General features: G+C 30.3%; 5 protein-coding genes and 1 pseudogene across 5 annotated transcripts; 1 reads left to right on the top strand and 5 right to left on the bottom strand.

Annotated features, from left to right (window-relative positions):
* The first annotated feature begins 3,044 nt into the window (after nucleotides 1-3,044).
* LOC114412151 (36.4 kDa proline-rich protein-like) lies at nucleotides 3,045-3,899 on the top strand. Its single transcript, XM_028375942.1, has one exon. It carries the CDS (start codon nucleotides 3,103-3,105, stop codon nucleotides 3,640-3,642), a length of 540 nt encoding a protein of 179 aa, XP_028231743.1. The 5' UTR covers nucleotides 3,045-3,102; the 3' UTR covers nucleotides 3,643-3,899.
* A 7,842-nt stretch (nucleotides 3,900-11,741) lies between these two features.
* Nucleotides 11,742-12,637, bottom strand: LOC114412150 (14 kDa proline-rich protein DC2.15-like). The gene has a single exon (XM_028375941.1). The coding sequence runs from the start codon at nucleotides 12,515-12,517 to the stop codon at nucleotides 12,107-12,109; it is 411 nt and encodes a 136-aa protein (XP_028231742.1). The 5' UTR covers nucleotides 12,518-12,637; the 3' UTR covers nucleotides 11,742-12,106.
* Nucleotides 12,638-17,618: 4,981 nt separating this feature from the next.
* Nucleotides 17,619-18,559, bottom strand: LOC114412149 (pEARLI1-like lipid transfer protein 1). Its single transcript, XM_028375940.1, has one exon. The coding sequence runs from the start codon at nucleotides 18,493-18,495 to the stop codon at nucleotides 18,091-18,093; it is 405 nt and encodes a 134-aa protein (XP_028231741.1). The 5' UTR covers nucleotides 18,496-18,559; the 3' UTR covers nucleotides 17,619-18,090.
* Nucleotides 18,560-34,166: 15,607 nt separating this feature from the next.
* Nucleotides 34,167-34,651, bottom strand: LOC114413824 (annotated as a pseudogene).
* Nucleotides 34,652-40,154: 5,503 nt separating this feature from the next.
* On the bottom strand, nucleotides 40,155-40,953 carry LOC114412148 (14 kDa proline-rich protein DC2.15-like). Its single transcript, XM_028375939.1, has one exon. It carries the CDS (start codon nucleotides 40,844-40,846, stop codon nucleotides 40,436-40,438), a length of 411 nt encoding a protein of 136 aa, XP_028231740.1. The 5' UTR covers nucleotides 40,847-40,953; the 3' UTR covers nucleotides 40,155-40,435.
* A 6,594-nt stretch (nucleotides 40,954-47,547) lies between these two features.
* LOC114412147 (14 kDa proline-rich protein DC2.15-like) lies at nucleotides 47,548-48,513 on the bottom strand. Its single transcript, XM_028375938.1, has one exon. The coding sequence runs from the start codon at nucleotides 48,374-48,376 to the stop codon at nucleotides 47,849-47,851; it is 528 nt and encodes a 175-aa protein (XP_028231739.1). The 5' UTR covers nucleotides 48,377-48,513; the 3' UTR covers nucleotides 47,548-47,848.
* Nucleotides 48,514-60,948: the final 12,435 nt, after the last annotated feature.

The following is a 60,948-nucleotide window of genomic DNA, read 5'->3' as shown; positions in this document are numbered from 1 at the left end:
GGGGGCATTTATTTTGAGCTTTCTTAGACAATTATTTGAATGCTTTTGTAATCTTTCGGTTGGGTATTGGGCACATCTTGTGTTTAACTTTGACTCTTTAATGAAATCTATTGCTTATAAATAAAAAAATTGCTATATATTTACTAGGTCTAGGTCGTTGATGAATATGATGACTATACATCACAAGCTCAAGCAGGTAGTGGCAAATGACAATTTGAGAAACAAAATTACAAAACATAAATAAATAATAATTGAGCTTGCGCACGCAGAATATCAACCAAATACTTTGCTTTCCGTCAAATCCAAATAGTTTTGTTTTTTGGGTACATCAAATGGTCCAAATAGTTAATTAGTTGCTATTTATTTTTAAAATTATTTGGTGCAGTTCGTGAAAATCATTCCTTGTACCAAATACCACTTCTGTAATCAAGATTAACTCCCCTTACCTCTCCCACCCTCAACAATACATGTGGCCATAGTATTAGTCATAATAGAAGTGAGCTATGACTTGCAAACTTTACATACGTACAATATTAAGAGTTGAAATCCTAAGCTATTAATTATTTTTTTTTCAGAACTATTCAGAGTTTGAATCCTAATATGTTAATTATCTTAGAAAATCATTTACTATTTTTATATATTTATATTAATTTTTTCATATCATGTAATGATATATATAATATAATTTTAGCACCTTAATTTATATTTTAATTATTAAATATATCAATTTTTAATATTACTGATAGGTGCATGTATGGTAATTTTTTATGGAACTAATTGTAAATTTTTTAAATTTACTATCCATAAATTTTAATGATTGTTTTTTTAAAAAAAATTATGATTCTAAAATATATGTTTTTGAAAACTAAAACTATGTAAATAGTGGCTAGTGGTTTCTATTTTTAATATTTTTTAGATTTATATACTGTCATTATATTATCTATTTGGTAATTTTTAATTTATTTTGAATCATAATTGTTTTTGAAAATAAGACAGCCTTTTATATGTACGACTTAAACAACGTATAAGCAGTTATCAATATAATTTTTTGAATCATAATTGTTTTTGAAAATAAGACAGCCTTTTATTCTAAAATCAAGAAATTTAGTTGAGTCGTATTAAGTATAGTCATTACTTACGGGTATTAACACCGACAGCATTCGGCTCAGCATATGGATTCATCGTGTTCTTTTGTTTTAGAAAAAAGGAACTTTAAACATAAATGGTTTATATACAAGCAACATCAAATCAATTGTTGGATGTCATATCTAAAATAAATACTTTTATATTTAATAAACATTTTTGAAAATGTAAAGATCAAGATATAGTATTGTTAAGAAACTCAATTTCTATCTCTCTTCGTCTACCTGTATGTGTAGTCACAGTTATTTAGCTTGATAACTGTGAGATATAAATTAATTTATATTCAATTTAGATTAATAAATGAATGTAATTTTTTTATTTTTTTTATTTTTAGTGAAATAATGAAGAAATTAATACTTTTGTTATTTTTTATTAGCAAAATTTAAAAGAAGATTTCAAGTGTTTTAGAGGAAAAATTGATGCAAAAACAGAAAGAAAAAATCTTGAAGAAAAAGTGGAAGAATTCGAAAGCTTGTTTAGCGCGTAAGACAGGCCTAGCGCGCAACACACGCTTAGCGCGAAAAAGGTCCATGACGAAACTCAAAGGTGTGCTTAGCGCGAAAACCCGAAGTCACTGTGAAAATTAAGTTACCTAATACTTATAAGGAGGAGGAAGTAGAAGAAGAAAAGACACAGAGTCTCAGAGCTATCAAAAGCCTGAGGTTTATCCCTTAGGGGAAATCCTCTTCCATTCCTCTTTTCTTAGTATTAGTCATCTATCACTGTCTTTCCTCTGCATCAACCCCCTAAAGTGTAAAAGTCTCTCATGTCTATGAGAGGCTAAACCCCCTCAGTTGGAGCCTAACAGCCAAAGTCCCTTGTAATGTAACTGCTCTTCTTACCTATATATTAATGCAATTTTAATTTTTATTGTTCTTTCCTGCATGTGGTTTGGCCATCCATGCATCTTTTTTTACGAGTTATTCATTGGGAAATAGTAATGTCTAAAGAACTGAGAAAAAGTATCTCAACATTGTATTTCTAAGGATAGAGTTACTTTGTTGTGTCTGCATACATCTTTATATTTAATATTGTTTATTATTCCATCTTTGCAAAGGGATTTAAGAGAAAAAATACATAAATTAGGTTCTTCAGCATGAGGGATCCAAGTTGAGCATATTAGTAGATGTGAGAGGAAATTGGAAAGACATTTAATAGAGAAAACCGTTAATAATATTGCATAAGAGTAATTAAGCATACTAGATCCCAACATTATCATATTCTGAATTCATCATTTACATTTAAAGTTATTGTCTAATTTTCTTATTATAATTTTCTTTTGCCCTTTTTACTCTCAAATTTTATATATATAATTTTTTCTTCTCATTATTTAATAATTAAGTTTGCATTACTTAAGTACAACTTAACCAAAGTTCATATAGATTTAACATTTAAACTTCTATTTTAATCTTTATTATTTTTAATAAAATTGATACACTTATCAATAGGTTAACACAGTTATTCATAAAAAAAGAATGATACTGAAACCCTTAATTACCACTCTAATCACATATGCATCTTTGATTAACAAGTCGATCTTAAAGGAAAACAACTTTCACCAGAGAGGCCAAATATTGCAAATTATGTAAAGAAAACAATGAAAATATGTGAGACTACACACTGGTTTTGAACTCGAACCAGGTCACGGATTGTACTGAACGAGTCACGGAATCACTCTCGAAATCAGAGAAACCCTCAAGAAAACTCCAAAAACTTCAATTACCTCTCTCTCTCTCTCTCTCTCTCTCTCTGTCACTTAGAAGAAGCCTTGGTGGATGGATGTTCTACGTACATGCTGCCATGTGTAACATTTACCAGCACCAGCTTGAATATTTTATTCAAGGTTTCCAAATGAAAGCTTAATTCAACCCATATATATACACACTGTACTACGAGCTCTGGAAATATCAAACTCATACATAGAAAATAAATAAGAAGAATTTAGAAACCCTAACCATCATGTCTCCAAAATCAAAGGCTAAAGCTATGTTCATCATCTTCAAAATATTAATGTTAAATCTTTTGCCACCAATATATGCATGTGGGCCATGCACTACGCCACGTTACCCCAAAGGGCCGCCCCATCACGGAGGAGGCCGGCCGAAAGTGTCGCCTCCGCTGCCGCCAATCATAATCAACCCTCCGGTGGTACCGCCACCGGTGGTGATATACCCTCCACCAATCTCACCGCCATACCCGCCGCCGCACGGTGGTGGTGGTTCTCCTCCACAAAGGACATGCCCAGTTGATGCCCTAAAATTGGGGCTTTGCTTGGATGTGCTTGGAGGATTGGTGCATGTGGGAATAGGGAACCCAGTTGAGAACGTGTGCTGTCCAGTTATACAAGGGTTGCTTGATCTTGAAGCTGCAATTTGTCTTTGCACCGTTATTAGGGCTAAGCTTCTTAACCTCAGCATCTTCCTTCCTATTGCACTTCAAGTCTTGGTCACTTGCGGGAAGACTCCTCCTCCTGGTTTTGTTTGTCCACCGCTGTATTAAACCACTGCATGCACTACTTCATACTACCCCAATACTCAAGCCTATATAGTTCTAGTTAGTTACTACTTACTACTAGATTAATATGTCTTTATCTTTTCTATTAGGGTTTATGTAATGACTCTTATTTCGTTTTATGTGTATGAGTTTACGCTTTAATTAATTATATACTTCTCAGGATTTACTGCTAAGTTTTCCTGTTACGAATTTGAGGGTTGTAGTTTCTTTGCTATAAAGTTCGTTTAATGTTGTTACTGCTATTCCGTGCTTCATCTATTTTTTCTTTGCTACAACTCGGAATACGTACGTATATACAAGGGTTTACGTTAAAGTATATGTTTCGATTGGGAGAGTTCGTACGACCTATGTATTATGTATAGGTTTGAAAGATTTTTTATTTTTGTAGTTTTTTACTTTTATTTCGTGAAATGAGTGTTAGTAAATAGCAAAACACCATTAGTGCCTGAGAAAAAGTTTATGCTTTTTAACAAATTTTAACTAATAAAGAGTCAGTCGGAAAAAATGTGTTAACATTTTGAAATATATATTTTGTCTCGTGAGTCAAAATACTTCCCTTCACATTTCATTATTCATTATTCTGACTTCACGAAGTTTAAATAGATATCGTTAACTTAATTAAAAAAGGTTATAAACATTCGCTGAACAACCTTATGCGCATCTGCACTTTTTTGTGAACTGTCCTAGTTTTCTGTTTATGTGCGTATAATTTGGATAGTTTTAACGTATTTGTGATGAAAACTAGTTTGAGTTATTATATTTAAAAAGGAAAATACTTGAATAAACGAGAGCACTGTATTCGTGGCAGGTAAAAATATTGTTATATATATATATATATATATATATATATATATATATATATATATATATATATATATATATATATATTGTTAGCTTTTCAAGTATTCATTAATTTCTAACAGATGAATCCTCGTTTGCTGTTGCTGCTGCTCCCAACTCAAATCACTATAATTTTGTTTACTTATTGATCTAACTACAATTCGTATAGATTGTCTTTAAATTAATTACTGCACTTGTAGGTGGCATTATTTTAAGTATTTTGGTATTTGTATATTGTCATTCATTAAATGTTGGTTGTAAAATTAAGTTATACCATGCATTAGATTGATCTAATTTTTACCGTGTTTCCTGTTGCATGATTCCAATCCTTTATACGAGAAAAATAGGATAAAGTGTGAGTAAAAGGGGTAAAAAGAGTTATTTTCCTAGTGTCTACAAGCATATATACAGTGTGGGGTGTCAGAACAAAAGATTGACGAGATCAGGCCAACGACAACCAATCGGGACCATATATGATCTTAAGTTCTTATCAGAAAATTTATTTCGGCACGGTGTGCATGTTTGGACAATATTTTTACAGCAAACAGAGAAAGATAAGAGTAAAAAAATAAAATAAAATGGGAGACAACATAATTATTAAGATGAAAAGAAAAATAAAAAAGATTCATAAAAAAAAGAGAAATAAAAAAATCATAAAATATTGTAATAAAAATAAATTATATAACTCAATTTTAATAACCACATATGTTCAACAGCGATGAAATCGTAAAGAATTTTTTATTTTTTATTTTATGACTTAGTGGTAAAACCTTTTAAATAAAAATATTAAAATAAAAAACATGTTTTAAATAAAATAATATTAAAAACATATAACATATTTTAAATAATAAAATATTAAAATAAATTAATAATATCAAATAAAATCATAAAAAATAATAATATAGTGATAAATAAGTTAAATTAATATTATTTATTATATATTTAAATAATTTTTTAAAATTTAAAAAACATAAAAAAAAACTTATTGTAAATTAAAAAAGAGGTTTACAACTTCAAAATCGTAAATTTGTTAAAAAAATTCTTTACGACTTTAAAGTTGTAAAAAAAATTAATTAAAGTCGTAAATAATTTTTCGAATTCAGTTAGAAGTCGTAACTCTTGTTTCGATTTACCCTCTTTTGGGTAATTTTTTTAAAAGATGCCTCTCATTAAAATATTGGGTAAAATTTTGCTCCCATGTAATAAAAAAGCCTCTAAAATGATTAATATATGAAACAAGATTTGAAAAGTTGAATGCACCATTGAAGTAATTGATTTTGATAGAGATTCATGTTTTAACAACTTTATCAAAGCAGGAGTGGAACTTGGCACTTAAGAGGAAGATTATTTCGAATTTCAAAATATCATTGAAGTAGTTACAAAGAAGTTACACGAAAACATTAAATAACATTAGATATTTAGGAATATTGTTCTATACATGTCGTCATATAATTAGACCATTAAAATTAGCCGTCTATAAATAAGATCTCTAATGTTCGGTGAATTAAATTGTATCACTTAACTTCTCAAACACTCACAATGTCTCACATCGAGATTGACTATTCAAAACGTGATTGTATATGTATTCATTCCCATCTTTTATGAATTTATGTCTCTTTATTTTACTTTATGTTTTTAAATTCTTTACTTTTTTTAATCTTCATTTCTTTTCAAGACTTTATTTTTTCAATCTCTATTTGTGGTTACCTATAAATTAACTTTTAATTGAAAAAATTATTATAAAATTTATTTATAAATGATCTTATGAACCGTTATACATATTATTCTAATTATTTATGAATATCTTTATCGAAATTATTATTATTATATGTATTAAGTATTAGACAATTCTCTGATAAATTATAAACTATAAACTTGCTTGTTTGATTAAAAAAACTAACAATGAAGAATGAATTTTATGCTCATCTTTAAATATTTATTTGTTAATAGAATCATTTAATGAAAACTACTCAGTTTATTATAAAAATATATTCCTTTCGAGGAATAAAGTGTAATTTTCATGATTAACAATGTCAAAACAATTTTTTTAAAAAGATACATATTTTACTTCGATATGTTAAAAAAGAATATTCTAATAATGTTAAATATTAAGTGATACACAAATTATTATTATGTTAAAAAAATTTTAAAAATATCATTTTATAATATTAATGTTAATAGAAGTGAAAATAATATTTTTTTTAACTATAATATGTCAAACAAAATTTAATAAAAATAAATAAATTTACTTTTAAGATAATATAGTATTATAATAACGTAAGATTAGTTGATAGATTTTAAATTTAAATAATATATTAAAAAAACTGTCAAATCAAATTGAATTAAATCATAAAAAAATAATTTGATTTGATTTAAATTTTATGTGATATTAAAATCAAACCAAACTAAATTATATATTTATTTTATGTTTGATGGTAATAATTTTTGTCTAAAAATGAAACAAAATCTCAACACAAATACTCTTGATGCTAGACTGGTCTAGAGAATCAACCCATAAACAAGACCAAGTTTTTATTGTGATTTGGGAACCTTGCTTCGCTGTGCTGTACCAAACCGTTTGTGAGTTGTGACACACACTTACGGATAATCATCCTATAAACAAGGCCTTGTTATAATTAAGCTACAAATATAAATCATTAATTAGATCTAAATTATTTCTCTATATTAATATATAAGTAGAAATAACTAATTCTATAATAATTAAGAAAGTTAAGTTATATCATTTAATTTTATTAATTTCAAACAAAAAATAAAGTTATCATCAAAATACCTTTCATTGGATCCTAATATCATAAATAAAAAAATCACTGAAAAAAGAATTAGAATTAAATGAATAGTATTTTAGAAATAATAATAATAATTAAATATAATAAATTAATTAGATTTATTTATATTATATCCAAGATCACTTTTTTCTTATACATGAGTTTAGTTTAGATGAAATATTTAAGAGTGAAAGATAAATATGCATGATTTTTGAAGTAGCTATATCATCACTAGTTAACATTTAATCTTGATTATCTATATACGATAATTCTGATTTACATTTTTATTTCTCACAACTGTATATATAATTCATCAAATAAAAAAAAATGAGCCTAGTTGGAGAGATTCGCCATTTTTTTTTTTTTTTGCCTCCCTGATGTTTTACATGATAGAGTGATTTGTTTCTACCTTGGCTAAGCATGGAAAGATTCTTTCGTCTATATAAAAATGTTAGTATATACACATATTTTATATGATTTGAAGCTCTAATAGATTTAATTATTCATTTAATACTTTAAAACTTATCTCTTTTAGTCTAATAATAAGTTTAATAAGTAAATTTTTTAATTTTTAAAGTTTATATTTTAATTTTCAAAAAGTCACTGTTCTTAACATTTTTTGGATATTAAAATGTAAATTTTAGGAACTAAAAATTCTATTTATTAACTATAGAAACTAAAATGAATAAATTTAAAAATTATAAGTATTAAAAATGTTAGTCACTAATCTATAAAAAATTCATTAAAAATTCATTAAAAAATCTAATTCATTCATGATCCATTTTATAAAATTTATCCAATTTAGCTATTAACATTTTTTTGAATGCATAACTAATTCATTCATATTTTTTTTAAAAATTAAATATTCCTTATGACTATTTCAAGATATTTTCTCTTATTCATCCATAAAAATATTTTTAACAATTGAAAAAATAATATAATTTTTTTTGTTTAATTCACTTTAAATAAGTGATTATTTAATTTAGTGATTTTAAAGATAATTTATAAAAATAAATAGTTTTTTTTAATTTAAACCATTATTTTTGTTTCCAACAAGTCTTTTTTTCATAGGTAATTTTATTCGAGTCACGATTATGAGTTCATTATTGTTAGAGCTCATTATTGTGAGTGATCGTCTTTATTTTTAATACTTTTTGTCAACTAATCATTGATGAACTAATTATGAGCTACATATATGCATTATGAGAGATCTTGTATATATATGTGTTGAAACAAAGTTTGATTGTTTTGTATTGAAATAGTTCTAGGTATAAAACTTTTTGATACATGTGTTCTTTAAGATTCTTGCACTTAATGCTTAGGTTGATTTTAATGGAGCTACATGAATAGAACAAAGTTAATTTCAAAGAAGCTTTAAGATATTGGACTTAATCTATAATATTATTGATGTTGAAATCTAATCCTTCTGACTATTGGGATGCAAGACCAAATATACAAGTTAAGAAACGAAGATAAAAAAAAGTATTTAATTGGAAAATATTTATCATTCTCTTCGTTTTTTATCTATTTTTTTAAAGATTTTTATGTAGAAATAAAAAAATGCAATAAATTATTTTGATTGTAATAAAATAGTTGTGAATTTTAGTATTTTACTCCTTTTTCGTTTCTACCCATATAATGAATGAATATGTAAAAATTAAATTGAAAACTAGGTGGAAAGTAAGAGTATAATTGACAAAATAATAATTCATAATGCAATCTTAAACTTTGAAAATAATAAATAAATAAAAATAAAATTTATCCAAAACTCGGGAATTAATTAAAAGGAATGAAGGTAGTATATACTAGAGAAACTTCTATTACCTGACTTATAGTAGTATAAAATAAATAAAAGGGCTTTAATATAATGTTGTTCTTCTTATTCTAGAATCCTCACAATTTTGGCCGAATTTTAAATTTTCTTACATTTTATTTTGATTTAATTGAATCCTAAATTAACATATTCATTTAAGATACTATGAAAAAATTATTGAATTAATTAAAATATAAGAAATAAAAAATATAGATTAAATTGAGCATTGCACCAAAGTTTTAAATTTTTTAAATTAGAAGAACCAAATATTTTTATTTTGAAATATGAAGATTAAAATTATGGATAGAAGAAAACTAGAAAGCAAAATAATATTTAAGTTTAAATAAAACAATATTTAACAAAATATATAAAATGATCTGAAATTAATGTAGTTAATTATGGCATTAACCTTTCTTTTCCAGCTAGACACCACTCAATCTATGTGGAGTGAAGTCAACCTTTAAACATCACGGTGTTCGAACTTTTACGAAGTGCAAAAGCATTTTATTTTTCACGTGATTTGTCTCGTAAATTCTTTGGGTTTTTGTTGATCGAATTTGGGAAAGAGATTTCCGTAGCTTGGATCATTAGCTTTTGTAAGAAGTGCCACATGAAAGGGAAAAAGAAAGAGTAATGATATGAATTATTAACTTCTTTTATTTCTTTTTATTTTATTTCTTCATATTAAATCATCATAAATCTATTTATATATATATATATATATATATATATATATATATATATATATATATATATATATATATATATTATTTAGATGTTAGATAACATATGAAATATCTATCAAACATTTATATAAAAGAAATGAACTCTCGCCCGACATGTTTTTCTTGAGTGGGAAGAATATCTATTTCATTTTTCTAGTTTCTCCACGTTGCATGTCACGGGACAAATAGTGCTCCGATTATTCAAAAGCTAGTTGTCATAGACTTCAATAAAAGTGATGTATAATATTGTCCATACAAGAAAGCTACGATCTTACCAGACAGATTTCAGGTTTAATTAATCTGCGTGCTGACATAAAAAAAATAACAGGAAATAATATTGTTCTGGACGAACTGAAATGGTACACTGTTACAGTAATTCGTGGACTTCTCTTAATCAAACCTTTCTCTTATACTTAAACGAGGATAGGCTACACCGTGCCTGAATATCTGCATAGACTTCAATGGTTAAATCAATATTTGGCAGAATAACAGCTAAGATGTATGAATTATATGTACTTTGCTAAGGTTGTTATGAGAGTATTTATAGGCAGTGTGCGAATAAGTTTAATGGCTCTTTTCATCATGAGTGTATCACATATCTTAGAGGAGGTTGCTGTGAGATGTGATGAGTCTACACCTATAAGAGCTTCTTAATTAATATACAATGATGACTTTGATTAAGGTGATTGATGGCCGTGATTGCCTTTGAGCATGAAGCACAAAATGGCCATGCTACTCCTTCGAAACAAAAATATGAAGCCCAAAACTTTTATAAAATAGTAGTATTAATTTTAAAAAATGGATATTGCACAAAAATTTTTTATTCACTAATTTTTTTCAGAAATCCTCTTTGAAACTCAAAAATGAAAATTTTAAACAAATTCATTAAAACATGCATACTAGTTGGTTAATTTAGTTGGAACAATTATACATTTTATAATTATAAGGAAAGTATTTCTTGAACATAATTGAGGTAAGGTTATTCAAATCTGTAATCTATTTTTGACATACGTATATATAAAAAAATATTAAAATATATACATTTAATTTTTCAATCTTTCAAAATCAATGATTTTAGTCCTTTATTCAAATTTTAAATGTTGACCATTGATTCGTTAACGTTAACGGGTATAGTTTTAATTTTTTATTTTATTTTTTAAATGCGGAACAAATAATATGATTTAATGTATACATTTAATTAAAAAAAAAAAAAAAACTCCTTCCACTTCCACTTCCTACCTAGTTCCACCGCTCCTTCCTCTCCTACCTTGACTTCCAAATCTTCAATTGGATCATGCGAACGGAGAGGTTCCAAATTTATGTTGTCACCGTTAAGCTATTATTAGTGTATTACCATTAAATTCAAAAATAATTCAATTTGTACTTGGACATGTTGGATCGCGCATCTCAACTATTTTTAACAATAATTCAACAAAGTTATGAAGTAGTTTATTTATTTATCTTGTTTTGGGTTTAATACGTAGTTTATTATTTTGATTCCTTACATGTAAGTCCAAGGGGAAAAAACGACATACAAGATGCCAATGGTTTCAGATATGCAATCATTTTTTTAATAAGTAATGCAATAATACATTTGTAATTCATTAATTGTAGTTAATTTCTTCCCCCGTAGTTAGCAGAAGTCGTGGTAGTATATGTTAAATTGAGGGTAAATGCTTCAACTATTTATTAACGTCATGGACTCTCTTGTTTTCCCGAAATCTTCAACCTATAGCTTGATTATGTCATCTCGTGATATATTAGATATGATGTAGCATATTTATAACGAGCTCATTTGCAAACGCCTGTGTTCTTCCTTCCTTTTAATTCTTTTACTGAATTTGTTTTCCTCTTGTTGGAGCGCATGGACAAAAGTTAATTAGACGGGCCAAGTAAATAACTGATCAGTTGTTGATCTCATTTACCAAAAAGACAAAAGACAGAAATATATTAAGAAGGATTCTTTGTAAGTAATACAATAATAATTTCTCAATCGAATTAAATAAATAACACAATAGTTCATCATCTTGTTGGTTCCCTTGCGATTTACATAAGCCAGCATCGGGAACTTTATTTATCGCAACACTCCAATTAACCATACAATTAAAATACCACCAAAAAGGAAGGAATAACGATCGGAAGTTAACCCTCCATGCACGTACAAATTAATCAGAATCACACACTGATGAATAGAATTTGAAAAATAAAAATAAAAAATGGAAAAGCACAACTAGAGCAAACCCGAAGCAGAAGAAGGATATAAGATGATATGTGATAGTATAAGCTTAGGCACATTGGAAATCACGTGGGACTTTCCTTGAGCAAACATTGAGAAGCAAGCTGAGTGAGATTGGAAGGTTGAGGTTGATGCCCAAAATGTTTGCTTTGAGGGCAGTGCATAGGCACACTGCAGCTTCAAGGTCAACGAGACCATCGAGAAGGGTGCAGCAAGGGGTAACTGGTGGTTGACCCAAAGTGACGTTCACCAAGTTTAGCACATTGGCGCATACACCTAGTTTGAGTGCATCACGGGGGCAGGAGCCACTTGGGCTAGGGTTAGGGTTAGGGTTGGGGTTGGGCCTTGGCTTTGGGTTTGGACCAGGGCATGGTGTATAACCGCATGCAGAAACAAGTGAGAAGAAAATGAGGTTGAGTGTGAGGAAAAGGGCAAGGGAGGAACAAGTTTTTGAAGCCATCTTAAACTGGGGTATGTTTATACTCCTAGTCTCTCTAGCAAATGCTAATTAATATTGCTAGTTAAGTGCTAGAGCTTAGGAGAAGAGTGTTTGTGAGGATGGGAGTAATTTGCTGTGGAAGGTAGTTTATATAGTGCTCATGGTGTTTTGAAGTGAAGGGGGTTATGATGAGGAGTCTATTAAAAAATTAGCAAGTAGTTCTTGTATTATATATGTACGATATAGGTAAAATATAAAGCTTAAATTAAAAGACATTTACAAAATTGATATAATTAATGATAGATTAGTTTTATTAATAAAAAATATAAATAAGTATTATATATTACCGATAAAAGGAACATATGAATGCATGCATGAGAGTGATTTTTCTCTTAAAAATAAATTAAATCTAGATATGGTATTATAAAAATAATTGGAGTGATTTTTCAATAAAATGAAAATTTTATTTTAATAATTACTATTATTTATAACTAAAATTAAGAATAATTATCTAGATGAAATGCTAATTTTAATTAAGAATAAAGACATATAATACCTTAAGTACAGTATTTGATTTTTGACAATAAAAAATAAACATAATTTATTTTATAAATAAATATGAAGCTAATGAAATAATGATGTATGAACATGAGATCGAATTTTAGCTGGCGAAAAATTAAGTCCTTAACTTTTGGATGCTCGTGACTTGTTGATGTAGGGACTGTCATCAATCGGTGGATCTGCGGGAAGCAAAGTTTTGCATCCGTTGGGCAACTTGATTCCGCGACCGTAAGATCGTTGGAGCCCCCAGAATTATGCAATTGCTAACTTTTGCACGTGGAATAGTGGGTCCCATTTCTAAGTATCACTAATTGTGGCTGTAAATTGACCACAACTTCTCTACAAAATCATCATGTAAGATATTCTTTACTATTTTTTATGTTCAAAAACATTCATGGTAATTTTTATGATATTATCAGTACCAAATATTCATTTATTTTACTAACAATTAATTTTTTTGTTAAATAATATGAATGATTCACTTTTATGAGAGTCTCCCATCTCAATTATTTCTTTACTTTCTTTCATCTACAAAGTGTCACTACAACAAAAATAATTTTTTGCGACAATTATTAAATTTCAAATTTTAGTTAAAAAATTTAAGTTAAATTTCACTCGGATGAAGGATATGATGATTGTTTCAGAATAGTTTAGTGAGTTTTAATTTATTTAGTTTTCTGTATTTTGTTAAAAAAATAAAGTCCATTATTCAAACTACTCTTCACACGCTAATTGTTATAAAACATTATTTTAATAGAAACTTTTTTTTATTGAAATTTTTTCTTTCTTTCTGAAAGTCATGCAATTCATATCACGAGAATTAAAGAGGTTATTGAGATAAAATTTAAATAAAAAAATGTTTTGGAGAATGTTTTTTAAAAAAGTTAAAATTTATTTGTTTTAAATAACTATATATGAGTTATTTTTTTATTTACATTTAAGATTAGAGCCAATAGCAATTTGGTTGGATTTAAAATTTTAAACAACAAAGTAGGAAGAATTTAATTGTAATGCATTAAATTTTTAATGATGAGGTCGTTAATTTTTATAATAATTATGTAGAATAATTTTTAACTAGTTAATATAAAAAAATTACACTGACATCATATAAAAATTAAATTTAAACAAAAATATTATCATCGATAAAAATTAACTAAATTGATCAATTTTATGATATATTATATATGTATATATATTCAGTATATTTAATTAAGTTTCAATTTATAAATTTACTAGCATTTATTCTCGTATAGCTCTATAAGATTGAAAATCCATTTTGTTTTAAATTTGTACCTTCCAGATTACCCTCCGATCGATAACTCTGTTAAAAAAAATGATGATGATGTATATCCCGACAGCCTGCCAAACCCTCACATTACCATTAACTAATAGGCCAACAGCAATTATTACATGTTTAATCAAATCCTTACATTACAACTAGCTATTTGGCCTATACTAGCAACGATTAAATTATTAATTTAAAACTAATTAGAATTCGGTGCTGTTTGATGGGAGTGTTTTCTGTTTTTATTTTTAAAGAAAATAAAAAATAATAATAAAACTACATTTGTTTAGAATTTAGAAAGTATTTTTTTTTAAAAATATTTTTAAAAATAGGCACAAAATTAAAAACAACATATCAATATTTTTAATTTTTATGAAGAAATGAAAACACCATAGAATTTTAGAGTATTTTATTTTTGATATATGCTTTATAAATCTTAAAAATTTGAAAATGAAAATTATTTTTAGAAAAAAAAAAAAAAAAAACACTCAAATCAAACGGTACGTTAGTTTCTTAAAGGTTTTTTTAATTAAAATTAGATATTTATTTCGACAATCTAGTAATACTGCATATGTTAAAATAAAAACGGTCATTAAAATAAAACCTTATTTAAAAATAATAACAAAAATTTAGATGATATATAATAACTTTTATTCTTTCAAGTAAAGTATAAAAAAATAATTGATAGATTTTTTATTCAAAAATCATAGAAGCAAATAATGACTATTAAATCACTTCATTAAACAAAAATAAAAATCTAATAAATAAGTTTTGAATTAGTCTATGTATGCATTTTTTTTACGAAAATTAAACTATTAATATAGGCTAAAATACTGTTTTTTGTCTCAATTTTTATTTTATATATTCAATTTGGTCTTTTTATTGTTAAAAAATTTAAGCTAATTCCTTAATTTTAAAAATTACATCAATATTATCATTTATGTTTAATTGATTAGAATGGCATTGGTGGCTAAAACGAGTAAAAGTGGCACGTGTCAGATTTCACTAACACCTATAGCTGTCAAAGTGGGTCAAGTCAGTCGAAGATGGGTTGCTCAAAAGGAAAAAAAAAATTGCCTAATTAATAATAAGAAAGCAAGAATAATAACTTAATCAAGAAAAAAGAGTGAAAAAAAAGGTCAAGCCTAATCATAATTGTTGTGTTGTGTGACTAGTGAGTTTTTTTTGTAGCATTAACATGTCTTTGGTTCGCTAGTCAACATAGCCCAGCACAGGTCAGGTGGGTCATATTTTATACATAAATGAAATGGAAAAAAAATAATCCAACCTGATTCAAATTTGTGATGGATCGGGTGGCTTGTCGATTATAACCCATTTTGATGATTATATATTTTGATCAATTAGATGAAAATAACAAAATTGACATGATTTTGAAAATTAAAGAATTAAATTAAAACTTTTATTATAAAGAAATCAACTTACATCGATTAAATAAAAAAAGTAATTAAAATATTTTTTTCAATAATCAAATGGAACCTCATATATTATTAAGATAGCAGCACAAGTAGAGCCATGATATAGAGTAAAACATACATGTCCTTTGTGGCTAATACAAAGGAAAATCCAACCACAAAGCTGAACCAAAAATCACCTAAAATATATGCTTCAAACAGTCCTGAAGCTTGAAGTATACAAGGAACAATTGCATACTCAAAAGATTGAAGCTATGAAAATTAAAGACCATCATATACCCAATATATATATTTCTAGTCACACGTAACCAACCAGTGGCATAACCAAGCAAACACCAACGCCCCTGACCTCTAAATACAGCAGCACCTCACCACAAGGACCAACTCCAGCCAAACCGCAGCAGACCATAAACAATCCACCAAGCAATCCTACAAGCATCTGATACGCAGCTTTCAGCACCACGAACTCAGGCCAAAAATAAATATACCTTTCAAATTAACAAGCATTCCCCAGGACCAATTTCCCACGGTACAAAGGAACTAAAATCCTGTGCTCACTAGATCTATCTATTCCACGACCAGCTTTGAAAGAGAATTTCGTAGATTACTTTATCCCGGTGAAAGGTTGCACCTCTAAGCACCATGTTGTTCCTCCAGTTCCATATAACACAAGATACAGCACTCCATATAATCCTCCATTTTCTATTTGCCGGCTCCAAAACTATAAATAAAAAATTAAAACAATAATTTAGCCATATAAATATTATAGATGTGCATAATTTTAATATATAAAAATATGTATACAATCAATACATCATATGTTTGAATAACAAATGTTATTAATTTGAGTAAAATTAGATTTAAATTCCTTAAGTAGGATTTGAAGTTCAAATCTTATAATTAAAAAAAATGGAAAGAGAGATTTAATGGGTGACCTGTAAGGTTATCTAAAGGAGAATAATCATTAATAAAATAAATAAATATTTTACATTTAATATTAAGGTGATTCAAAATATATTATTTGTTTATATTATTTATTATATTGTCACTATAACTGGGAAGAGTAATTTGAATGTCGATGGTTTTTTCTTCCATTGATCTCTTAAATTGAGGGGAAATGCATGGTTCAACAAGTTACTAATAATATGATGGACTCTTGTGTTCCCGACATTTTCAACTAACACTTGATTAGTAATATGTCGTCCCGTAATATACATTTTCAACCAATACTTGAATCAGAAAAAGAATATTAAACTCTATTTCTTAATGTCCACGGTCTAATCTTTATCAAAATCTAAAACACTACTAAGTCGAAAGATACACCTTGAAATACAATTTTATTATTATGCATGGTTTAAATAGATCATACCATGCATGGTAAAAAAAGGTAACGAATCGTATGCAGCTTTTTCCTCCTTAATAGAGAACTAAATTGGATATCGCCAGTTAGTGGCCTCTTTTTGGGGACGAGGGAATTGGACGATAGTAAAATAGAAGGGCCGAGTAATTTATTTGATCAGTTGGTGATCTCATTCTTCAAAAAGACAAAAGGAAAAGGCAAAAATAAATTAAGAAGGATTTTTTTTATATGAGCCAAATAAATTTTATATAATAGAGGGTATATGGATAACCAAACCCTTTTACATTATGAACCACTACCCTGCAAAATCCCACAACACACGTATAATCTGCTCCAGCTCCTAAACTATTGACGCAGCATATATAAAATCTCACAGCATCCAGCAAGCATATTTGTTCAGCCCCTGCATACGTAATCTGCTCCTATTACATCAGTGACCCCCTTCATAAACGTTCCCAACATATTTATTAATTTTCCAAACGATTATTTGTCATATAATGATCATTTCTCAATCAAACAAATAACACAGTTCATCATCTTTGGTTTCCTTGCGTAGACAAGCAAGCATACCGGGAACTTATTTATTAATTTATTGCAACACTCTAACCTTACAATTTAAAGAACACGGAAAGGAAGGAATAACGAGAAGTTAACCCTCTATGCACGTACAAGATTCACACGCTGATCAACAGACTTTGAAAAAAAAAATGGAAAGCCACAACTAGCAAACACGAAGAAAAAGTAGATAGGATGATTAACATGTTTGGTTTCATGTTTCGGATACGACTTTTCATGTCCTAGATGTGATTTTAAGAAGCTAATAGTTGTAGCTTACACATCCCAGACATGATTTCTCCATCCTCAACGAGTTTTCAAACATGCTATATATATATATATATATATATATATATATATATATATATATATATATATGATATGTTGTGTATAGGCTATATTAGGCACATTGGAAATCACGGGGAACTTTCCTTGAGCAAACATTGAGAAGTAAGCTGAGTGAGAGTGGAAGGTTGAGGTTGATGCCCAAAACGTTTGCTTTGAGAGCAGTGCAAAGGCAAACTGCAGCCTCAAGGTCAACGAGCCCATCGAGAAGGGAGCAGCAAGGGGTTACTGGTGGTTGACCCAAAGTCACGTTCAACAACCCTTTTAGAACGTTGGCACATACACCTAGCTTGAGTGCGTCACGGGGGCACGATGCACCCGAAGGACTAGGGTTGGGGTTGGCCTTTGGCTTTGGCTTTGGACTAGGGCATGAATAACTACCGCATGCAGAGACAAGTGAAAAGGAGAGGAGGTTGAGTGCGAGGAAAAGAGCAAGGGAGGAACAAGTTTTGGAAGCCATCTTCACTAGGAAATGCTAATATTGCTAGTTAACTGCTAGAGCTTAAAAGAAGAGTGTTTGTGAAGATGGGAGTAATTTGGTGTGGATGGGGTTTATATAGTGCTCATGGTGTTTGGAAGTGTCAAAGGGAATATGATGACGAATATATTAAAAAATTAGCAAGTAGTTAGTGTATCATGCAAATATATAGGTAAAATATACAAACTTAAATTGAATGACATTTCAAAATTAAATTGATTTAGTATAGGGTGTAATCAGGTCTAATTGAATCAAGTTTAAATTATTCCAAAATTATTCAAATTGAATTTGTTACGTAAAACAGAGCCTACGAACACTCGAGATGAATGCAACAAACCAGAGGGAAAAGGAGAAAACGATATTAAAGAGACAACATGTAATTCTCAGCAGAAGAGGGACTCATGCATTAATCAACCATGAACGTACAAAAGTTGATAAATACAATGTATTTATACCCATAGACTCTAACAGAAAACAATTATTTCTGTTATGGAAGTTATAGCAGAAATTAACCAACTAACTGAGTATAATTTCTCTCATCTGCCCTGATCGTCCAGACCATGATCGTTCAGCCACACACAACAATTCCCCACCTTGGTTGGACGTCATGCTCCTTCAACCTTCATGATCTGCACACAGTGTTTGAACTTAGGCCCTGGTAATGCCTTCGTCGATGCGTCCGCTGGATTGTCTTTAGTGTGGATCTTCTCGACGACTACTTCCCCCTTTGCAATAACCTCCCTCACAAAGTGCAGCTTAACATCAATGTGCTTCGTCCTCTCATGGTACGTCTGGTTCTTGGCCAAGTGAATGCCACTTTGGCTGTCACAATACACCTTAACACCCTTCACCTTAGTATGCAAGCTCGTTGCCATACCCTTCATCCACACAGCCTCCTTGATCGCCTCAGTGAGAGCAATGAATTCAGCTTCAATTGTGGATAGTGAAACCACATGCTGTAGCTTGCACTTCCAACTCATAGTGTTGCCACAAAACTTAAACACATACCCAGTAAGTGATCATCTAGTGTCGAGGCATCCAGCATAGTCTGAACCAACAAATCCAACCACACTATCCATTGAGCTCTCATGCTTGGCATACAACAATCATGCCTTGTACGTTCCCTTCAGATATTTGAAGATCCACTTCAGAGCTTCCCAATGTATCTTCTCTGGTTTTCCCATGTACCTGTTAACTAAACTCACAGCATATGCCAGGTCGGGCCTTGTGCGAATCATCAAATACATGAGGCTGCCCACTGCATTCGCATATGGAACCTTCTCCCTGTATGCTGCTTCTTCCTTCGTCTGAGGTGAATGCTGATGAGAAAGTTTGAAATATTGGGCCATGGGTGTCAACACTGCCTTGGATTGATCCATGTTGAACGTCTTCAACACCTTAGCTACATAGCTCCTCTGATCCAGACACAACACTCCCTGGACCATGTCCCTCGTGATCTGCATCCCCAGAATCTTACTTGCAGCACCCAAATTCTTCATTTCAAATTCCCTTTCCAATAGCACTTTAACTTCCTCAATATCTGCCTTGCGTCTGGACGCAATCAACATATCATCTACATACAGTAGAAGATATGTGACAACCCCATCCAATGCAACCTTTGAGTAGACGCAGCTATCATACTCACTCCTTGTGAAACCAATCCCCACAATGAACGTATCAAAACGTTTGTACCATTGTCTTGGAGATTGCTTAAGGCCATAGAGAGACTTCTTCAACAAGCACACCTTGTCGTCCATGCCCTCCTCTATGAAGCCTTCTGGTTGCATCATATCGATCTCCTCCTCCAGTTCTCCATGCAGAAAAGCTGTCTTTACGTCCAGCTGCTCCAACTCCATGTCCTGCTGGACGACCAAGGCTAGCACCATCCTGATTGATGAGTGTTTCACAACAAGCGAGAATATCTCATTGTAATCGATACCCTCCCTTTGTGTAAACCCTTGTGACACCAATCATGCCTTGTACCTAGCCTTTTCCACTCCTGGAATTTCCTCCTTCAGCTTGTACAGCCATCTGCAGCTAACCAACTTGGACACCTTTGGCTTGTCTAATAGCACCCAAGTGTCATTCTTGTGAAACGAGTCTATTTCTTCCTGCATAGCAATCGTCCACTCCTTGAAGTGTTTTCTATTCACAACATCCACATAGCTCTTCGGCTCGCTTCCCTCAATGTCCTCAGCAACATTGAGCGTGAATGCAACCATGTCAGCATAACCAAACCGGTTTGGTGGGTTGCTGACCCTCCTTTCCCTATCTCGTGATAAGAGATAGTCCTGCAAGTCTAAATGCATGATTTCAGCCTCCTATTCCCCCCCTTGCGTCTTGACTCTGGCACCAGATGACCCATGCTCTGGACGCTCCACTTCAGCACTTGTAGACCCAAGTAGTGGACGACCCCTTCCTGCACTAGAAGATCCTGCACCAGACTCCACCTCTAACTAGACGCTCTCCTGCGTCTACACTGCCTTCCCTTTACTTGAATCCTCCTTCAAGTGATACATTTCAGACTCCTTGAACACAACATGCCCTTTCTCCATGCACCATAACCTATACCCCTTTACTCCTTGTGGGTACCCCAGAAACATGCACTTCAAGGCCCTCGGTTTAGGCTTGTCTTGTCTAATGTGAGCATATGTCACACACCTAAACACTCTCAAATTCTTAAGGTTGGATGAATGATCACTCCACATCTCTTTAGGAGTCACCATGTTGGTGGCAGTGGACGGACACCTATTGATGAAGTAACAGACTGTCATCACAGCCTCACCCCAGAAATGCCCCGAACAATTACTGTCAGACAACAAGCATCTGACTCTCTCCATAATCGTTTGGTTCATCCTCTTTGCAAGTCCATTCTGTTGAGGTGTTCCCTTGATCGTTCTATGCCTTTCAGTCTCATTCCTTTTACAGAACTGATTGAATTCATCAGAACAAAACTCCAAACCATTGTTAGTCCTCAGCTTCTTGACCTTCTTGCTAGTTTGAGTTTCAACCAACACCTTCCACTCTTTGAACTTAGCAAAGACTTCATCCTTACTCTTAAGGATGAAAACCCATACCTTCCTCGAAAAATCATCAATGATGTATAGGAAGTACCTTGCTCCACTGTGTGAAAGAACAGACGTAGGCCCCCATAGATCGCTATGGATGTAGTCTAGAGTCCCCTTCAAATGGTGTTCAGCAACAACAAACTTCAACCTCTTGGCCTTGCCGTAGATGCAGTGCTCACAAAACTCCAATGCGTCCAGACCCTTATGCTTCCTTCACTGATGTGACCAAGTCTCTTGTGCCAGAGACTTGCCTGAGAGTGCATCTGTGCAATCACAATAGCAGTACTAGATGATGTAGTGTTGGACGAGGCAATGCTGAACGATGTTGTGTTTCCTTCTAGGAGATACAAGCCATGCACCAATCTCCCCTTTAGGATCACTAATGACCCCTTTGTGACCTTCAGGACTCTGCCTTTAGCCTTTCATGTGTGCCCCTACTTGTCCAACATACCAAGAGAAATCGAATTTCTCTTCAAGTCAGGCACATGCCTCACCTCCTTCAGCGTCCTGATGGTGTTGTCTGCAAGCCTCAACTCTACAGCTCCAATCCCAACCACCTTGCAGGCTTTATTGTCACCCAAAAGAACCTGGCCTCCGTTGCATTCTTCATACGAACAAAATCAGTTCTTCTCAGGGCACATGTGGAATGAGCACCCAGAGTCCAACATCCACTTTGGTTTTATCTTCACGTCTGAAACACACATGACGTCTATGCTGTCATACCCTTCTGCGGCCACGTCCGCATCACCATTCTGACTCTTTTGATTGCCCTACTTCTTTTTCCTTGTGTCTGGGCAATCTTTCTTGAGATGCTCATCACTCCCACACACAAAGCACCTTCTTTTCCTTCCATCATAAGACTTCGATCTTGATCCCTTCTTGTTCTTGGGATCCTTCTTCTCCATTCTGCCCTTCGTGTACAATCCTTCAGTGTCCTGATAGCCACCTCCCTCTAATTTCTTCTTCAACTCCTTCGAAAATAGGTCAGCCTTTGCCTCATCCAATGACATATATGAGCGTGTCTGAGAGGCTATCATACTCACTTGGTAATGATCTGAGTAGCAACAACGCTTGATCCTCATTGTTCACCTTGATTTCAATATTCTCCAGATCAAGAATAATCTTATTGAAATCATCCAAGTGATCCTCTAAGGATTTACCTGATGACATCTTGAACGTGTACAACCTCTACTTCAAGAACAACTTATTAACCAAAGATTTGGTCATATATAGGCTTTCTAGCTTGAGCCACACCACCGCAGCAGATTTCTCCTTTGATATTTCCCTTAAAACCTTGTCACGCATGGGAAAGAATCAAAGCACTGTGTGCCTTGTCAAGGAACTCTTTCTTCTTACTCTTCGACAAATGCACTAGGAGGTTCTTCCCATCAAGAGCAACATCCAGCCCCTGATGAACCAGCAACACCCTCATCTTTATCCTCCACAGGTTGAAATCATTCTTGCTTGTGAACTTCTCGATATCGAACTTCACATAACCCATTCTTTGATGCAGAAACCTTTGTTAAACAATCAGGAACTTGTTTCAAAGATCAAAGAATACCCCCAAGGATCAACTCCAACCTTGAGCTCTGATACAATCTGTTATGCAAAACAGAGCCTACGAACACTCAAGATGGACGCAACAAACGAGAGAGAAAACAAGAAAACGAGAGTAAAGAGACAACAAGTAATTCTCAGCAAAAGAGAGACTTATGCATTAATCAATCATGAACGTACAAGAGTTGATAAATACAATGTATTTATACCCATAGACTCTAACATAAAATAATTATTTATGTTATGGAAGTTATAACAGAAATTAACCAATTAACTGAGTACAATTTCCCTCGTCTGCCCCGGTCGTCCGGACCATGATCGTCCAGCCACACACAACAGAATTGCTTCAGGTTTCATGATCTTTATATAAGCACCCAAATGAAACTAATCCTATATTTATCCAAACTTTTTGAGTCACTATATTCAATATGCAAAAAATTATTACATGGATGATCACTTGTTGATGATTTCAATCAATCTTTAAATGAAAAATAATTAAATATTATGAATTATTTTCTCTTAAATTAAATTTAATAACTTATGTACGTGTCACATAACACCAGGTAATAATTTATTCTCTTTATTCTTTTTATTTCTATCATTCTCTAATAAAATTTATTAGAAGTTATTAATTTTAATGAGTTTTATTTTTTATTTAACGATTATATCTCCTAGTTTAAAAGTGGAACATTTCAAATCAGTAATTTAAAAAAAAAAGCTAGAAATAAAGTCTTAATTAAAAAAGAGTCTCATCAGCATTTGACTATAAGAAATGGGAAAATATAAAAAAAGGAAAAGGCTAGAGGAGTCCGGTCCAAGTCCAAACCCATCCCACTAATTTTGTGTGATAATGGGGGTGCCCTATTAATCTCTCTATGGGAAGGGAGCAGCAAAATAGCGTAGCTGCAGTTATTGCATAGTGCGACCATTCGTGACTGAAAGAGATTGAGAGAGAACGAGCTTGGAAGAAAGTCAAGGTTGGCGAACTAAGATCAAAGATCCTTATCAAGAGACATCCTAATTTTATTTTTTTATCAAACAAATTAATTTGTTAATTTTATTAAAATATCGGTAAGCAGAATTTTAATCTTGAGACTTCTCTTTTTTCCTTTATTTTTAAATTCTTATTTTTTAATCATCAAATCAATCTTGTATTTTTGGAGTAACACGGTGTCCATCCATGATGGCAGAAGCTCTGGTACCCTGAGAAAAAATAAAAACGATTGTGCTGAAGTGCTGCAGAGCTCTAGAACGAAAGTTCAGTGTATTTGCGTTTGGTTTGGATCAGATTATTCGGGTTTGCAAACTTATAAACCGATACCGGAATCGAATAATATCAGATTAGATAACCATAAAGTGAACCGAAATTATCTGTAAAAAAAAGTGAACTGAAACTGATTATCGGAACCAAAACATAATAGTAGTCGATCTAATTAAAACTTACAAGTAAAATTGGTTTTTTTTTTTCTAATTTATTTTTAGGTTTCAATTTAATTTTTTAAATTTTAAAATTAGTTTTCTAATTTTTTTATATTTAATTTGATTTTCTAATTTTTTAAAAATCAGTTCAATTTGATCCTTTCTTTAAAATTAATTTGAGTAATTCTATCATCTAAATTTGATCATTTCATTTAAATGTATGATGATTTACAATTATTATTAAGTGATTTTAAACTATTATAAAATGTAATTTTTAAATATTATTGATTCAATTTAGATGACATGATTAAATTGAATCAATTTTTAAAATTAAAAAATAAATTGAATCCAAAAGAATTTATTGAGTAAATTAAATTGAAAAATAAATTAAAGGATGAATAAATTAATTTAACCAAACTTATAAATACAATACCTGAAAACTATAAGTAAACACTTGAATTTATTATATAAATTTGAGTACATGCTCTTGTGTGAACATGGGAATTTTAGCCGGCGGGGAAAGCCCTTAAATTAAGTTTTGGACACTTGTGAACTGTGATGTTGGGACTTCCATCAATCGGTGGATCAGAGAGTATGCAGGGCGATTTAATATGGTCGAGGAAAAAAAGAAGAAAAAGAAAGAAAATTGTAAAAAAAAAATATTTGAATTAAAATAGAATATTAAAAGTGTGAAATATTATACATGTTTTTTTTTATAAAAAAATTCCTTTTTCTTTTATTTTCTCGCAACAAAACCCACCTGAGAGATTTTTTTTTTGGGAAAAAATGTAAATTATATTAAACCCAAAATGATACAATAATAAACGGGGCATACCCCGCAGTTAAAGAAAATCAAAAGTCTCCCTAATACAAGAAGACATATATCAAGATGCTAAAACAAATGCAACAGGTGCGCTTGTCTATACATAAGAAACTTAATATTGCTAATAACCTCTATGACAGAAAATTGATAATCTTCAAAAATCAGCTTGTTCCTAGACAGTCAAATGCAGTAGACTGTAATTGCTATAGCCAGACAACGTAATTTTCCTTAAACACCTGATGTGGATCTGCCCCTAATTAAAGAGTCAGTAATGCGCTGTAAAGAAGTGAAACGCCTGCGGAAATGAGCCAAATCACGAATGTGAGCCCAAACTTGGAGAGATTTCCTGCAAGAAAAGAACAAATGAGCATTTGACTCAGGCTCATTTGAACATAAAGGGCAGAGGGAACCCTTGTTCAAAAAAGCAACTTTGTCAAGAGTAAGCAGCCGATTCCTTTTAGCAAGCCACAAAATGAAAGACATCTTAGGGGGGATTGCTGGGTTCCATATAACAGAACACCAACTAACAATAGGCTTGACACCTCTAATGTATTCATAGACTTTGTCAACAAGCAATTGTTCATTGGTGCTCCAAGATTGAATCCTCTTTTTGGCCTCTTCCGTACTTAGCTCTTTAGAGATAATAAAGTTCCTTATTTGAATGATTTTCTTTATCAAAACTGAATATGATGAAGAAGAATTGTAATTCCACACATCGCTCCCTCTGAAATAGTAATGGTGAACCCACCGAACCCATAGAGAATCTCTTTTACAATAAAAGTCCCACAGGATACGGGAAAGAAGCGCAAGGTTCCAGTCCTTGAGATTAAAAAGGCCTAAACCCCCTTCTTTTTTCGGAGAACAAACTACTGACAAAGAAACCAAGGGCTTGTGTTTGCCAATATCCGCTTTGCCCCACAGAAAATTACGGCACTAAGCGTTGATCAGGTCCAGAACAGATTGCGGCAAAGGAAAAATCCTCATCCAGAAATTCACAATTCCTTGAATAACCGCTCTGATCAACTCTAACTTACCTGCATAAGATAAAGACTTTTTGCTCCATCCCTGAATCAGGCCAGTAATCTTGGAAATCAAGGAAGCATAATGACATACATTTAATCTAGATGATAAAAGGGGAACACCTAAGTATCTGAAAAGGAAGTCACCCAAGCTAAATCCAGTAAGCTGCTGAATATGAGAAAGCTCATGAGGCCTAATACCGGCTGAGTATATGGCAGATTTATCAGAGCTGATGGAAAGCCCTGAAACCCTACAGAAGTTCTGAAGTTTGGCAAACATAGTTGACACAGAAGGGATATCTCCTCTAGATAGAAGCATAATATCATCTGCAAAAGCCAAATGAGATAGCTGAATACTTGCACAGTTGGGATGAAATTTAAAATTGGCATCTTCTTTGAGACTGCTCATATCTCTGGAAAAGTACTCCAAACAGAGCACAAACAGATAAGGGGAGAGAGGATCCCCTTGTCTAAGACCTCGCTGCCCTTTGAAGTGACCATAAATGGATCCATTGACTGCCACACTAAAGGAAGTGGAAGAAACACATTCCATGATCCAAGTATAGAACTGGGCTGGAAAGCCAATGGACTTAAGCATCCAATCCAAGAATTCCCAGGAAATGGAATCATAAGCTTTATGCAAGTCAATTTTCAGGAGGCATCTCGGAGAGGATCTTTTCCGGGCATATTTGCGCAAAATCTCTTGAACTAGGAAGATGTTGTTCATCATCTTTCTGTTCTTAATGAAAGCAGTTTGAGTTTCCCCAATAATAGTCTCAAGCACTGGGGCTATGTGATTAGCTAGAATTTTAGATACAATCTTGTATAACAAATTACAGCAAGATATGGGTCTAAAATGATTAATCTGGGAGACCTGATCATGCTTAGGAATAAGCGCAATAATAGCATGAACCCACCTGGGAGATTTTGCACGTGGAATAGTGGGTATTGTTATAAGTATCACTTTTTCTTTTGGTGTGTGCATAATCGGGAAGTATTTTGGGTTTCTAGCTATTAGGCATCCAACAAATTTTCACCTATCGGGTTAATTTATTTGAGAATAAAGTCATATTACAAGACTCTATCTATTCTCAAGTCAAAATCAAATCCTAATGATTTGATAAAGAAATTAAGTGTCGAATAAGTTTTGACAATAATTACCTGTTAAGGTTTTAAATAACGACACACTTTTTACAAATTCTTGTTTGTTAGATGTGATTAATTTGGTTGCATTTAAACTTTTGGCTAAATTATTAATTTAGCACGTCCTTCTATTTATTTAATTAATTCAATTTGATTTTTTTATTATTAAAGAAGTTTAACTTAATTCCTTAATTTTTAAAATTGATACTATATTATCATTTCTATATAGGTACGAAACGGCGTTAACTTCTTATATATGTAGCACAATAAAATAATAACATGTAATGACCACGTAGGATATTTCTGATAGAAGTTTAAATGGCATCAACAGGAAAGGTACACATGCATCAGTTTTGAAAAAAATACCAAAATTAATCTTTTTAATAAAAAAACCAAATTGAATTAATTAAACAAATAGAGAAACTAAATGATAGTTTAGCCTAAATAAATACCAAAATTTGGATTTAAATGTATTATGTTGTTTTTGTAGGCATATGATTGTAAAGAAAATGTTCATGTGGATCACTGAGATTTTTAATTTCTTCAAAGACATTTAATTTGTTGGCATTTATAGGCAGATTGTTTTCACCCAATTAAGTTTTTTTTTTCATGCACGCTATTTAGGATTTGAGTTTCTTAATTAGTGCATGCTCAAAGGATCTGAATCTAATGCCACATAGGTCAATCACTTTTTCTTTTTTGAAAAATGTAAATTATATTAAACTCAAAATGATATAACAATAAACGGGGCATACTCCGCAACTAGAAAAAAATCAAAAGTCTCCCTAATATAAGAAGGCCTATATCAAGATGTTAAAACAAATGTAACAGGTGCGCTTGTCTATACATAAGAAACTTAATCTTACTAATAACCTCTATTACAGAAAATTGATAATCTTCAAAAATCAGTTTGTTCTTAGACAGCCAGATGCAGTAGACTGTAATTGCTATAGACAGACAACGAAATTTTCCTTGAACACCTTATGTGGATCTGTCCCTAATTAAAGAGTCAATAATGCACTGCAAAGAAGTGAAACGCTTGCGGAAAGGAGCCAAATCACGAATGTGAGTCCAAACATGGAGAGATTTCCAGCAAGAAAAGAACAAATAAGCATTTCACTCAGCCTCATTTGAACATAAAGGGTCGAGGGAACCCTTGTTCAAAAAAACAGCTTTGTCAAGAGTAGACAGTCGATTCCTTTTAGCAAGCCATAGGTGTATTATGTTGTTTGTGATAAAGTTATTAATTTTTAAAATAATTATTTTAAAAATTAAGTGTATCATTTTTAATTAGTTAATATCAAGGAGGTCTTTATGTTTGTATGTAGTTTAATCTTGCATTAGGGAAACTTTTGAATCTTTTTTAAGAGTTATAAGATTAAAATAGTGATGAAAGAAAAATGAGAGAATGAAGGAAAAAAAAAAAAGAGGTTATAAATTTGAGAATTTTTACTAACAAAAACTAACTACTAATAATTAATATTTATTGATAAAAAAATATCAAACAGGTTTAATTTCATTCACCGAGCCATGTGTGTACATTGTTGTAAACTCTTGGATATTTGAATTCTATTCCTATAAATAAAAAATAAATTTTAAGGAGTTAATATAGTATATATATGTATAATTCAAATAAAAATTTAAATTATTGATAATTAATAGAATTTATTCTCGTATACCTTTTTTTAAGTATTTATTTTCGTGTACCTCTTTTTTTTTTTTAAGATTGAAATTCTATTTTGTTTAAATTTGGAATTTCCAGAGACCCCACCGATAACTTCTAAATAAAAGAAAAATGTGTATCACGACAGCCTATCAAATCCCCACATTACCACTAGCTAATTGGCTAATAGCTATTATTACATTTTTAATCATATCCTCACATTATCACTAGCTAATTGGCTGGCTAATAGCTATTCTTAAATTATGAATTTGAAGAAAAGAAAACTTAGGCTTAGTTTCTTAAAAGTTTTTATAATTAAAATTAATTTTTTTTTCGATAATCCACGCAATATAAGTTAGAATCAAAAGTTGGGGTTCGTTATCAAAATAAAAACCTTAGTTAAAAGTAATTTCAAAAATATTTTAAGGTACTGTATTTATAAGTTATATTCTTTTAATTAAACTACAAATAATCAAATAATATAATTTTTTTCTTCGAAAATATGAGAAATAAATAATGACTATTAGTTAATATGGATAGTTAAATCCATGTGTAATATATTAAAGAAAATACTTTAAAGACTTGCAAAAAGCTTAGAAAGTATTGTAATTTAGTCCCATATATATATATATATATATATATATATATATATATATATATATATATATATATATATATATGCTTCTTCTTAGATTTTTATATTCCGTTTCTTTCATGATATGCAATATAATTTCAATACCTATCTTATCTTTTTTGTCGTTTTCATTTGCGTCATAAAATCTTCAGGATTGAAAAAGAAATCAAGGGCAAATTAGTATGTAATTGTATTAATTAGATTTATGTTTAAAATATTTTATAAAAAATCCCAATAAAACAAGCAAAATTTAGATATTGAAAAATACAATTATTAAGAAACTTTCCTAATGGTAATGCCGGGCGAGAGTATCCTGTTTCAAGACAAAAAAAATTAACCACGTTTTTTTAAATAAAGAGAGAGAAAAAATTATAATGTAAAAAATTTTATATTGTCGTAGAATCATAAATTATTATAAATGATAACTTAATAAATTTGTTTCAGATTAATGATAAATTGTCATTGAATGATATTTTAAAAATATTTTATAATGTGTTAGTGCATTATTATTAAATTTTAAAAAAATAATTATGTAAAATTTGATCATTTTTCAACACGAAACATTCATCTAGGAGCCTATACTAGGTACAGAAGTCTGACAAACTAATAGGCACTGAAATTATTAGAACGTTATACACTTATACTAAATTCTTTTCATTTTAAAAAAAGTGCTTGTTTAGACAATCCTTTGTGAACAAGTCCGAAATTATTGACTTAAACTGATAGCAAATTTAATATTAAGATCATATCTAAGTTTTCCACGCGTTTTGGCCGTGAAATGTTCTTAATTTGTGTGTATGGGGGGATTGCGTGAAGTCACATTAACCAATTTTATATTATGCGTTTGTAAATAAATAAATAAATTATATTACGCAAAGTTCGCAAATTATTTGCCTTAACAAATGTCAATATAATTTAATTAAGATATACACATTTTTATATATTTTTTATTACGATATTTTTTATGTACATTATATATCATTCAATTATAAATTTTTATGTATAAAGAAATTGTTAATTTTTATAACAATTATTTTAAAAATTATATCTAAAATAATTTTAAATTAATTAACGGTGTAAAAAATTTTATATTAACAATATACGAAAATTAAACTCTAAATCTTCTAAATATGGTAGATTTCAAAATATATCCCATAGTGTCTCCTATAGACAATTTGGACCTTAACAAGTAACAACAAATTTTACATATAGTACAACAAATTAATGCACCAATTTGCGAACGGAAAAAAACAACTTACCAACATTAGTGAATAGCCTTATAGCCACGACCAAGACTAGAATTCAATCAAATACAACAAAGAGATAAAATCAAATGATACATTTTAAAAACAAAGTTGTTACTTATCAACCATAAAGGCCAAGCCATAGAGTGCCAAATTAAGCATATGGAAAAATCGTCTAATCCTTTTGATTTTTCCTAAATGATCATTAATACCTCAACGGCAAACAATATTAAAAAAAGTCATTAATAAAATACGATCAAATTATATAAGACTTATTGCAATTAAATATAACTGAATAATTTATTCTTTACATATGAATTGCAACAAATATATATATATATATATATATATATATATATATATATATATATATATATATATATATATATATATATATAATTAAACTCTTCGTATATAATTATTAAGGAAGGTTTCTGTACCCAAACAAAAATGAGGAAGGTTTGATAGAGGTACACAAGTAGTAGTAAAATACCAATTTTCGATCACAGAAAGGGCACCAGTGATGTCAAGTAATAAAGTTAAAAACAGTATGATTCTCACAAGGAGTTTTTGCAAATACCAATATTACTAATGGCCTGGACTATTTGAGTACCCCAAAAATACGTGAAAGTAATGCAAATCAAAACAGAAATCACATACATGAAAAAAGAAAAATTATTTAGAGACAACTGGGGTATGAATCTCCTTTCTCTTCACCCTATGTAGCAACCTAATTAATTTAATAAAATATAATTCTTCTATTAATTTGTAATTTGAATCTGTTGATTTAAATTAAGCCTAATTTCTTATAGGTTTTGGGATCAGAACATGACACCTAACTATGAATCAAATGAAAGAATGGGTGCCACTACCATATTTTATTAAGAAAACATATGAAAACATCCTAATGAAATGTCTCAACCTAGACATAGATTCAGGAGTTAACTATGCATAAGAAAGATATTAATATTCTATCACATTATTTTACAACAGTTACGTATCCTTTAACATAATGTATGAAATAATGATTGCCTTTTCCTTTAGCTTATTAAGTTGCTAAAAATAATTTATTTTCAAAATTTATTTTATTGTGAATTTCAGAATGTAAGTATATTTTTTTGAAGATTGTTTTGATCTCATCAAAATTGTTCTTACGTATTTTTGGGTACAATGGGGAAATCAAACCTATTTAATTCTTTAAAAATATTTGTGTGCTGATGGTTTTCAATAAAATTTGGCATCACCGATCTAGTTGTTTAATCGTTGCATCTCATGTCATCTCTCTATATTGTCTTAGTTAGGTTTCCATGCTTTTTCTTCTCTTTTTAGTGTAATTTCATTGTGTTTTTCCGTTGACGTGTTCCATTCTAGGACTTGTTATGGTGTAACTGTCTTGTTTCATTTTAGGTTTGACTGATCTTGGAAAGGATTAGAACTTAGAGACCCAAATTGGGAAGGTTTTTATTGCACTTGCATGGCAAAGAAATTCATAGGGAGAAGAGTGATTAGGATTACAACCATGGTTAAGAAGCTAATAGGAGGCCGAAATCACCAGAGATAAGATCACTGGGGGGCGAGCGCAATCCAATACATTTGTTATTTTGTAATTTTTTTTCTTGTATGTTGTACTTGGGCTTAATCATTTATGAGCCAAGACCTCTAAATACCTCTTTTAGGTTGTCTTTTAGGGGATTATAGACACTTTGGTTTACGCGACTTAGGATTGGAGGCCAGAACAACCCTTCTTCTCGACTCCTATAAAGACTGTGTCTAATTAAATTCACCCATATCTTTATAGTAGTTATGTTAAATTAAATCCAATAAGTTTGGTAATAATTTATAGGTGCTTCCTGCAAAACATAAAACTACTTTTGCGTTTTAGATTTTATGTTCAGATTCCTATAGTTCTAACAATTAGGTTGACCTTTCGGTTCTTTCCAAATTATCTAAGAGGTGCAAACAAGTGACCCAAAAATTCACACAAATAAAATCAATAAGAATCAAACCAAAAGAAATTCAAACATTAATAAAAGGGGCAAAACAATCAAACCAAGAAGGAGGAAGAAAGACAAATTGTTTTCAATCCCAATGTGTTGTTGCTCCTCCCCACGGTTTCCCGTAATGGGGAACTTCCAAAAAAAAAAACTCTAAATAAATTTATTTAAATCTAAAAACCTAAAAGGGACTGAAGTTCATTACAAGTAAACCACAAAATAAACAAATGTGAAACAAAGTGTTGCAGCATGCATCACTTGCATAACCAAAATCACATTTAGAACATGAGATTCTTGACTTAGTGTCTTTACAAAAATTGTAGATAATTTTGTCCTAAAAATTTAGGCATTGGTCTCATGTTGTTTTGATGTCTACAACTCAAGATATCCTAAAAATAATGCACATACACCATGTCTTCTAGTTGTGGAATTTGTCACTTTTTTTTTTTAATTTATCTTGGAACATAGTTGCTCGTGGTCCTTCATTTGCTTGATTCAAGATTCAACATGGTTCCTAGTTCCTAATGCTCTTCGTCCATATTAAAGTCATCACAAGCATAGAACCTCAAGCATCCATGATAATCTTAAGTAATTCACCTTTATAAGGATCAAAACACAAAATGAATGCAAAACTGCATGAATAAACATGCAAAACCTAGAATAAAATGCAACACATCAATGACATTTTGTGATTAATTAGTTAACAGTGTAAAAAATCTTTGCTACACTATTTATTTATAATGCATGAATAATTTATTCAGCCGATATAAAAAAAATGAACGATTTATCCAATAGTTATGTTTGCGATTAATTAATTATGTCTTTTTTTGTCTTAGATTACATATTATCGGTGTTTCACAATCTATTAAGTCAAAGACTAATTATATTTGTAATGCATAATTACACGCCACTAGTATAAGAAAATTTTACACATGAAAAAAAATTAAATATAGATTCTTTTACTATAAATAGATTGTTTCTTCACTTGGATAAGCTTCAGATGGAAGGCATGCTAGCCTTTGGTTTATCAATATTTACATGTGTTATGTTAATATTGGATAACCATGGGTTGTTAGAATAGTGCACTGACTAATACATGGCATTGTATATGGTTTGCCTTGAGCAAGCATTGAGAAGTAAGCTGAGTGAGATTGAAAGGTTGAGGTTGATGCCTAGGATGTTTGCTTTGAGGGCAGTGCAAAGGCACACTGCCGCCTCAAGGTCAATAAGACCGCTGAGGAGGGAGCAACAAGGGGTAACTAGTGGTTGGCCCAAAGTCACGTTGAGCAACCCATTTAGCACATTGGCGCATACGCCTAGTTTGAGTGCGTCACGGGGGCACAAGCCACCTGAAGGATTGGGATTAGGATTTGGATTGGGGTCAGGGTTAGGGTTAGGATTAGGATGTGATTGGAATTCGGGCTTAGGGTTAGGGTTGGGTTGGGGTTGGGTGTTGGACTTGGTTTTGGACCAGGGCTTGAACCACTACCACAATCGCATGCAGAAACAAGTGCGATGAAGAGGAGGTTGAGTGTGAAGAAAAGAGCAAGGGAGGAACAAGTGTTGGAAGCCATCTTATCTTAAACTGTTGTAGCTATCGTATATGTTTATATTCTTAATCACTAGAAAATGCTAATGTTGTGAAGATGGGAATAATTTGGTGCTGATGGTGGTTTATATAGTGCTCATGGTGCTTTGAAGTGCCAAGGTGACGAATCTATAAAAATATAATTAGCAAGTAGTTCGTGTATTATGTAAAAATTCTCATATAAAAAACATTTAAAAAGAAAAAATGATTAAACTGATAACTGATTATTTCATGAATATAAAAATAAAAATAGAAGTATTTTTTGGCAAAAATATATTAGTATTTAAATCTTTTAATTTAAAAAATAAAAATTGATTTAAATGATAGAAATAATTTTATTTGCAATTTTTAAATATCCAAATAATTTAATATTAACTAAATCAATTTAATTATTGATTAAAAATATAAAAGGGAAAATTTTATTTATGTTTGGGAAAATTAAGTAACTTCTTTATTTAATAAATTCTTATTAAAAGAGATTTTATTTATATGGTTGTATATGAAGTTTATTAAAATAAGTTAAAGCAATTTTTTTATAAGAATTTAATTTAAAAACCGTCAATATATTTTTTTAAAAGTTGTTAAATAATTAAAAATCAGTATAGAAATGATTTTTTAATTAATTATTATAAAATATTAACAATTTTACCATATATGAAAATACGTGATTAGATGTTAATGTAAAAAAAAACTTGATATTGTCAATACTGTATATAAATTATTTTGATAAACAAATTGTTTTTAAAGCTTATTGAAATAATTTAATTTAATATTTGACATAATTATTTAAGAGATTAATGCTTTGAACTCAAGTTTACTTTTTCCTTCCGTTCTTATTATAAAACCTAAATTAAAAGCGGTGTAGTCTTTTTTTTATATATATAAAATTCAAGTCATGATATCTCTTATATTAATTTTTTTGGCACAAAAATACTCTTAATTATAAGTTGTTTTAGTTCAATAAATAGTAGTAAATGAAATAAATAAGTTAATCATGTATTAGACTTTTTGGAAGTCTATCTTTGTCTTGTATAAAAAATATTTTAAGAACCTTACATTGACTATCCTTATGCATAGTCAATAATAGAATAAATAATTAATGAGATATATCAAAGGAATTAAAAATAATAATAATATATTTTTTTAAAAAGAATAAAAGTACGTCTCATTAATATTAGGAATAATTTTTAAAAAATAATATATAATTTAAGATAAATTTAATGTTATTAACTAAATAATTAGTTTTTTTTATTCAAATGAGTTAATTAATTGAATCTTATAAAATAAAATAAAAATACTTTTAGTTTGATACTCCATCTAAACTCATGTATAAGAAAAAAAATAATCTTATATATTAAACTTATATATAAATAAATCTAACTAATTTTACATTTCTAAAATATTATTTATTTATTTTTATTTTTATTTTTATTTTTAATTATTTCTTTTTATTCGTGATAGTAATTTCCAATAAAGAATATTTTAAAAATATGAAATCAATTATTTTTAATTGAGTCCAAAAGATAATATATCAAAGTATTTATCATGAAGTAGTATTTATATGTGTCAAAAAGTCACAGGAGTACTAAATAATTTTCTTCTTTAAATCTGTTGAAGTACTAGTACATCCTTATAGGACAAAATCTTAGCTAAAGAAGCATGTCATATATATGAGATTTCGCGTAGAGGGGGAATACTTGAATCTTAGCTAATGAAATTATCATAATGCTTGAACACAAGTTAGGTCTTGGTCTTGACGTGGGGCTGCCTTCAATCTGTGGATCTAAGAGCAAAATTTTTACACCCATTGAGCGATTTGATTCCACTGTAATTAAGATCGTGGAATCCCCAGAATTATTCAAACGCTAACTTTTGCATGTGGAATAGCGGGTCCCATTATAAGTCCTCCACTTATTGTTGTTGGAACTTGACGACACCTTCTCTTCAAACGAATCAAACCCTTGTCAGATGTGATTAATTTCGTTGGTTTTAACATTTAACTGTTTTTTTTTTTAATCAGCGAATTGGCCATAGATAACATACATGATGACAGCAGTCACAGCACTGTCGTTTTTTACTACCACCAACACAAAGATACAATAAATCCTCCTAACAAAAAATCAAACCGACATATAACAGTAACAGAGACGCCTTCATGTTGCATATGAGCACCAGTTACTCAAGACTGGATCTTAGTATATACAGCGAATACTGCGTGTAAGAAGATACAAGAGAGTAAGTAATGTGCCCATCTAAACATTAACATTTTACTGTAAAAGACAAAATTTAAAATTATTGATTTCAAAATTTATTTAATTGAATTTATAATTTATTATGCGTGAATAATTTTAATGATTAATTTTCATTTTGTAACATTTTTACAATTTATTCCTGTATCTCTTAGTACAAAAGATTGAAATTCGATTTTGTTTATCAAAAGGAGAAATGCAAGTGTGTCTCGACTGCCTATTGCCCACGGTACCGAATCACCACATAACCACTAGCTAACAGGCTAGTTATTATTATTATAGTACTTCAGAATTTGATGAAAGATATTATGTTTGGATTGGTTGTGATGAATGAAAAGAAAATAAAGAAGATAAAAATAAAAGGAATAGGTGAAAAATAATGTTAAAAATAAAGATGTTTGGTTGAAAAGATAGGGAAAATGAGTAAAAATAAATAAGAAATAATATAATGAGTCTCATCAATTTTAAATTTAATGTTCAATGTAAAAGAAAGATAAAAATAGTAAAAAATAATATTTTTTTTAGTTTAGATAAAAAAAAATGGTGAAAGGCATATAAAATATTTGAATTAAAGGTATTAGATAGATACGTAAGAAAAATATTAATATTGAATTTAATATTATTATTATTGTTTACTAATAATATTTATTAATATTATTAAATATCATTATTTTTTTTATTTTTATGATAAATATTTTTTTAAAACAAATTGTATATATATATATATATATATATATATATATATATATATATATATATATATATATAACAAATTATTAATATAACATAATCGATTATATATAACTGCCGAATCAAACTAATCGAGGAGCGCTTTTTCTCTCTTAATGGTGCTACTTACTTTATCCTACTTTCATCTAATTTTGATGTGAAATTATTGTGCTGTGGGAATCTATTTTTTTAAATCTTTCACCCCACTTTCATCCCTATCAAACACACGTCTCCCTTATTTTAAAATTACTTAAAAGCTACTTATTTTAAATTTAACATTTCTACTTTCATCGTTTTTCATTTTCACTCGTCCCTCTTTCATTCCCACAAAACTGACTATAAAAGGGACACTCATGTTACACAAGAAAGCTCATTTCTATGTAAAATCACATCGGTTCAATTTACATGTGAGAAATGTAATAAATTGGTTTTGTTCCACACGTATGTTGATGACTAAAAAAATGTACAACATCATATCAATTCAATTTATAATGTTGTATACAACGTCTCAACCATTAAATTTAATTTGATGGTTCATTTTTTTTATAGATAACTTAGATGGTTCAATTTGAAAAACACATGCAATTTTGCTGGTAGTCACCTCCTAGAAGGACATAGGATTTGTGTGGGTTAATTTCTTTGGAAGCACTTCTAAAAAAAAATGATATGAACTTCTCCATAAACTAAAATAAGTTTTGCATTAATTAATTATTAATTAATTTGTAAAAATTCTCTCATATAACTTTTCTTATAAAAATAAAAAAAACATCTACAAATTAACTAATAACTCATTTTAACTTATGAAAAAAATTATTTTATTTTTTCTTATTTTTTTCCTAAAAATACTTCTAGAAAAGTTTATCCAAATAGACCCATACAATTTTAAACACTGGAAGTGGGGAAGGCAAATTTATTCAATCAATTAATCAATTGTTGCACTCGATCACTTCTTTTACAATAAAAAATGGAACTTTAAGTCTTCATGAAGTTATCTCCACCCTCCTACCCCTAGGTAGACCCTAATTTGTTTGCTATACTCGTTGAGGCAGTGTTGTGGGTTTAAGAAATATTTTCCTTTTGTAAATTGTATTGGGGACATCTTGATTGAGAAAAGTATTCTATTTTTCTTTTGGAAAATAGTTAATGGTACCCATGTCCTATAATACCTAGGGATATAAAGGGGGAGAAATATAGGTATGATAGATATTATAATGTGATAGAAAGAGAGAGATAAAAAAAAAAGATGGATATTGATGGGGTGTATATAATAGGTAATGATTCATGTATCACTACTCTTTTTTTTTCTATACTATGTTAAGCAGGGATGGTTTAGGCACTTTTATTTGCGGTTCATTCATTTATAATTTTACACAATATTTCAACTAGTGTTCTTGCAAGATTTGTAATCGTTGACTTGTTAAGAATTCAATAGGCGTGTTTTAATAAGTACCTTGCAATTTCAATCTTGATAGTTGTATTGGGTTAAACCTCAGTGGGTCCAAACTCTACAAATTCACTTCGTGAATACTTTACTCATGACTTGAGGGTTTGTGTATTGAGCCACACCTCGGTCAACCTGAACTCTACAAACCCACTTCACGCATACTGTACTTATGGCTTGAAGGGCTGTGTATTGGGCCCACCTCAATCATCCTGAGGTAAATCACTCACAATAAAAGACCTAGGACGACTAGGCCTACATCGAGGCGTAAGAGTATCCCAATGAATCAGGAGACCCGTCCTAAAGGCTAAAGTATATAGAAGGATTAGGAGGAAGACAGAGACATTTCCACACACCTGAACTGGGGGATTGATCTAGATTAGGAACCAGGCTATGGACTTCAGAAGGCTTGTAAGAACAATAATCAGTAGGATATTTTACATGCTCTTTTGGAACTTGGAATAAGGCTAATCATTGTAAGTGATAGAGTCACCAACTGTAGATTGAATTAACCTTCCTCTTAGTAGATTTAACAAAGATGTTTTTTCACTTCTTGAAGGTCGAAGAACCCATTAATGCCAAAACTTCTCCAAGATTTACAGAGTCTGTGATCAGCTCTGTTTAATTAAAATAATTATAATTTTTAAATTTAAAAGAAAAAATATTTTAATTAATTAGGGACTAGATTGATACATGTAACAATTTCATATCACTACATCCAAGTAGCAACTTTTTTTTTTTTTTTTACAGTAGCAACTTAATAACTATTGGTCTAAAAATGAATGTTCCAAAACTTCTAAGGGTGCCATAGAATTTAATATTTATCTTTGTTTAAATAGCTGGTTGTTCTGAGTTTTTAAAAATAAAATAATAGTGCATGCACGTGGAGTGCTTGTACACTCGTCACGGGTTCATTTGCAGTGTTGTGCATGTTTGCTTTTGTTTTTATACTTTTCTTGAATTAGTTTTCCTCTGGTTGCGCATTGGACACAAGTTAGAAAGCAATGTAATTTTTCTGATCAGCAGATGCTCTCATTCACCGAAAAGACAAACAAAAAGGCAGCGATAAATATTAAAAAGTATATTTGTAACATTAATCATTTATCTGTCAAATAAATAACACTACCATATTTTTTATTCCTTTTGCTTTACATAACAAATTAAGCATTGGGAATTTATTTAATGTGACACTTTGCCTGATAAAACAATCAATAAAGCGACAGAATTAATAACGAGAAGTTAATCATCCATGCACGTACAAGAATCACACCATGATAAATGGAATTTGAAAAAAAAAACAACGGAAAGCCACAACTAGGAAACACGAAGCAACTTGTTTCATGGGCCACGATTAAGCACATTGGAAATTACGTGGGACTTTCCTTGAGCAAACGTTGAGAAGCAAGCTGAGTGAGATTGGAAGGTTGAGGTTGATGCCCAAAATGTTTGCTTTGAGGGCAGTGCATAGGCACACTGCAGCCTCAAGGTCAACGAGGCCATCGAGAAGGGTGCAGCAAGGGGTAACTGGTGGTTGACCCAAAGTGGCATTCACCAAGTTTAGCACATTGGCGCATACACCTAGTTTGAGTGCATCACGGGGGCACGAGCCACTTCGGCTGGGGTTAGGGTTAGGGTTGGGGTTGGGCCTTGGCTTTGGGTTTGGACCAGGGCATGGTGTATAACCACATGCAGAGACAAGTGAGAAGAAAACGAGGTTGAGTGTGAGGAAAAGAGCAAGGGAGGAGCAAGTTTTGGAAGCCATGTTAAACTCTAGTAGCTAGGTGTAATGTTTCTTATCTTCTTTAACTAATGTTTCTTAACTACTAGAGCTTAAGAGAAGAGTGGTTATAGGGATGGGAGTTATTTGAAGGGAATGGTGGTTTATATAGTGTTTTGGAATGCCAAGTGGGGTTAATTGTTTAAGAACAAAAAAAATGTTAAACGGGTTTGGGAGAGGAGAAATGAATTTAATAAAGCATCCATGTACTAAATGAATGAGTATAATTAGTTGGCAGATAAAATCCTTGAAATAGGTTTTGGATGATTGTGTGTGGTGATGAGGGCTCCCATCAATTAGTGGATTGTAGAAAAGTTTTGCACCTACCTACGACTCGATTGCACCGGAAGTTCATTTGAATCGCCGATTTTTCAATCACTACTTTTTCACTTTGAATATAGCAGCCCCATTATAAATAGGTATTTTGGACGCCAGTATCATAATATTATGAGAAGGAGAAATGGTGGTTAAAATTTATTAGAAATTATTAAATAAGATATAAAATTTATAATTTTATGGGTAATTTTGAAAATTTTAAATAATAATAATAAACAGTGTATTAAAAAAGATTTGTTAATAACATCTCTCTACTCTATATATGTGTTTTTTTTTTTTTTTGCTGGAAACTACTCTATCATACATATGTGTGTCTGAAAGGAATTAAATTATAATACTCATAATTTTCCATTTAACATTTTTATCTTAAAATTCTCTCTTAAAATCATGTTACTCAGAAGTAAGTTTTGGTTAAGTTACTCCTTCAATTATTTTTTGCATGTATTCAATTTTATTAAATTAATTGTTAAATTCAAAGTTCTTATTAATTAAGTTCTTTTTGTCAGCTAAACAACAAATTTAATATATATGATTAAAATGCACAAGAAGTGCGAGATTGTTTGAAGCATATTAAGTATGTTTATGAAATGAGTAATATCAAGAATTACTCTCATAGTAATTTAATCGATATCTTCTCCGTGTGTGTTTAATTACACAACAAGAAAAAGAATATTACCTAAGGCCAAGAGCCATTCGTGAAAACACCTTTTCTAAGGGCTTATCGATGAGCATTTATCAGTGGAAAAGAAAAGAAAAGAAAAATAAGGGCATTGGTAATTATTTTTTACAGCTAAAGGAAAAAGTTGTCAGTAATTACCTGCTACTTTACCGTCAGTAACCAGTAACAACAAAAGTTAATGATAAATACTATTGCTAATTGAAAAATATTTAATGTACACTCAAGAACTTATTGATCAACATCTAAAGAGAGAAGAAAAGAGAAAAAATAATATAAGTATGATAAGATTAATGATGTAATAGAAAGAGAGAGATTAAGAGAAATAAGAAGTATACATTAACAATACATTTAAAATTAATGATGACTTATATATCATTACTCTTACTAATTATCCACAGCCAGAAAATAGGTACATATAAGTTATGACTTTTTGTCAGCAATATTAATAGGAATCGGAATTCTAAAAACAAAGTAAACACACACAAAAATGAAAGATTTAACAAAGTTTGACAAGTATATACAATACTAAAAAACGGAGTGTTATTTCTATATATATTATTTATTTGACAAATAGGATTATATCAGTTTATAAAGATTAATCCACGATACATAATTACAATATCACCGATCTATTGTACTGTGGAGGTCGGAGGACTACGCCCCCGTATCCCCAACCCTCATCGTGGTAACCCAATAATAGGTGGGTCAAGCACAAAGAACAAATATGCTTTCATCCCATTATGCTTCAACATCAACCTGCACGTAACATATGAGTCATGTCCGCCCATAACATGAATCATGCACAACACTTTTCCAACAAAAATTGTCGCTAATGAAAGCTTTTTTTTTTGTCGAAAAACATCTCATTTCTTTAAAAATTAAGAAAAAACATTTTCAATTTTTTTAGTATCTAAAAAATAGCATCATTTTCTATACTTTACCATTAATGGAGAGGATCGCAAATTCTAACTAAATTAAAAATAATAAAATCAAACACAAAAAATATGTAAGGTACTGAAATTGAAAAAAATGATGATTTAAGTAGTAAAAGTAAAATCGCCTATTTTATAGGTATTCAAAAGATATTTAAATCTTAAAAAAATTATTTTCAATTTTGTTATCCTAAAGAATTACATCATTTTCTATCCTTGACTATATAAATGGCGGGGACTGGGGAATACTAACTATCATCCAAGCATGATAGATGGCCAGGAGAGTAGACAGGTGTTTCATATTCAATTCCTAATTAACCGTTTGACATTGCGAGCTTGTAGGGGAGCCCACTTTTGTTAAGCGAAGCCCGTGACTCTCTAATCTGTAAATGCTTCTATGATTGCTAGCTATTATATTATAGTAGTATATATAAATTAAAAAGCTTGGGAGAAGAATTTCCATGTGACCATGCCATTGCCCCAAACCCGTGGAAATCATTAATTTTCTTTTAGTAGTGATTAGCTGTCGCGGTCACAGGCTAATTTGGATTGCGTTTATCTTTAAGAAAACTTCAAGTCAATAATTATATATAGTATATTCAACTGGAAAGGAGTGTCTAATTAAGCTGTGATCTCGGATATATATATATATATATATATAAACGTAGAACATTAAGTAAATCAACGCAGGGCAATAAATTACGGAGTTTTCTGGGCTTCAGTGTGCAGGTTTCTTTTGTAGGCTAGCTCCGAAGTAGCTTCTGTGGTTTCTCTTTCAACCCTTAAGATTTTATGACGCAGATGTAAACAAATTGTTGAGAACAAAAAAGTAATGTAGGTACTGAAATTAATGTTCCACCTGTCCATGATTCCTGATTACAATATACTCCATAGTTCATGAGATTGACTGCATGCATATATATTGCCTATCTTGAAAGCAACCGCAAAAAGACATCCATAACAACCCAAAAGATTGGACTGAATATAATAGTCAAATGAATGCGTATACTTTTATTTTTATATGAACAATTAACTGAAAACGATCTTGTATTAATTCGTCTATTAAGTATTAACAAAAAGCTTTTGGTTATAAGAGGTTAAAGTTTAACGATACTAATTATAAGAGGTTAAAGGATATATCTCTATTAATTCCTCTGGTTTTAATCACTTCAAAAAAATCCTTGAATTTATAAGAAGTTATTATACTAGTAGCTATTCTTTTGGATTTAGATAAATGTAAAATTGAAATCGGTTAGTTATATAAGTCTATGCCGTTAGCTTCGTTATGGACCACGTGATAATGATTATTTTTTTTTACTGGGACCATATAATAATGATAGTACGCTATAAAATTTAGAGATTATTATGTTAGTGTGCGGTAAATATTAAGGAGTTAAAACAAAAATACGAATAGTTGAAGGACAAAAATAAATTTTATCGTCACAATTAACTCATATCATCATTTAACTAAAACATTTTACAGTAGGAAAAATGTTTAAGGATGGGATATTTAGTTAAGAGAATAAAAATAGAAAATACAAATGTTTAAGGTACAAAAACATATTAGTAAAACTTATAATAATGTTTGAAAACATTGGATTGAGTCCAATTTCGTCACCTTCAACACATTAAATTAAAACAATTTTTGGGTCTAAGGTATGAAATACAATATCTATGTAATCATTGGATGATTGTTAACCTATAACACTTAATAAATCTAATTAGTCCATCGATCAAAGTTTAATATCTTTATTATCGTTAGACCTTTTAGAACTAAAGACATAAAAAATATCTAACACCTCAAAATATCATAATTTTAATGACAATAAAAATATTAAACTTTGATGACCGATGAAATTTATTAAGTGTCATAGGTTTTCTTACCTTCAATGGCGGTATAAGTATTGTATTCCTTACCTTATAAGAAAAATATGTTTTAATCGAACATGTGTCCAAAGTGAAAAAACTGGACGACTCGGACCAATATTTTTGCAAATTATATATAGTGTCCAACTTGTTGTAACTAAATTGGGTCCAGTGTTTTTATCTAGGGTCCTATGTGCTATGTTTCTTTCGTCCAAACACTAAGAAAACTTACACTTATTATTTCTACTTTCACTTGATTTTTTTTGCATCCAAAAGTTGTACACCAAAGGTGCTAATTTATCTATGTTGATAGCTTCTAAGAATTTCATCTAATATTTCTGCTACCTTTTGAAATACCTTAACATTTAAATTTCAAGTATTTGCCTTGAGACAGTATATACATGACCACCGATGAGAATATCCTCTACTTGAAATCATTTTTGTATAAGTTGTGAAGATAAGGAAACGTTACTCAGAAAAATGACTATACCTTCTCACTTCTCTCTCTTCGCCGGAAATGGACGCATCAAAAGTAGCATGTGTCATGTTTCATAATAGGAAAATATCAATGGGTTCTCACTCACAATGGTCCCCTCAGATGAATTTTATATATTTCAAGATTGAAGCGTTGAAGAATTGTGAGACAAGTTAAAGAAATTAACAAGCATTCAAGCAATAGAACAGGGACACCCTTATACTCATTGGACTTATGCTTTGAAACAAAAAGAAAAGAACACTCCTTTGTTCCTTTGTTGTGCTAATTAAAGTTACTTGTTTTTGTATTGTAATTTCATAGACTCACTCTGTGAATAGACTACTTGTAATCCATCAAACCTTTTTTGTTTGAGAAAATGAATAATAATTTTATGATCAAATAATACTTGAGTTTATCAATATGAGGGAGAGATTATTTTGTCAGAAGTTACCTAGAAAATATTTGTTATAGAAAAGAATGACAATAAAGAATATTTGTTTGAAATGAATTTGATTAGTCGAACGGTAAAGCTCATTTTATGTATTTTTATTGTCATTAAATAAAGTTATGTTGATTAAATTAATTTTACAAAGTAATATTTTTTATTTTTAAAAACATATTCGTCTATTGAATGTGACAGTTAGTTTAAAATAATTTTTTTATAAAAAAATTATCGAATAATTTTAATTTTAAAGGAGCTTTAAAACTAAATAAATGAAAATTACACTCAAAGTCATTTTGAATGCACGCGCACGATTATAGGTTTATGTTTAATAATGTACCATTATAGATTCCCAATAGTGTATTTATAATTAAATATATTTGTATGGAAATTATTGAACTTCGAAAATCGGAAAGCCTGTTGCAGTGTTGCCATAAACCTTAATATCCAATGTACATCATGTACTACTTCTCTTCACAATAAAATTAAATAGTTAAACCAATGTGCAATACGGTTTACACAACAAAGTAATAGATGTGTATTGTGGAATAACTTTGTTTATTATTTATTTATTTCTTATGTGCCACGGTGCAAGAGATACGAAAAGAAAAAAAAAAAAATACACTAAGTGGCAAAATGGTTACAAGTATGTACGGGGTCGATTTTGACATTTTAAGGTGCAAGACAGAATAATAAAAAAGGAACGCTTACTATATATAAATATTACAAAATATAAATATATATTCCATAAAAAATAAATACGTAATTTTATTAAAATAGTATATTTTATTACATTAAGTAAATAACATGATTTTAATAAATCTAAAAAAATAATTATATATCATTTTTTATTCAATTTACTCATATTATCATCTATCTTTTAATTTACAAATTCAAAAAAAAAAAATTATTCATACACAAACATTTGTATATAAAGACATCCCTAAAAGAAAGCAAATATACATATATAATTTTTTTATGTTGATATTATACAATTTTTTGTCATAACTTCTCTAATTTTTTCCTTTCTATTACATGTTGATATGTCACCATTAATTAGAAATTGATTTAACATTGGATTTTGAATAAAACCAATAGAAGAAAAAAATAACTAAAAGAAAAAAGCTTTTTAATCACTTGTCATATTTTAATTTAAATAATATAAAATCAAAAAATAATTTTAATCTATTTATGAAGATAATATAGATTATTTAATTACTATATACCTATATATTTTTCTAAAAAAATTGGACCCCTCTAAGTCATGTCATGGGCCTTGTGTTATTGCTCCTTCAATCAAGTTCCAGGGCCGGCCTGGGTTTGCAATCGTACATTTGAATGGCAAATTATATGAACCATTCTACCTAATTTTAATATCCCCAACTTCTTTCCTCCTAACACGGGATGAACTTAAGTGTGTGTGTGTGTGTTCATTTATGCATCATGAAACGTGCATTGGACCAAAACTCCAAAAGCAAGAAATCATTGCTTCTTAGTTCTTACTTAATGTACCTCTGGATTCTGGAATTTGTGCAAGCAAATATACTATGGCTAATAAACTGGTCGGTAACAAAACTAAGATGCATGTGCTTCATTTCTTAAATTGAGAGCGAATGATTTATATATTCAATGTATATTTCAAATAAACGAGTTGGCCTAAAGCCGTAAACCAATCATTTTGGTTCGGTTTAATTAGCTAATTATATATTCGTTTTTTTAAAATGAAAAAATTAATAGTGCTTGCACGTGATGTGATATAGTACAATAGTCACGGGCTGATTACAGCGTTGATGCCTGTGCATGTTAGCTTTAGATTTTATTCTTTTCTTGAATTTGTTTTCCTCAAGCAAGTCAGGCATTGGACAGAAGTTAGAAAGGGAAAAATAAATTAATTTCCTGATCAGCCTATGCTCTCGCTCACCAAAAAGACAAAACGAAAAGAGACAGAAATAAAAATTAAAAATTGTTCGCAACATTAATCATTTATCTGTCAAATAAATAACACTAGTATCATCTTTGATTCCTTTTGCTTTTGCATAAGAAAGCATCGGGAATTTATTTAATTTGACACTTTGTTAAATAAAAACAAACACCAATTAAAGCGACAGAATAACGAGAAGTTAACCATCCATGCACGTACAAGAATCGCATCATGACTCATGAGCAATGAAATTTATAAAATAAAAGAGACAACAGAAAGCCAGAACTAGCTAGCAAACACGTATTGAAGCAACTTGTGCATAGCATAGGCCATGATTTAGGCACATTGGAAATCACGTGGGGCGTTCCTTGAGCAAACATTGAGAAGTAAGCTGAGTGAGATTGGAAGGTTGAGGTTGATGCCCAAAATGTTTGCTTTTAGGGCAGTGCAAAGGCACACTGCAGCTTCAAGATCAACGAGACCATTGAGAAGGGAACAGCATGGGGTAACTGGTGGTTGACCCAAAGTCACGTTCAACAACCCGTTTAGCACATTGGCACACACTCCTAGTTTGAGTGCATCACGAGGGCAAGACGCACCGGAACCTCCAGAACCACCAGAACCTCCTGAACCACCTGAGCCACCAGAACCTCCTGAACCACCTGAGCCACCAGAACCTCCTGAACCACCTGAACCTCCTGAACCACCTGAGCCACCTGAGCCACCTGAAGGGCTTGGCTTAACAGGCTTGTGCTTATGCCTTGGCGTTGGGCTAGGGCATGTCCCGCAGGCAGAGACAAGGGCAAAGAAGAGAATGTTGACTGTTAGGAAAAGAGCAAGGGAAGAGCGAGTTTTGGAACCCATCTTAAACCCTAGTGTTTTTGTTTTGTTTTGTTTTTTTTTTTTTTTTGTTTTCTTCAACTAATGGCTCGCAGATTTAACTACGAGAGCTTAAGAGAAAGAGTGTTTCTGGGGATGGGAGTTATTGGCAGTGAATGGTGGTTTATATAGGGTTTTGGAATGCAAGTGGGGTAAATTGTTTAAGAAAATGGCCATCGGAGTAATAGTTATTGAAATAGTTTAACGGATTTGAGAGAACCTATGTTAATGAAGCAATAACCATGTACTAAAATGAGTTTTAGCTGGCAGAGAAACCCTTGAATTAGGTTTTGTACATGTTTGTAAGGTGAGGTAGGGTCGCACATCTAATAGCGTGTTTGTTTTGGCATTGGATGGAGTTTGACATACATTCCATGAACTGTACGTTATGTGAGAAACTAAGATTTGTTACTTTTGGTTAAACATGGCTTGGTAGAGCTTGGAACGGTAAAACATAAAGACTATTAAGTTGTAACTATGGTTAAACTTAACCTCTCAAAAAAAGGTTTTTGTTAATAATCATATTGAGAAAATAGACTATACTAGTGTAAATTATTAAAATAATTTTATATCGTGAATTAATCGCAATCTAATATACATATGATTTTTTTTTTAATTTGACAAACAAAAAGTGAGATTATATATATAATATAGAGGGTACCAGAAGTACCCATTACAAATGACCAGTTCAGCAATGATTAGGAAGTATTTAAGACACGAGTAAAAAATACAAATAACCACAGAAAGCAGGACAGATCGAAGACCCAAAACAATTCAATGCCAGTTCCCCATTGTTAAAACTTCATCTGATCCTATTACAAGCCTAATATAACAGCAATGCCAAAGTATAGTTTCCAATATATCCGCCCACCACCAAACCATCCAGGAGCCTATAATTTCGAGATGCACTTCCAGTTCCAGAGTAACTATTACCAACACTTAGAGCGCAGGCAGACTATCCCAAAATACAAGAAGCTGGATTCGCCAATCATTGACTAAATGAATAAGTAAAACTGGTATCATAATCCCTTTTAAGAGTCATCAATAATAATTTCATGATTTAATGACAAAGACAATATAATTACTTTATAATAGCAATGTATAACCATTAAACTTATATAGTTTAAAATAAGAATACAAGATTGTTTTCTTTACCATTATTATCGATATATATATATATATATATATATATATATATATATATATATATATATATATATTCAATTTATTTTCATCTCATTTTTTTTATTTTGTATCACATTATTTATTTTATCTATCTTTGTTTTACTCTTCCTTCCACCCTATTTTCCATACACCCTACTTTTTCCATTTCCCGTTCCCTTGTGATTTTGTATCCCTATTGGAAATATTAAAATTTAATTTAGTCAAATCTTTTTGGTTCTGATTGGCATCCTTCTGCAGTTGCTTTCAAGATAGGCAGTATATAATCAATCTCATGAACTATTGTAATCAGAAACTTGGGAGGTGGAAACGTAAAACGTAATTTCAATACCTACATTACTTTTTTGTTCTTAACAATTTGTTTACATATGCGTCATAAAGCTTCGTTTGATAGCATAAAATGGTGGGAAAATAGAGAAGAAGGATAAAAAATATTTGAGAAATAAAACGTAGGGTGTATTTAGTAGAGGAGAAATGGTGAGAGAAATAAATAAATAAATAAAAAGTGAGTCTTTTTTTTTTATTTATTTCATAAAATCGGACGGCAACGAACAATAATCAAGTTTTTTTTTTATTGAAAATAATTGATTCTTTTCATTCATAATCAAATGTGTGGAAAAACTAAAATAGTTTATTGTCAAAGTTAATTCATGATGGATTCTCATAGTTCAACAATCAATCGTACGTCATAAAATTAAGACAATGGATTATCTTGTGTTTTTATTCTTTTTCTTATTTATTTTATTTCTCTTAAATCAAACAACCATAAATCTATTTTATTTTTCACCTATTTTTATTTATCCTTTTCTTATTTTCATCTATCTTCTGTTTTATTTGTTTCTTTTTTACCACTCAGAAAAATCTTAAGGTTGAAAAGAAAACAAGAGAAGCCTTAATTATTAGGAGCCTAGAATATTAAGTTACCAGATACCTGCACGCTGAAGCCCCGATTCCCCGAAGTCTTCGTAATTTGTGTCCGTGCATTGATTTTATTTTTATTTTCTGTTAGAATGACAGCAACAATGTAAAGACCTAAAACAAATTACCCAGACTTCTCACTATTAGGCCCACACTAATGATCATCATGCCCTGCGTTGATTAATTTGATGTTCCATACGTTTTTATATATAGGAATTGGTGAAGCAGGATAATTAGGATGTGTTTGATTTATATTTATATTTTTTGTTTTTATTTTATTTTTTGAAAATTGTTTTTATTTTTAAAAGATTAGAATTTTGAAAATATGTTTGGTTTGAAGTCTTATTTATTGCTTTCAAAAAATAAAAACACTGAAAATGCGTTTTTAAAAGAAAATATATTTTTAGATTTATTTAAAATTACATTTCTTATCACCATGTTTTCATTTTATCTAAAATGAGATTCCTAATTTTAACTGAAAATGAGATTTTATTATTTCTAATTTTTGATTCATTTGAGAAAATATTTTCACTGAAAATGAAAACAGAAATCCAACCAAACATATTTTTATCATCATTTTCTATTTCCAACAAAAATAAAAATAAAAAACAATCAAACCAAACATCCCTTATATATCCTTTCCGGATAAATATACAATTATTGACTTGAGGTTTTGTTAAAATAAATCCAATCAAGATTAGCCTGTGATCGAGACTGCTAATTACTATTACGAGAAAATAATAACGATTTCCACACGTTCGGGCAATGGGCAAGTTCACATGGAAGTTCTTCTAGTAGGCTAATTTTTTTATAATATAATAGCGATTATCATTCAAAGAAGCACTTTCAGATTATAGTCACGGGCTTGGTTTAACTAAAGTGGGTTCCACTACAAGCTCACACACATCTGGACGAATATGAATCGAAGAGTGTGCTGCATGGGTATTTTTCTTTTCAATAAGTTCAAGTTAAATTAAGATACATAATTATACTAATTACTACTATTCATTATTTAATAACTTTTATTTGATAATTTTAAATTAAAGTCTGTCACTGGATTATTTTTTGTTATCCTATGGATAGAGCACAACTACAAAATTTTATGTTTATTTAAAATTATTTAATAGATTGGTATACATGGAACTTAATGTAATATATACTTTAAAGTATACAAAAATAAGAATTCGCACATGGATTATATAATTTTAGTTCAATTTTGAAAGAAAAAAATCAAATAAGTTGATGTAACAAAAAAAAATAATAGTAGTGTATTTTTTTTTCTTATGCCAAAGATATTTCTCAATAGTCAAGGAATCATTTTAAGACATAGTGATTACTGAATTAAGTTTTGTCACTTCTAACAAAAAAATTTCAATTCACAAGGTCAGAAATAGAATCCTTGACAACATGATTGAAGAACCTAACTATCTATCAAGTATGTTTTTTAGACTATCTAATAAATGTGTTAAACTTCATTGATTATAGTATAATTTGATTCTTTCTTAGAGAGAAAGAGGAGTGATAAACTTAAACAAATGAGTTTTGTTTACTCTTACATCAATAAGTAATTTTCAATTAGAAATTTTTTATCCCAATATATGTTACATTAAAATTTTCTTTCATATAAATAATATTTAAGTAATTTTAGATTAATTAAAATTATTAGTTATTTAATTGATGCAGATCAAAATTAACATAATATTTATTTTTAAAGTATATAAAAATATAATTTGATTATCTTCTTATTATATTTTAATTTTTAGAAGATTTGATACAAATAATTTAGCTAGTATATATAAATAAAAAATATTCAATTTAGCTAGTATATATAAATATAAATATAAGTATAAATAATTGAATATAAATATTCAATTATTGAATATGATACCAATAAATTTACAATAACCTACATACATTCTTTAAAAATTAAATTAGATTCCTTTGGTGCTTTATACAAAATTATTTAAGATATAAAAATAAGTATAAGTAATACCATCCCTCCTTTTATATGGGAGAAAATAAATTATATCGTTCAATAACATTTAATTAAAATTTTTTATTTGAAAATTCATTGGATTAAATTTTTTATTTTATATAAATTATATTTACAAAATTTTAATTCAATCCAAAAATATTATATATATATATATATATATATATATATATATATATACTTTATTCATTTATATTGAAATTAACATGATAATATTTTTAAGATATATAAAAATATGAAATATTTTTTTACCAAAAAAAGTATGAACTAGATAAAAAAAAGTATGAAATATTTGATTTTATTCTTCTTTTCATTCTTTTTTTACAATATTTAATACAAATAATCTAAATAATATATATTTATAATTTAACCAATAGTTAAAAAAATTATACTAACATAATATATGACATAGTTGAAAAATAACATTATCTCTTAAAATATACATGATCATACATTCAATCCTCAGGTCTGTATATACTATAAAAAAACATTTATTTCAAAAAGATCGTCATTTAAAATGAATCTTAATACTTCAAAAGAATTATTTTTTAATTCCCTATTGAAGAATACTCTTAGTTCACAACATTACAAAAAATTAAAGAAAAATATATTTAATATATAAGTTGCTTAAAATATAAGAATGAATATAATTTGATTTGAATCACCAACCGCCATGCTTAATCAATTGCACGAATTCTAATTGGGTTTGTATCTTTTCCACCAAAGCGTGTCTACACGCTTTTCAAAGAAGGCACTGATCATTGTTTGAAGTTTTCCACCGATGGTGAAAGATAGGTTGACAACCAACCTGGATAAGTCGGCAGCGCCATCTTTGATCTAATAATGTATCGGAGAGAAACCACTAATTAAAAGTTAACAAGCTTAAAAGGGTCCCATCAATTTTTCTTGCATTTCAAGAATAAACTAAAAGTTAGGCAAAAACATTATTTTGGGGTCTTTTTTCAAATTATTTATCAAGAGGGAACTGTTTTCAAATTATTTACTGAGGGAATCTGTTTTTATTTACATTGTGTCAAAGACAGAGACGCAATTCAAAGGGGAGTTAACATGTGATATTGAGTTATTGTTCCAAAAGCTTTGCATAATGAGTTGTTACAACTGCAATAACACAATCACTTTTGGACAGACTATGTCAGCGTGTGTTGCTACAACTGCATTGGCGCAATCACTTTTGATTTTATTTTTTCTAGATCTTTGCACTCGGTTTCATCAAAGGAAATTAAGACATCTCATAATTTAGAATTCAACCTAAAAATAAGCAACATGTGGTAAAAAATTACTTACATCAAAGATAAAACTTAAATACTATCAGATAATTATATTGTAACTTCAATACATTAATTACTTGTTGAAATTCTCTTGATTTTAAGTGAAATGAATAATATATATACTAATATCATTTAACTACGTACACTAATAATTCTGTGACTGGATCAAAAAAATTTTGTCACTATTTTCTTAATTATTCAATCAATATTTGTTTTAAAAAAAATTCAAACCATTGAACGCTACTTTCGTGCTATTCGTGTAGAGGTTGTTTGTGCTAAATAACAGTACTCATGTTTGTTAATGTGGAATAAATATCCATTAGTTTAATCAATTAGTAATTTTTAATCTAGATTTCATTCTACAAAGATACGTGTGGGACGCATAGAAGAAAAATAAAGATTTTAATTTCCAAATTGCAAGAGAAGTTACGCGGGTTAGGTGATGATTTTCTTTTTTATCCTTCAAACCGCGTGAACAATTTTACAGTACAACAGTAATTAATCTTTGAGGGACACATTATAATAGTTATAACACTTAAATAACTTTTTTTTTAACAAACGGGGCTCACACCCTAATAAGAACATTTTATCTTCTGAGGACATAAATACTATATAGAAACGTCCATTAAATAAAACCGAGTGTGAAGATCTAGAAAAAAATAAAATCAAGAGTGGTTGCGCCACTGCAGCTGTAACAACACACGTTGACATAGCGTGTTTACGCTGACATAACCTATCCAAAAGTGGTTGCGTCATTGCAGCTGTAACAACCTATTGCGCAAAGCTTTTGGCACAACAGTTCAATGCCATATGTCAGCTCCCCGTTGAATTACACCTCTGCCTTTGACGCAATACAAATAAAAACAACATGTGGTAAAAAATAAGCAACATGTGGTAGAAAATTACTTACATCAAAGATAAAACTTAAATACTATCAGATAATTATATTGTAACTTCAATACATTAATTACTTGTTGAAATTCTCTTGATTTTAAGTGAAATGAATAATATATACACTAATATCATTTAACTACGTACACTAATAATTCCGTGACTAATAATTCCGTGACTGGATCAAAAAAATTTTGTCACTATTTTCTTAATTATTCAATCAATATTTGTTTTAAAAAAAATTCAAACCAATGAAGGCTACTTTCGTGCTATTCGTGTAGAGGTTGTTTGTGCTAAATAGCAGTACTCATGTTGTTAATGTGGAATGAATATCCATTAGTTTAATCAATTAGTAATTTTTAATCTAGATTTCATTCTACAAAGATACGTATGGGACGCATAGAAGAAAAATAGAGATTTTAATTTCCAAATTGCAAGAGAAGTTACGCGGGTTAGGTGATGATTTTCTTTTTTATCCTTCAAACCGCGTGAACAATTTTACAGTACAACAGTAATTGATATTTGAGGGACACATTATAATAGTTATAACACTTAAATAACTTTTTTTTTAACAAACGGGGCTCACACCCTAATAAGAACATTTTATCTTCCGAGGACATAAATACTATATAGAAACGTCCATTAAATAAAACCGAGTATGAAGATCTAGAAAAAAATAAAATCAAGAGTGGTTGCGCGACTGGAACTGTAACAACACACGCTGATATAGCGTGTTTACGCTGACATAACCTATCCAAAAGTGGTTGCGTCATTGCAGCTGTAACAACCTATTGCGCAAAGCTTTTGGCACAACAGTTCAATGCCATATGTCAGCTCTCCGTTGAATTACACCTCTGCCTTTGACGCAATACAAATAAAAACAACATGTGGTAAAAAATAAGCAACATGTGGTAAAAAATTACTTACATCAAAGATAAAACTTAAATACTATCAGATAATTATATTGTAACTTCAATACATTAATTACTTGTTGAAATTCTCTTGATTTTAAGTGAAATGAATAATATATACACTAATATCATTTAACTACGTACACTAATAATTCCGTGACTGGATCAAAATTTTTTTGTCACTATTTTCTTAATTATTCAATCAATATTTGTTTTAAAAAAAATTCAAACCATTGAAGGCTACTTTCGTGCTATTCGTGTAGAGGTTGTTTGTGCTAAATAACAGTACTCATGTTGTTAATGTGGAATGAATATCCATTAGTTTAATCAATTAGTAATTTTTAATCTAGATTTCATTCTACAAAGATACGTGTGGGACGCATAGAAGAAAAATAAAGATTTTAATTTCCAAATTGCAAGAGAAGTTACGTGGGTTAGGTGATGATTTTCTTTTTTATCCTTCAAACCGCGTGAACAATTTTACAGTACAACAGTAATTGATATTTGAGGGACACATTATAATAGTTATAACACTTAAATAACTTTTTTTTTAACAAACGGGGCTCACACCCTAATAAGAACATTTTATCTTCTGAGGACATAAATACTATATAGAAACGTCCATTAAATAAAACCGAGTTTGAAGATCTAGAAAAAAATAAAATCAAGAGTGGTTGCGCCAGTGCAACTGTAACAACACACGCTGACATAGCGTGTTTACGCTGACATAACCTATCCAAAAGTGGTTGCGTCATTGCAGTTGTAACAACTTATTGCGCAAAACTTTTGGCACAACCGTTCAATGCCATATGTCAGCTCCCCGTTGAATTACACCTCTGTCTTTGACGCAATACAAGTAAAAACAGACTCCCTCAATAAATAATTTAAAAACAGTCTCATTTTAATAAATAGTTTGAAAAAGAACGCAAAACCGATACTTTTTAACACTCACATACATGGTTATCCATTTATAACGAGATATGTAACTGTAGGAACCATTTATTGTTTCCCATTCTCGATCAAAAACACATGATTAAAATGTCGAAGCATAAAAAAGATGGAAATTAATGATTACAAATTTTCAATCCAAACCCCACCAATTAACTTGAAGATGAAGCAGCACTTGGTATCACAAATGGAGAGTTCTCTTTTTGTCTCTCTTTTTTGTTTCTTTGTCAAGTTTATGTCTACAAGGATATTTTTCATTCAGCTTCGTAGAGTCTAAGGGCCAGCTTGTAAATTGAATTTTGATTTTTTATTTTTAAAAATGTTTTATAAAATAGTTTTGATTAACTGTTTTTCAAAACAAAATAAGAAGAAGAAAAAAAATGTTTAATAAGTATTTTTTTTAAAACAGTTTTAATTTATAGATAAAAAAATACATGGTAAATTTATTTTGAAAACATAAAAATAGAAATATCATTTGATTGTATTTTAACTTTGTTCTCATTATTTTCAGAAATAAAAAAATCGATATATCCATATTTTTGCTATAGTAAGAATAGGACTCGAGTTACTTCAAACTTGTTGTAAATAAATTGTTTAAAAAAACACAACATAATATTTAAGATAAGTACAATTATAATTTAATTAATAAAATAAGGTCTATTATCATAATTAATCAAATTGGCTCCTTGTTTCCATATAAATATAAGCGCAACATATTTCCTTTTCTAAATTTGAAAAACGAGAAACAGCCTATTTTGAAAATTAATATTTAAAAAGAGTCTAGTCAAAATATTTTATTTTTGAATTTTTGAAAACAAAAATAGTTTTAAAAATAATTATCAAATAGGACCTAATTTATAGCTATTTGAAAATTTATTTTTTTAAGACGAGATTGTATTATACATATAATTTTTATACGGACATCTATTAATTCTTTTTATTTTATTTTTTCATTTTCACTAAGGATATCACTAATCGATAGTGGAAAACTAATTTCTTTTGAAGTATAAAGATTGCAAAGTGGGTTTCAATCTCAACAAAGTTTTATCCAATCAAACATTTAACAATATGTTTAAAGAACCTTATCATCTATTCTTTTTTATTATCTGCTAGTGCTTTATGTTGATTGTGGGACGATGAACGATAGAGATAGGATGAACAACAATTTTGGTTGTCTAGTCTAGTATTCTTGTCTTCTGTATTGGTCGTTCATTCTCTTATAATCTGGTGGAGCGTCCAATCTGATAGTTCATTAACATAAGTTGTGTTGTAACTATAATTGTATTATGTTTTCTTTTGTAACCATTTTCGGTTAGACATTTAGTTGTTGTCTCCTTTATAAGGAACTTTATATTATGGGTTCTGAGAGCTTGAGAGTGTTTTGAACCCCTTCATTGTAAATTTTGTTATTCATATTAAACTTAATAATTTTACATGATATTTGTCTTTTACTTCTATCATATGAGCTTCCCTATTTGAATAGAATTTCTCAAATCTTCCAACAAATTGATATCTAGAGCTTTAGTTCAAGATCAGTTCTACATCTGTTTCATGGTAGATCAAGTCATCAGTGACTAGCCAATCTGTTTGTTATTTGTTTATGTTGCGTCCAGATTCTATTGGAGAGAATGGTCAACACAATCAAGATTGAGAAATTCACAGGGAATAATAGCTTCAACCTTTGGTGCATTAAGATGCGAGCCTTGTTGAAAAAATATATCATTTGGGCTCCTTTCTCCTATCAATTGTCGAAGATTGATAAGTCAATGCTTGAGTTACAAGAAGAAAAAACACATTCATTAATTCTCTTATCTATATATGATGAGGTTTTTTCAAGAAGTTTTTGAAGAAATAACAATTATTGGCCTTTTGATCAAAGTGGAAAAACTCTTCATGACGAAATCAATCTGCAATAACTTGCTTCTAAAATGACCTTTGTTTGGCCTCTGAATGAGTGAAAGTATGTCACTAAAGGAACATCTTGATGAGCTAAACTTTGTCCTGGATGGAGCTATGCGACATTGATGTCAAGATGGAAGATGAAGTTTTGGCATTGATTTTGTTAATCTATCTTCCTCCTTCCTATGAGAATTTTGTGAGTTCTTTTAGTATAGGCAAGGACTCCATTACGCTTGAAGAAGTCAAGTACAATCTCTATTCTAGAGAGCTTCAACTAAAGGTGTTTGGGAATGGTGATAAAGCCTCTGCGTTTGGATTATTAGTGACTGATTTTGCTAAAGGGAAGAAGAAGAAGAAGAAGAAGAAAGACAAAGATGACAAGAAGAAAAAAATTGATCCTAAGGATATATACAGTTACTACAAAAAACTGAGTCATTGGAAGTAAGATTGTCCAAAGAAAGCAAAGAAAAGTTCTATTATTACTCTTGTTTAGAATGACGTACTCCTCATCCAAAAGTGATTTGGTTCTGGTTGTTGGTGAACAACTACAACAACATTTTGGACAATGGGTATTGGACTCATATTGTTCTTATCATAGGTGTTCACACAAACATTGGTTTATGACATATGACAAGAAGTTTGGTGGTAACATCTTCATGGGTAATGATGTTCCTTGTAAGTCTGTAGGTAATGGTTCTATATAAATCAGAATGCATGATGGTTTATTAGAACCTTAATTAAATTTTGTCACTTTCCAAAGCTTAAGAAAAATCTTGTATCCGTGGGTGCCATGGATTTGAAAGATATTTCTTGCTAGGTTGAAGGTGGAGTTATGCAGATCAGAGGGAAAGGAAAGTCTATGATAATTCAGGGAACCAAGCAAGGAAATTTTCTACATCGTTCAGGGGTCCATTGTGACAGACTCTACCTATGATGTTTCATAATTTGGAAGTCATGCGTCCAATGGGTCATTTGATAATTCTCTATGGCATCTGCGCCTGGCCACTTGAGTGAAAAAGGGTTTAGATATTCTAAGCAAGCAAGACTTACTTGGGAATCACAAGGTGGAGCCTCTTTAATTTTGTGAGCACTATGTCTATGGGAAGTGGCATTAGATGAAGTTCCCAAAGGTTGTGAACACAACAAAAGGCTACGTTCATTTTGATTGCTAAGGGCCTTCGAGAGTTTCATGATTGGGAGGGACAAGGTATTTTCTCTCCATCATTGATGATTACTCTAGGATGACATGGGTATTCATGATGAAGCAAAAATCCAAAGCTTTCAAATTTTCAAGCATTGGACGATTCTTATGAACAATCAAACAAGCAAGAAAGTAAAGTATCTTAGGACTAACAATGACTCAGAATTATGTTCTACTGAATTCAACGAATTTTGTATAGATAAAGGCAAAACAAGACATCATATCATACGCTATACTCCACAACAAAATGAAGTATTTGAAAGAATGAACATGACCTTGTTGGAAATGGTCATATGCATGTTATCCAATTCAGGATTGAATAGGAGTTTCTGGGCTGAGGCAGTCAACACAACATGCTATCTCGTGAATCACTCATCGTCCACTGCCATAGACTTTAAGACCCCTATTGAGGTATGGTCTAACAAACCACCTGAATACTCAATACTAAAGGTGTTTGGATGTCTGACATATTATCACATAAGTGAAGGTAAGTTAGAGCCCGAAGCTAAGAAAGGATTATTTATGGGTTATGGAGATGGAGTCAAAGAATTTTGAGTCTAGTTCCTATCTAAAAGAAAGGTCATTCTGAATAGAAATGTTGTCTTTGACGAACTCTCTATGTTGTATACTAAATTTGATGAAGATTTGGACAAGACTGAGGATATCATTGAGTAGGTGGAGTTTGAGAGCTCCACAATTAAAAACATTAGTGATCAAAAGCAGTTTGAAGCATCTAATGAGACTGATTATGATCTTCAAATGCACCCTCAAAATCAGAATTCAACACCATTTGAGGGGACTGATTGGACAAGTCAAAACCATATGAAGTAGCTCAAAACCATAGCACCCTAAAAGTCACAAAGGCAAATTAAAGCTTATGAAAGATATGGCTCTGATGTAGTGTCTTATGCGCTATAGGTAGTAGAAGAAATCGATTCATTCAAACCAACCACTTATCAGGAAGAAATTTCCTATTCTGAAGCTGAAAAATGGGCGATGGCTATGAATGAAGAGATGTAATCCCTTCTTAAAAACCAAACCTGGGATTTAGTTGAGCTATTTGAAGGTAGACAGGTAGTGGGGTACAAGTGGATCTTTAAGAAGAAATTTGGGTCATCCACTAAAGAAGTCATTTGTTATAAAGCACGTTTGATAGCAAAGGGCTACAATCAGAAGGAAGGAGTGAACTACAACGAGATCTTTTCTCAAATAATTTGACACACCTCTATGCGTGTTTTGTTGGCCCTAGTGAAGCCTCTAGACATGGAATTAGGGCAACTTGATGTCAAAACTTCCTTTCTCCATGGATGACTGGACTGGAGGAA

Source organism: Glycine soja, chromosome 5 (assembly GCF_004193775.1).
Source record: "Glycine soja cultivar W05 chromosome 5, ASM419377v2, whole genome shotgun sequence".
Taxonomy (NCBI): Eukaryota; Viridiplantae; Streptophyta; class Magnoliopsida; order Fabales; family Fabaceae; genus Glycine; species Glycine soja.
This window is presented reverse-complemented; position numbering and strand designations above follow the sequence as displayed.

Excerpts from the sequence above, each read along its gene's own strand:
- LOC114412147 (XM_028375938.1), bottom strand. The coding sequence starts at position 48,376 with ATGGGTTCCAAAACTCGCTCTTCCCTTGCTCTTTTCCTAACAGTCAAC.
- LOC114412149 (XM_028375940.1), bottom strand. The coding sequence starts at position 18,495 with ATGGCTTCCAAAACTTGTTCCTCCCTTGCTCTTTTCCTCGCACTCAAC.
- LOC114412151 (XM_028375942.1), top strand. The coding sequence starts at position 3,103 with ATGTCTCCAAAATCAAAGGCTAAAGCTATGTTCATCATCTTCAAAATA.
- LOC114412148 (XM_028375939.1), bottom strand. The coding sequence starts at position 40,846 with ATGGCTTCCAAAACTTGCTCCTCCCTTGCTCTTTTCCTCACACTCAAC.
- LOC114412150 (XM_028375941.1), bottom strand. The coding sequence starts at position 12,517 with ATGGCTTCAAAAACTTGTTCCTCCCTTGCCCTTTTCCTCACACTCAAC.